Source organism: Lathyrus oleraceus, chromosome 3, assembly GCF_024323335.1.
Source record: "Lathyrus oleraceus cultivar Zhongwan6 chromosome 3, CAAS_Psat_ZW6_1.0, whole genome shotgun sequence".
NCBI classification, from domain to species: Eukaryota; Viridiplantae; Streptophyta; class Magnoliopsida; order Fabales; family Fabaceae; genus Lathyrus; species Lathyrus oleraceus.
In genome coordinates, this window is record NC_066581.1 from 33,340,258 (window position 1) to 33,412,346 (window position 72,089).

The window sequence follows — 72,089 nt, forward strand, 5'->3', positions numbered from 1 at the left end:
CACAAACCAGACATCAACAATTCATGAAATTAATACCATAAAAAACTAGACATCAAAACAAAATTATGAAAAAAAATTGGAGCTCATTTGGATCATTTTTGAATTTTTTTATGATTTTTACAAAATGAACAAAATAAATGGAATAACAAATAACAATGGAGGGAAATTCAAATATTCAAATAAACTCAGAATAAACATCAACCATTGGATGTGGCACACAAGCATAATCAACGGTCCACATTCAAACATCAAAGCACTGCGTTTCATTAAACAGTCAGCATGCACACATCAACGGTCAAAACATGCATGGGATGGTCAAAGGAAACAGAGCCAATCACTTGGACACACAAGGCACACACATGGCAGACAACAGGGACTAAACCCTAACACGCAGACGCCGTAGCTACGGTCTCCGGTCGTCTTCTCCGGCCACCTCCGGCGGTCTCAACCATGAAATTTTCCAGAATTCAACAAATCATACACCATTCGAACCGCCTTGCAACATACATTCCAAATATCACATCCAAATCTCCTAATTCCTAACAGGTTTTCCAGATCGAAGCAAAACATTTTCTAGATCCAAACTTAAAGTTCATCATACATGCTTAATTCTCAACCATTTTTAATTCTAAACATATCTACATTCTCTACTCAACAAGATCTACACATTTATGATCATAAAACAGCAAAAAGAGATGATGAATTTTGAATCACCTTGAAGCGAAGGTTGCTGAAATTGTGTTCTCAAGCGCTCTACAACTCCAGATCTACTCCTTTGAACTTGCCTTAAAGCTTTGTGCAAAGAGAATCAATTGAAATCACTTGAATCTTCTTCAATTTTCAAATTCCATCAACATGAGATTGCACATGAACTGTTCGAAACCTAGCTGAATTGCTCAAAACAGTGGATGATTCTTGCTCAATGAAGCATGATGATCAAGAATATGCAAGAATTTTTGGTGTTTGTGTGGAGAAAATCAAAATTCGAAGAGAGAGAAATTGGAGGGAGTTTTCTTGAATTTGATCTGAAATGGTTCTGTTATGCAGTTATGATTAGGGTTTCAGCTTTTATATCCCATGCTAATAACATTGCTAATCACGCTTTCCCTTGGCTAATCATGATTAAGGAGATATGAAGCAAAAATGCAAAAATGCACATTAAGCTCATGTAGCCATAATGCACGTGACCTTTCCCATGTAAGGCTTGGAATTCACTCAAAATCATCCAATGGTCATGCTTGAAGTGCTTGTTTGCTTGCATCTTAATCCAAAAATGAATTATGAAAAATTTCTTCATTTTGCACATGTGTGAACTAGTGAACTCTTGGTCATGATTCTTTTGCATAATTGAGCCAAATGAGGTCATTTTGTGATGCCTTGAACATGAGGAGCATTTTGCAAAAAGAATGAATCAATTTGAAGCATTGTATCAAAAGTTAGGCCATTTTGAATTTCCATGTACACCTTGTGATCAAATGACCATAACTTCTCAACCATTCATCATATGGACATGAATTAGGACTTTTTGGAAAGGGGAGACAAAGATCTACAACTTTCATGTTCACCAAAAATCCATTTGAAACTTCTTTGATATTGACAAATCAAGTTGAATGTGGACCAAAAACTTGCCTAATTTGGAAACTTTGAATTATAGGTCATTTTCCATTTTTAGTAACTTTTGCCATGACCTTTGAATCTTCAAGATGGATGTTTAGAATGATGAATATACCTCATTTTAACATGATTTAGGTGTCTCAACTCATTTCCCCACCTCATAGCCCTCAGTTGACTGCACAGTTGACTTTTTGGTCCTCAGATGACCTTGAAATGTCTTGATTAACTTGAGCCTTTACCACTTGATGAAATTGCTTCAAAATGAAACCCTAGCTCATGTAAGCTCCTTATAATGATCATGTGATCTTCATCCCAAGGAAATACCTCATCTTTTGCACAAAGGATCTTCTTGAAGCCCTTGACCTGGTGATTGCTTGAGCTACAAACAAAAAATGTAAATGACATATTTTTGTGCTTTTGGTTAGTAAACAAAAATGAGAAAAGAAATGATATACAATTCAAGCATGCTTGGTGATCTCAAACCACTCACAAGAGATCCCTACCCAAAGGGAAAGGGAGCCAAGATGCTTAATGATCCTTGAGGCTATGCAATGCAATGTTATGATGCCATGAGGGATCTTAGGGACAAAATTGGGGTCTTACACCGGTTAAGGTGGAAATATCAAGGATAGACTGCCGAGAAAAATAGGATTTACAACTACCTTTTTACTGGGTAGAAGATCGAAGAGAGAATATCTGTCACCGGTTAAAGTTAACATATCAAGGATATACTTAGCAGGGAAGAGTCACCAACTACCGGTTAGGGAAGCTTAACAAAGGTGATCATCCTCAAAATAATATGATTTATATCTACCATTTATTAGGAAGAACACCGAACAAGTAGGATTTACAACTACCTTTTTACTCAGTAGAAGACCAAAAATAGGATTTATAACTACCTTTTTACTGGGTAGAAGACCATAAATAGGATTTACAACTATATTTTTACTGGGTAGAAGACCAAAAATGAAGAATATATGTCACCGGTTAAGATGAACATATCAAGGATAGACTTGCTAGGGGAACGAAAAAACGAATCCGCTAGAGAAACCAAAGAAGTAAATTACCTTTTACTGGTTACTCGGTAAATAAAAGGTAAAGTACTCAACATCAGAAGGATATTACCGGTTACTGGGTAATAAACTCTTGAGGGACCAAAAGATCTGTCTAGGTAATAACTAGAAAGAAACGGTCAAACAAGACTCAACCCAATGAGGACATAACTCAAGGGGAGTGGTTCCATCCAGATAATGAACTAGGAAAGAAACAAAAATAACAATCATCCAAGAGGAAATAACTCAGTGGGGAAGAAGAAAGGATAAACTCTTTCTGCTTAAGGGGCTGACACTCTATATTAAAAGAGGACAGACGCACCAAATCTGCGTGGGAAAATGATATCACTGAAGCAAGGGATCAGAAAAAAGGCCAATGTGTAAAAAATGCACAATGAAATATCTAATGTTATGTTTATACATGTATATGCATGAATATGTATATGATTATGCTGACAAACGGGCACAAAGGATACAAATACGAATATCTAATCATTACAACTAGATACTCGGCTAATCTCAACAAGATGGGAACACCAACTGGATAACCTGCTAAGGATGATCATAAATCAACGAGGATACAAATCCTAACTTCAAATATATTTAATCTCGGGGATGGCATACAGCCAAGGACTCAAGGAAGTCCGAGGATATCATAATCCAAAAGCTCAACTCTGGTTGGGGAAAGGCATGGAGAACATGCATCCGGTCAAAAATGTTGAAGAACTCAACGCTCAGAGGAAATAAATAATATATATCAGTAGCAGTCAAAGGGATGAAACAAATCCAACTAAAAACTCAACTCTCAAAAGAGGAGGATATACTACTAGGGGATAAGACAAGTATGATAAAGATCTTGCTTAAAACTCAAACTCTCTATGAGAGGAGAAAATATAGCTTGGAAACTTCACAGGGACGAAAGAATTGCTGAGAAAATCATCCAAAATGCTGAGGATAAGAGCGATCTGCTAAGAATCCACATCTCAAGTTGAGGGATATATATACTTCAAAGAAACAAGTCAACACTGCGGGGAATTTTAAGTCAACACCATATCAAATGGGGGACAACTACATCAAATACTGCTCAGAATCAAACATTTTCTAGAATGAGGAGATCTTTTTTCAGAAGAAGGAACTCCACTAGGGATCCAACAGTCTGCCATGACAAATCAAATGCCATATGAGGATGCAAATCAGCAACCAAATCCTCAAAAGGAAAACAACCGTCATCAGACTCTTCTCGGAGATTGCAAAATAAACCAATTCTAAGGTACAAAATATATCATCCGGATCTATAGACTCATGCAGGGGAGAAAATGCCATGGCTATGCAACAACCAAATAAAGGTGTATTGCGGATCTGAAAACCAAATAAAGGTTCCACAAAGATCTAGGGTTCATTCACCAATATACAAACTGAGGATGCAAAACATGAGAGCCTCAACTGGGGAAGGATGAACTGTAAACGGAATAATACATCATCTCTACCGGGGATGATAAACTTCTTGGGGAGCAACTCATCAATCATGCTGGGGATGAACGCCGAACTGTTGGGGAGGTAAAATCACCAACAAACTGTTTGGGGAAGAAAACAATGCTTCACACATCAAGACTTATCATTCTTATTTTATTATTGACATTCCCTTTTGAATTCGATGTTCTTAAAGTAAATGCCTTATTATTTCAGAAAAGTGATTATTCATTGATTTATTTATTTGAAAATTATCATCAAAAAATTCAATTTTATTAAACAGAAACAAATAAGAATGACAAATAATTGGACAAAGCTCAACTTTATTTAATAGAATGATAGTCTGCAAATGGAGGGACTCCATGGATCTGTGCAAAGTTTGAAAAATGTTAAATTACATGGAAAAGGGCTACACTGAATACATTGACCACCACTCTCCCTACCAACTTTGAAATCCATTATGCTATTGTCTTCAGTTGAGAATGATGAATCAGAACTAAATGATTGTTTAAAATTGCTTTGAAGATCAGGACTAACTGGATGCAGTTAGTTTCCATAATCCCTATTTTTTCCTAGATTGCCCCAAGGTGGGGTACTCAATCTACCAGGATAAATATTTCTCTTTTATGTCTCTAACTTTTGCCTGGATCTCCCTTTCGGTTTTTTAATCCACCGAGACGCTCAGTTTTGCCTAAGCCACCCTTTCGGGTTTTCAACTTAGCGAGTTATTCTTTTATTTTTTAGGCGAAGTATTTCTTGACTGCACCGGCGTTCACGGGACGAGTGAACTCTTCACCATTCGTAGTTGTAAGAATCAATGCACCGCCTGAAAAGGCTATCTTAACAACATATAAGCCTTCATAATTAGGAGTCCATTTCCCCTAGCATCAGGTTTGAAAGATAAAATCTTCTTGAGCACGAGGTCACCTTCTCGGAACACACGAGGCTTGACCTTCTTATCAAAAGCTTTCTTCATTCTCTATTGATATAACTATCCATGAAACATGGCAGTCAATCTCTTCTCTTCAATCAAATTGAGCTGATCAAACCTGGTCTGACACCATTCAGCTTCAGTCAACTCGGCTTCCATTAAGATACGCATTGACGGGATCTCAACCTCTTTGGGGAGCACAACTTACATGCCATAAACAAGAGAGAAATGGGTTTCCCCTGTTGAAGTGCAGACGGATGTACGATACCCATGCAAAGCAAAAAGGAACATGCCATTCCTATCTTTATACGTCACAACCATCTTCCGGATAATCTTCTTGATGTTCTTGTTCGCAGCTTCAATAACCCCATTCATCTAAGGTCTGTAGGGAGAATAATTATGATGTGCTATTTTGAAGTATTTGCAAAGAGCTTCCATCATACTGTCATTCAAGTTCGATCCATTATCAGTAATGATCTTACTTAGCACACCATAACATCATATAATTTGATTCTTGATAAACCTTACAACAACTTGCTTGGTCACATTTACGTACGAGGCCGCTTCAACCCATTTTGTGAAGTAATCAATAGCCACTAAAATGAAACAATATCCGTTTGAAGCTTTGGGCTCAATCATGCCAATCATATCAATTCCTTGCATGGAGAAGGGCCATGGAGAGTAAATGACATTCAAAAGTGTCGGAGGAACATAAATCTTATCCGCATAAATTTGACACTTGTGGAATTTCTTCACAAACTTGCAACAGTCAGATTCCATTGTTAGCCAATAGTAACCTGCTCTCAACATCTTATTTGCCATAGAATGTCCATTGGAATGAGTACCAAAGGAACCTTCATGTACTTCAATCATCAATAAGTTCACTTCGTGTCTATCCATGCATCTGAGTAGAACCATATCGAAGTTTCTCTTATAAAGCACATCACCATTTAGGTAGAAGTTTCCATATAATCTTCTCAAAGTCTTCTTATCTTTCAAAGATGCCTCAGGAGGGTAAATTTGACTTTGGAGGAAACATTTGATATCATAATACCATGGTTTATCATCCTTGATCTCTTCAATAGAAAACACATGAGCTTCCCTATCAAGACGAATCACAGTCAGATTGGGAACTTCATTCCAATACTTCAACACCATCATGGAAGCCAATGTTGCAAGAGCATCTGCCATCTAATTTTCATCTCGAGGGATATGATGAAACTAAACCTTTATAAAGAAAGTTGATATTTTCCTCGCATAATCTCTATACGGTATCAAACTGGGTTGATTCGTCTCCCATTCACATTTGATTTGATTCATAACCAAAGCTGAATCTCCATAGACGTCGAGATATTTGATCATAAGATCAATGGCTTCTTCGAGCCCCATAATGCAAGCTTCATACTCAGTCATATTGTTTGTACATTTGAAGGTCAATCTAGTTGTAAACGGAAAATGAGTGCCTTGAGGAGTAATAGTCACTGCCCCAATTCCATTACCATATGAATTAACAACCCCATCAAATACCATGCCCCAATAGGAATCGGGCTTTTGCCCTTCTCCAAGCAATGGTTCATCATAATCTTTCATCTTCAAATATAAAAGCTCTTTGTCAGGAAAATCATATTGTACTGACTGATAATATTCAATAGGTTGGTCAGCCAAATGGTCAGCCAAGACACTACCTTTAATAGCTTTCTAAGCTCAATATTCAATCATACTCAGATAATAACATCTGCCAACGGGCAATCCTCCTAGTTAAAGCAGGCTTTTATAAAATGTACTTGATTGGATCCATTTTTAGATATCAACCAAGTAGTATAATTCAACATATACTGGCGCAAACGCTTAGCAGCCCAAGCTAAAGCACAATATGTCTTCTCAAGCATAGAATACCGAGCCTCACAATCGGTGAACTTCTTACTGAGGTAGTAAATTGCATATTCTTTTACCATAGTCATCTTGCTGACCAAGAACACAACCCATACTTTCTTCAAGCACAGTCAAATACATGATTAAAGGTCTTCCTTCAACAGGCGGAGACAGAATCAGAGGCTCAAGCAGATATTCTTTTGATACTGTCAAATTTTTTTGGCAATGTTCGGTCTAACCATAAGACTGGTCTTTCTGAAGGAGCTTGAATATAGGCGTACATATGGCAGTCATATGCGATATAAATCTTAAGATATAGTTCAAGCGGCCGAGAAAACCTCTGACTTGCTTCTCATTTTTTGGCACAAGCATCTCTTGTATTGCTTTGACCTTGGCAGGATCAACTTCAATACCCTTCTTGCTGATAATAAAGCCCAACAACTTACTAGAGTGAACACCAAATGTACACTTATTGGGATTCAAGCGGAGTTTATACTTCTTCAAACGCTGGAATAACTTCAACAAATTCTCAACATGCTCTTCTTCAGTCGTTGATTTAGCAATCATATCATCAACATAGACTTCAATCTCTTTATGCATCATATCATGGAAAAGAGTGGTCATGGATCTCTAGTATGTTGCACCAGTATTCTTTAAACTGAAAGGCATCACTCGATAACACAATGTTCCCCAAGGTGTAATGAATGTGGTCTTTTCCATATCTTCGGGTGCCATCTTGATCTGATTATAACCGAAAAATCCATCCATAAAAGAAAAGACTTTGAATTTTGTTGTATTGTCTACCAACATATCAATGTGTGGCAGAGGAAAATCATCTTTTGGACTGGCTTTATTCAAATATCTATAATCAACACACATACAAACTTTTCCACCCTTCTTTGGAATAGGCACAATATTAGCCACCCATTGCGGATACTCGGAGGTAACAAGGAAACCGGCATCAATCTGCTTTTGCACTTCCTCCTTAATCTTCACTGCCATATCAGGATGAGTTCTTCTCAGTTTCTGCTTGACTGGCGGGATTCTGGCTTCAACATAAATCTATGCTTCACAATATCAGTATCAATACCTGACATATCTTGATAGGACCAAGCAAACACATCAGAGTATTCTCGAAGAAGATCAACCAACCCCTTCTTAACCTCTGGACAAAGCTGCGACCCAATCTTGACTTCCTTGATATCATCTTCGGAACCCAAGTTGACCAACTCAATATGCTTTTCAAACAGCTGAATGGCTCTTTCCTTGTGTTCAAGAAAACAGGACAACTCATCAGGCACGTCTTCATCATCATTCTCTTCCTCGGCTTCAAACACGGGGAAATCAAAGTTTGGAGAGGGGGTAGGATCATTATATTCAATAGGTTTGAGAACCAACCTGCATAGTGATTTGATATTTTTATTTTAGAAATTTGGAGTGCAAACAAATATTATGCAGATGTGGGAACAAATTGTTGCGTATTTATGTTTTTTGTGATTACCATTTTCAGAAAAAGAAAAAAGTAAAAACAAACATCATAGATGTGGATGAATAAAATTGTATTTTTATTGATGATAATATTGAAAATGCCCAACAATGTTTCACTTCTCCCTTAGGCATAAGAGAAGGATTTTTATATTAATAATAAAACATTTTACTTTGAACGATGCATAACAATAGGAACGTCTACAACAACCAAATTGTTACAAGTTTGGTCGTGTGTCACGAAGTTGGCATAAGCTTCATCTTCATCGTCTTCAATAACTGCAACTGAGTGTTGTTCACCTTCATGAATGAACCCTCCACTGTGGAAAACTTGTTGCATAGCCTTGACACTACTGTTGAACGACCCTTGTTGAAATCCCAGACCATCTCTATTCTTATTCTCAATAATCTCTACACCACGACCTCACTTATCAGTGCCACCAGCCTGAATAATATCCTTTGTATCTTTCAGAGAAGACATGGATGCCCCAGTCTTCTGAGTTTCATCAGCAATAGACAAAGCTTAGAACAACATTCCAACTTCTTTTTCAGCTTCCACGTAGGTGAAGGATGATAGATGGTTCACCAAAATCGCTTTCTCTCCTCCAACAACGACGAGTTTGCCTTTCTTAACAAATTTCAACTTTTGATGCAGTGTCGACGTTACAGCACCCGCCTCATGAATCCATGGCCTTCCTAGTAAACAGCTGTAGGCCGGACGAATGTCCATCACTTGTAAAGTAATCTAAAATTCACTCAGACCAATATTGACTGGAAGGTCCACCTCTCCAATGATAGTTTTTCGAGAACCATTGAACTCTTTCACAACCACACCACTGAACCTCATAGGTGTGCCTTGATAAGACAGCCTTGCCAAAGTTGACTTGGGCAACATATTCAATGATGAACCAATATTAACCGATACATTGGACATAGCGTCCTCTTTGTAATTCATTGAAATGTGGAGTGCCAAGTTGTGATTTCTACCTTCCTCAGGAAGTTCTTCATCATAAAAACTCAGATTATTACATGAAGTAATATTGGCAACAATATGATCAAACTGATCCACTGTAACATCATGCTCTACATATTCTTTCCCCAATACTTTCTGCAAAGCTTCTCTATGCGCTTTGGAGTTCATCAATAAAGATAACACATAAATTTTTGAAGGCGTCTGGAGCAGCTGCTCCACAAAGTTGAACTCACTCTTCTTGATTAATCTCAGAACTCATCATTATCAACATCCTTAATCTTTAACCCGCTGGATTCACTAGACTGACAAGTTGGAGCATTAACAGGATCAACTGAGGGAATATCTGCCTTCTTACCAATCATAACATCTTCCATAACCTTTGTAGATACCGGATTAAATACACGACCGCTACGGGTCACCTTCACAACATCTACAATGCTTACCACTGAATTTGTAGTGGGAAAGGAGCCTCTTGCCCATTCTCAATCATAGTAGCATTGCATTTATAAGGCAAATCTTTATCGGATGAGTACGGGACTGGGCCCGCTAACCGTATTACCAATGACGATATCGATCTGTTAATAATCTTGTTGTTTTCAAACTGAATAACTACCCGCTCCGGAGTCTTGAGTACTGGTACAATAACATTCACATCATTACCCATATGTTTGGATTGTTGGCTCTGAATTACTCCTTCACATCAACTTCTAAATATCCCTCTTGACAATCACACATCCTCGAGGGAAGTTGCATATTCTAAGTCTAAAATCTCAGATTAAGTCAAAGGTAGAGGTCCAACAGTCCACCAACATATTTTTTTAGGGTTTTTTGTTGTTATTAGGTATTTTAAGGTCCTAAGACAACAAACAGAATAAAATCACAAGTACATAATATATACAAGCACAAAGATATGGCTCAATTGAGCAAAGTGAAGATGATTGAAACATAAACAAGTTGCATGAAATGTAAATGGCAACGAATGATAAAGATATTAAAATTTAAGTTGCATTAAGTATATGACATTAAAGATAAAGCAATAATAAAGAAATATTAGTGAAGGATTCAATTGTTTAAGTCATTCTTTGGAGAACACTCAACCATCCACTCACAAGCATGAAGACATAAACCAAGACATCATCCATGAGAAGGGCTCCAACTTGGATAAATCAACAAGTATGCGACTAGCTCTCGCAAATGGAAAAAAGGTTAAGTCTTCACACAATACCATGAGGAATTGGAGACTTACAATCTCACTTACTAGAATGATATGCCTTTTGGGACAGATTTAGCACTATGTTAAGCAATCGTAATTGGACTTATGTAGAAGTCACAACTATATAAGGTCAGGCAATAGAAATATTGGTGTTAATGTATGCTAGAGACATGATACGAAGAATCAAGCTCCTAAAGCATACCACACACAAAAATAAAATGAGGAGGACCTATCTCAATCTGGCTCATGTTGATTCATCTGACACAAGGTCATTGATGGATCAACTAGCATTTGATTTGTAGAGAAATCATTGGTCAATGATGGATTGGTAAGAAGATGGATGAATATGAAGAGAAATAGAAATGGGAACCCAAACTGATCAAGGGAGGAATTTCATCTGATCAATACTATCCATTCATCTTGAGGGATGAAGTGTACATTTCACCAACCACCTAAATCTAATAGTATTGATCAAATGGAAGTTTAAATCAATCATGATCAAGGCCAAACAGAAGATGAAATAACACAAGGTCAACCAAATGGCTCAACAACAATTTTAAACATTTAAACAATTAAAAATCTATTTAAAATGAAATAAAATGCATTTTTTAAAACGGGCAAAACCTCGAACCTCTTTAAATCACCAAATAAATGGCCAAGGGATTTATCCTAGGTCAAACAAGGTCAAAGGACCTTAGACAAAAAATTTGGGAACTTTTAGAATGTCAGGAGTATTTAAAAATATTTAAAAATATTTAAAAACAAGTCAAAAACTATTAAATTAACAAAGAATATCAAATCTAATCCAAAAAATTATTTTAATTCAAAATATGGAAGAGGAAATTATTTAAAGATTTTTGGTGAAAGTCCCATATTTTTTGGATCAAAATTTAAATTATTATGAATTTAACAAAAATGAGCTATTAAAAATATTAATCAAAAAATAAAATAAAATAGAAAAAACAAGGGTCATCATATTTCCCTCATTAATTGAGGTGGCAGATCTGATGGCCACGCGCATCGTATCCATGGTGCACCACAGTCAACGCGTAGCAACATTGGTAATTCAAATCAAAGGCCAAGATTATAAGCCATGGACCAGATCATATGGCCTGGATCTCTCCAACGCATCACCGAAGTCCTAGCTTCGGTCATCTTCTCCGTTGGCCTCCACAGGACTAGTCCAACTAAAACTTTCACAAATATGGAAGATCCATACATGGTTTTGCTGAGAAAAACAGGAGGAGCAAGAATCTGACCTCCATTTCTTCCAATTCTCACTATATAAAGAGATATGTGGAATTGAAATATGAGGTGTATGAACTGAGTTGCTTAGATTTGACCTCAAAGCAACTCAATCTTGTTGCCTACATTGGTAGGACTTCGGCCAACCAAAAATTAAGAGAAATGATGGAGAATTGATGGAGAATCGAAGAAGGAAAGTTTCTGAAAATTCACCTTCTGTTTGCAGTGATGAAGCTCGATCTCAATTCCAATTTACTTGGATTTACTTCTACTATCTTGCAGGAGATGATTTGGATGCAAAAGGCTTTGAACCCTTGGAGTTTCAATTCCAAAACAGAATGGGAATCAAAACTCGATGTCCAAAGAAATCTTCAAGGTATTCTATCAATGGAGGTTAGGAGAATTTGCAGGCCAAAGCTTGGGCAAAAGGTCCTCAATTCTGAGGCAATTCACATGTATATATAGCCTTGGGAGTTCATTTTCACACACTTTCAAAATTTTGTCAAAAAAAGCAACTTGGTGTGCATGGTTGCACGGGCATGTGTTAAGGCCCAAATGATGATTGCAAAAGGTACAAATTTGTGCACACTTGATGCTGAACTCACTTCATGAAGCCATGCAGTGTAGGTTGATAATTGAGAACAAAAGTTTCCAAATAGGGCCATGCAATGCACCCATGCACAAGTCCCTCAAAATTAATCCAAATGCCATGATATTGGACTATTTGGAAAGCTAGCATGAAAGGGAACGAGTTTGTTGTTGAAATGTTTTTCATTTTCAGCTTGGATCATGATGAATTCCAGTGTGGAAGTTGGAAGAATCAAACATGGTTGAAAATTTTCTAAGTTAAAAGTCAAATGACCATTTTTTCCACCTTGAATAACTTTTTCTATGAGCTTCAAATTGAAATTCTGGTACCATATATGAGATGTCGAATGTAATGTCACGACACTAATATCTGAATTACACTAACAGAAGAAAGATATAGAAAGGTAATGCAGAAGATACACTAGCAATTGTTAACCCAGTTCGGTCCAACTCACCTACATCTGGGGGCTACCAAGCCAGGAAGGAAATTCACTAAAATAGAATCAGTTCAAAGACTCTCCGTACACTTCAACAAGTTACAATCTTTCTCACCTAATCTCTACCCGTGCAATTTCTACCTAAGCACTCTTAGATATGAGAACCTACTCACTTCCCTACAATCACACATGTGATCTTAAACAACTATCCCTTGAGAAAAGAAAACACTTTTCAATAACACACTCTTGATTTTACTTCACAGTTTCAATCAAGAAGACACACTCTGGATCTTGCTTAACAGCTTTGATCAAGAAGATACACACTTGATCTTGCTTCACAGCTTTGATCAAGTAGACACACACTCTTGCTTAACAGCTTTAGAGTGACAAATTACAACCACAAATCAGTCCAATTCAATCATCAATGGATGACTTGAATGACCTACAAGTCTCATGACTAAACACACACAAACCCTAGCTTTCTCTCTGTATTTCGCTCAGTATTGGTTGTGTGTTCAAACAGGTTTTCTAAGTCCCTTTTTATAGAAGCTTTCAGCTGGGCTTGGACATCTTGAAAACCCTAAATCTATTTTCCAATCAAATCTTTTTATAACAGCTGGTTAGATCTCCTTGGAAAATAAGTAAATCAGGTTGTAATCCATGATTGAATGCGCCAGCTAATCAGATCTTCAATCATACTAAGATTTCCATTAATTGTGCAATCACAAAACACCAAACATTCACATTGAATGTTCTGTGTACAGGATGTCATGACATCGGGCCTGACATCCTGGAAAAATCCTGCATAATTCAATAATTCCTTTTATAACTTTCAGTAGGTACAACCATATCAGATGTTATGACCTTGTGTATGACATTATGAAACAATCCTGCATGAACATGTCTTTCATTTAAGCTCCAGCAAGTACAACCATATTAGATGCCATGACCTTGTGTATGACATTCTGAAACAATCCTCCATGAACATGTTCTTGAACTCCAGCAGGTACAAAGGATATCTTATGTTAAGACATCACACATAACATCTTGTGAACACTCTTTGTTTTACCAAAATTGCTGCCAATACTAAGAATCAACAAACTCCCCCTTTGACAAATTTTGGCTAAAACATATATCTGTCCTTTTTGTTCACAAGGTAAACTATCAGCAGTTAAACAACATAACAGTAGTTTAAATAGCAGCAGAAGCAACACAATTACTAGCTTATAGTTACTAGTAATACACACATGCACAAGGGTACTTCTCCTCTCCCTAAATATGTGCAACAAAAACAGAATTACTAGTTATGGATGCAACTAGTAAGACACACAAATGCACAATGCACAAGGGTACTCCTTCACCCCCTAAATCTGTACATACATCAAATAACAGCTACTGTAACTCCAGCACCTGTACCAGCCAGAATGTCATTCTGACATATGCTTCAACATCAACACCTGTGCACCATATCTTTGATATCTGTAAACAGAACAACATTTTGTTTTAACACCTGTGCACTTCCTTCAATAATAGTTGTCCTTCAGTTCAGCTACATACAACTCACTGCTTCCACATTCCACATTAACACTTCTCCCCCTTTTTAGTCAAAATTGACCAAAGGTGACCAATTAGACAAAATAAATGTCAATTAGTCTATCAGAGAATGTCAGGATAGATGTTATAACATTAAACATGTTAAAACATATCAGTTAAGCAGTACAAACCATCATTATACATAGCTGTGATAGCTGAGATAATGAACAAATCCAAGGAACTCATTAAGAGCCCAAAATATTACAAACATGCATCAATGAGGACTGCCACAAATTACACATTAAAAAAAACAATAAAACTTCAGCCTTCAAACAGCAAGAGCAGAACAGCTTCCAAAAAAAACAGTCACAACAGTCTTCACAGCACACCTCACACAGTCTTCAGTCTTCAATACCAAAGGGGGGGAACCATCAATTAGAGGAAGAAGTATCACCTTTACCTTCAGAGTCTTCAGAGCTTTCAGAGCTGCCACTGGATTGGGCTTTTGCATCTGAATTCTTAGCAGCCTTCTCCATTTCTTCCTTTTCCATGCTGCAGATAAGAACTTCCAAAGCTTCTTTTCTTGCCTTGGCCACCCTTATACCATTCTCCAATTCCTTGCAGGTATCTTTTAGTTGGTTAATTAAGCTCCCTTGAGATGCAGGCTCCCTTCTGGCAGATGTCATAACAACATCATTAACATGACTTCCCTCAAACAGCTTATAATGATAGGATAGAGGGGGTTTTCTTCTGCTTGGCATGTCACTTGTATTGAGAATGTCTGGTTGTTGACTCAAGACAATACCACAAATAATGGATGGGAAGGCAATGGGCAACTTCACAGCATTTGTGGAGGCATGTCTGATGGTTTGATCAAATATAAACTTTCCAAAGTCATAGTTTATATTGGTTCCAATTGCATGAATAATTCTTCCAAGACCAATGGAGATGGTAGAGATATGATTAGTAGGCACCCAGTTGGCTAAACCAATCTTGTGTAAGATGGCATATTTGACAGTGAGCTTGCCAGCTGATAAGTGATTCCTACTAGGCCATTCCTTAACTTGGCCAGCTGTAATAACCCTACAGACCTCATTGTCTGTAGTCTCTAGGTCCACTCTTCCATCAGTTCCTCTTCCTAGGAACTTGTTGATAATACTTGGTGAGAATTTCACACATTTTCCCCTTACAAACACCTTGCAGAACTCCCTGCTGCTCTTTTCATAAATATCCTCAGGGATATTCACAATAAGCTCTTTTACCAACCCCTCATAACATTGGGGTAGAGCTACCACAGTCTTCATTAGTCCAACATTTTTGATCAAATCAATTACTTCCTTTACCTCTACAGCCTCTTTTCCAAGCTCTCTTTCAACAGCTATCCTCCTATGAATGACAAATTTCCATTTTGCAGCACCATCTTCTAAATGAAAGGAGATATTGTCTAGGTGCACAGCAGCAGCTTTGCCAGGAGACTTCTGAACAGCCTGCCTTTTTGCAGGGGAGATGTCTGGGACATCGTCTTCGACATCCTCCTCAGAATCAGAACTGTCTCTTTCTTTCCTTTTCCTAACCTCAACTTTGCTCCAGGATTTTGAGGGTCCTACACCAGCAGCCTTTTTCACTCTTGCTGTTCTCATTTTAGCCACACTTTTCCCTTTCCTAGTTCTCAGTTTCTCAGCTACACTAGGTTTTACAAGATGAACCAAAGGATCATCCTCTTCTTCAGAGCTTTCTTCCTCTAGGTCAATAATATTCTCCTGAGACATTTTTTCTGGTTTCTTTCTAGGTAGGGTTTTACCTAGAGAGCATAACCCCTCAGCAGCAACTTCCTTTTCTGATCTAGACGAATCATCATCTTTATCAGCATGAGGTTCCTCCTCAGGTGAGGGGTCCCTTCTGGACAGAGGGGTAGAAACCCATTTGACTTCATGTCCTTCACTTAGAATCCTAGTGACTAGGTTCCTAATGGCACAATCAACATAATGCATGTCTTTTGGAAGAGAAGATTTACCAGGGGTATTACCTTGCTTATCTTCAACCCTGGAGGAGGGACCTGGGGTGTCACCTGGTATCACGCAAAGAGGAGTAACGTCCAGCACGTCTTCATCTAGAAACTCCATGGAGGGAGTCTTTGCATGGTGAGAGGATTTTGAACCAGATGATGAAGGATGTTGAGACATGTTGTAGAACTTTTGACAGAAGTTTCTTTGCCCTAGCTGAGTTTCTCTGAGAAGTTGAATGGAGATGGAGATTGTTGTGTTTAGGTAGAGTGTGCTGAGAGCATAGATACTATTCTCAATGCTAGGGAATGATTTATAATTAATGTGGCTCTTTATTTTAAGAGGGCAGACACAATTTTTATTTCCTTTTCTTTTCCACTTTAATTGCCATAATTTCACAAGAGTCCAAATCCCTAATTTCCCTCTCTCATATTCAATTTGAATTTCTCCCAAATTCCTTGCTACTTTGTCAGCTAGTTCCAGTCCATGCTTTAGACAAATGAATTTGTCTTCCAAGAATTTTCTAATGGAGTGATAATAGTAAAAACAGTGCTTGGTCCATCTGTGCTGAATATGATTTTTGGACCTAGTTTCAGTATCCAGGTTGTCATAATACAATGTCATGACATCGTGTGTGACATTGTATGCAATCATCAGTAGTTTCATCCACCTCAGTTGAGTCCACCTGCTTTCATTTTCTATATGAACACCATTTTTACCTTTCACATGTGCAGGAGCAGATGTCATCCCTATCTTCTCCACATTGTCTTTGGAATTTTTGCACACAGTCCCTTGTGACCTAGTTCCAACAATGCTTTTTCCAGTTCCAGACTGCCCATGACTGGTCATATGTCTACCTGTTTGATCTATCCTCTCAGTTGTTTGAGCCATCATAACCTTTTTTCCTATGAAGGTGAGGTTAAGTCTGAGCTTCTGACATTTCCCAGAGACTTGTCTTTCATCACTCTTGAGGGTTCTTCTAGCATCTATACTCATCTTCATCCCTTTCTCTTTGACATGAGAGCTCCACATGTAGCAGTTGTCTTTGGTCCTGATTCCTTTCATAATCACTTCACTATCTTTGTTAGAAATTAGGCATTCAGTTTTGGTGAAGTTAACATTCAAACCTTGATCACATAGTTGACTGATGCTTATTAGATTTGCAGTCAAGCCCTTAACTAGTAGAACCTTGTCAAGTTCAGGAACTCCAGGACAATCAAGCTTACATGTTCCCTTAATTTCACCTTCTGCTCCATCTCCAAAGGTTACATGGCTTATGGTATGCTGCTGCAGGTCAATTAGCAGGTCTTGGTTTCCAGTCATGTGTCTGGAACATCCACTATCAAAGTACCACTCTTCTTTGGCTGAGACTCTGAGGGGAATGTGAGCTATTAGACTTGTAACATTAGTCTTAGGAACCCATTTCTTCTTGATGATAGGTCTGTGCTGTTTGGGTCTGGGTTGATAGTGATTCTGATGTTGAGCAGGCCTAAGGTAACCATACAGTTTATAGCAGAAAGGTTTCAGATGACCAAATTTCCCACAGTAATGGCATCTCCATCTTTGTTGTTTCCCCTTCTGCTGTTTCCTCTTATGGTGTTGTGACATATGATGTGACATCACATGTTTAGTTTTATTATGGATGCACTTAGGTTTGGGTCCAGTGTTACTGCTCTCAGGCTTTGAGTCATTATACCCAATGCCAGATTTGTCTCCAGTCATTTGTCCAGTTTGGAGAATCTTGTCTAAAGAGTCAGATCCATTACTTAACATCCTTACATACTTGGTCATTTCTTCTAGTTTAGAGTTTAGGAACATGGCTTCAGTTTTCAGCTTAGAGATGGTTTTCACATGGTCTGCCTTTTCACTTTCCAGCTGTGCTATCTTCTGACTTTCAGCTTGTGGATTTTCAACTAGCTTGGCATTCAGAACCACTGCTTCTGTTTGTAATTTGGAGATAGTTTCCAAGTATTCTACCTTCTCATTCTCAAGTTGAGTCATTTCCTTCTTTTGGCTTTCAACCTGTTTGCACAACTCTACACTTTTGTGACAGAGCTTTCTGTAGGTAGAGGCCAATTCTTCAAAGGTTACTTCATCATCACTTGAGTCTTCATCAGTTCCCCATCTTCCTGTCAAGGCAGTCACAAGATTTGCAGCCTCCTCTGTTTCACTTTCATCAGACCAAGTGCCAGCAAGACTCATCTTCTGCTTCTTGAGGTAGGTTCCACATTCAGTCTTGATGTGTCCATACCCATCACATTCATAGCACTGTACCTCTTTTCCTTCTTTGAGCTTCTCATCTGATCTTGCTCTTTTCCCAGCATTGTTGGATTTACTGATGTCATATGAGATGTTCCTGACATTTGCCTTAGATCTTACATCCATCTTTTTTAACAGTTTATTGAACTGTCTTCCCAGCATGGCCACTTCATTCACCAAATCTTCGTCAACCTCCTGACTCTTTTCTTCTTCTGTGTTTGACATAAAGGCCATGCTCTTTGTTTTCTTTTCAACACCATCATTTAATCCCATCTCAAAGGTTTGGAGGGAACCAATTAGCTCATCAACCCTCATGTTGGAAATGTCTTGAGACTCGTCTATGGCAGTCACCTTTATTGCAAATCTCTTAGGGAGTGACCTAAGTATTTTCCTTACCAGTTTTTCATCTGTCATCTTCTCTCCCAGGGCTCCTGAGGCATTAGCAATTTCAAGGATACTCATGTGAAATTCATGAATGTTTTCATCTTCTTTCATCCTTAAGTTTTCAAACTTGGAGGTGAGCAGCTGAAGTCTAGACATCTTTACCCTAGAGGTGCCCTCATGAGTGGTCTTGAGAATGTCCCAAGCATCTTTGGCCACTTCATAGTTGTTTACCAACCTGAAAATATTCTTGTCTACCCCATTGAAAATTGCATTCAATGCTTTAGAGTTTCCAAGAGCTAAATCATCTTCCTCCTTGGATCATTGTTCTTCAGGCTTCTTCTCAGTAGTGGCTTCTCCTTCTTTAGTAATGACAGGATGTACCCAGCCTGTTAACACTGCTTTCCACACCTTGTTATCAAGAGATTTTAGAAAGGCTACCATTCGAGGCTTCCAATAGTCATAGTTAGAACCATCCAAAATTGGTGGCCTATGAACAGATCCTTCATCTCTCTCCATTGAACCAGAAAGTATTGTCCCTAGATCTCACCCAAAACCAGAGCAGGATGCCTGCTCTGATACCAATTGAAATTCTGGTACCAGATATGAGATGTCGAATGTAATGTCACGACACTAATATCTGAATTACACTAACAGAAGAAAGATATAGAAAGGTAATGCAGAAGATACACAAGCAATTGTTAACCCAGTTCGGTCCAACTCACCTACATTTGGGGGCTACCAAGCCAGGAAGGAAATTCACTAAAATAGAATCAGTTCAAAGACTCTCCGTACACTTCAACAAGTTATAGACTTTCTCACCTAATCTCTACCCGTGCAATTTCTACCTAAGCACTCTTAGATATGAGAACCCACTCACTTCCCTACAATCACACCTGTGATCTTAAACAACTATCCCTTGAGAAAAGAAAACACTTTTCAATAACACACTCTTGATTTTACTTCACAGTTTCAATCAAGAAGACACACTCTTGATCTTGCTTAACAGCTTTGATCAAGAAGACACACACTTGATCTTGCTTCACAGCTTTGATCAAGTAGACACACACTCTTGCTTAACAGCTTTAGAGTGACAAATTACAACCACAAATCAGTCCAATTCAATCATCAATGGATGACTTTAATGACCTATAAGTCTCACGACTAAACTCACACAAACCCTAGCTCTCTCCCTGTATTTCGCTCAGTATTGGTTGTGTGTTCAAACAGGTTTTCTAAGTCCCTTTTTATAGAAGCATTTAGTTGGGCTTGGACATCTTGAAAACCCTAAATCTATTTTCCAATCAAATCTTTTTATAACAGCTGGTTAGATCTCCTTGGAAAATAAGTAAATCAGGTTGTAATCCATGATTGAATGCGCCAGCTAATCAGATCTTCAATCATACTAAGATTTCCATTAATTATGCAATCACAAAACACCAGACATTCACACTGAATGTTTTGTGTACAGGATGTCATGACATCGGGTCTGACATCCTGGAAAAATCCTGCATAATTCAATAATTCCTTTTATAACTTCCAGCATGTACAACCATATCAGATGCCATGACCTTGTGTATGACATTCTGAAACAATCCTGCATGAACATGTCTTTCATTTAAGCTCCAGCAGGTACAACCATATCAAATGCCATGACCTTGTGTATGACATTCTGAAACAATCCTGCATGAACATATTCTTGAACTCCAGCAGGTACAAAAGATATCTTATGTTAAGACATCACACATAACATCTTGTGAACACTCTTTGTTTTACCAAAATTGCTGCCAATACTAAGAATCAACACAAATGACTTTGGTTCCTTATTCAAAGTTTTAGATATGTCAATATTCTTCAGTTTGGTCACAAATTTGACACCATTTGGATATTTCATGAAGGAGTTATGGATTTTAGAAGTTGAGGAAAATTGCTTGTTCAATGATGATGGCCCAAAATGGCCTATAATGTTTCCTCTTGGTACATGCCCTTGCAAGTGAAATTTGAACTTTCTAAAAGAAGAAAAGTTAGAGAAGATATCTTGAAATTAATCATGAAACTTGGATGGTCTTAATATCATAAATATTTAGCAAGTTATGGTCCTTGCAAGTTGACCTTCCATCTAGGGCACAAACAAAATGACCTATAATCTTTCACCATAAAAAATGACTTTCCAAGCAAAATTAGCTCTTGATGCCAACATGAAAGTTGTTTGGAATGTCATAAAAAGTAACATTTCTCTTGGAATCATTTTCATATGACAAAAATTGTAGGAGATAGGGTCTAGGAAACCCTAGATTTGACTAGTTGACTTTCCTGGTCAACCTCCTTGAACCAACTTGTAAACTTGAAGTTCCTTTTCTCTTTGGGGCTCATGGAGAATCATATATTCTTAAGATGGAGTACAGTGGAGTATCCATTTATGATATTTGATCAAGTGTTGAAGAAACTTGCCGAGGAAGGCACACAGGATACCTAGATGAATTAGGGCTTCCATGACAAACAAGCTTCAACCTCTTGATGAATTCTTGATAAAAATGACAAATAAAGAACATAGGGATCCATCTATAATATTGAGAACCAGTTTGAACCTTTACTTGATTTATCTCTTGCATTGAGGGTCTCAAACCCTATATATGAGCTTGATAAGGCACATGTGGATGCACACACTACCTACAAAAGAAATAAAACTATGGTAGACATATTTTTGGTATTTTGCTTGGTAAAAAAATAAAAACAAAGTATGATGCAATCATATGTGTTTAGTGATCTATCCCAATGCAAACCCAATGAATGAGGGATGATGAGGATACCAAGGTGTGATCCCAAAGCCAATGCAAATGATGAGATGACATGAGGGGTCTTAGGGTCAAAATTGGGGTCTTACAGTAACTAACTATTGGTTTATATACATTAACCCAAATTCAAATGCAAACTTAAATGTTAAATGAAATGCAAACTAACAACTTGAATTTGAATTACATTTAACATCATCCCTTAATTCATATTCAAGATTAAAAGTCAACAACACCAACTCCATCCCTGAAATTGATGAACTGTTCTGTTTTGATCGCATTGGTTAACACATCTGCAAGTTGCTTCTGAGTGTTGACATGAACAACCTTAAGCACTCCATTCTGAACTTGATTGTGCAGAAAATGTCACTTAGTATCAATGTGCTTGCTTCTTCCATGCAACACTGGATTCTTGGCAAGACTTATGGTTGATTTTCTGTTTATCATCAACCTGGATGGTTTGCTCACCTTGAACTTCAGCTTCTGCAGCAAATTTATCAGCCAAATAGTTTGACATGCTGACAACGTACTACGAACTATGGTGCTCTGATTCTCACTTAAACAAGTGAGCATACGTAGGCACGAGGACCCAAATCCTTGGCGAGCACACTAATAAAAAAAATCCATTTTCACTTTGTAAACCCTTAGCAAGTAAGTATTAAGATAATAACACTCATTCAAGCATAGACATCTTAGATGGTTCCCATCGAGTACGATGGATGTGGGGGGTGTTAATACATTCCCCTTGCATAACCGACTTCTGAACCTGTCCGTGGTTGCGACGACCATTCTTTTGGGGTTTTCTCGATATTTTCCCTTTCCTTTGGAATAAACAAAAACCAATTGCGACTCTATATTTTTCACGTAGCGATACCCATGTCATTCTTGTGAACTCATCCAGAAATGACACAAAGTACTTGTTTCCTCCAAGTGAAGGTACCTCAAATGGCCCACATACATCATAATGCACCACACTAAAAGCATGAGTTACTCTTGGAGGCATTTCTGATGAGAATGGAAATCTTAGTTGTTTGCCTCTCGTGCACATATCACATGATTTCTCTGGTGCCACAATCTTTGGAATTCCATGTACCAGATTCTTTGAACTCATATGCCATAAGCTTCTGAAGTTCAAATGTCCAAATCTCTTGTGCAAAAGCTCACTTTTCCTTCAATATTTCTCGCACCAAGGCATTGAGTGTCTATTGTTGCAACATTCACCTTGAATGTCCTATTTCTTCCTAGTTCAGACTGCATAATCAACTTCTGATTACAGTCACACAACTTCAAGAGATTGTTCTCCATGGTTATTGAAAAACCTTTTTCAAGAAACTGACCTACACTCATCAGATTGTTACTCAAAACAAGAACATACCATACATCCTTGATCAATACAATTTTGACATTGTTCAATTTCACTATGACATTTCCTTTCTTTAGCATTTAGATACTCATCATCAGCACATCTGATCTTGGTCTTTCTACCAGAGTAAAATCAACCAGCCATTGCTTGTTTCCAGTTAGTTGATTTGAGCAGACAGTGTCTATATACCACCAGTATACCATTGTTCTACCTACATTCTCAGATTCCATCAATAGCACAGGTTCATCATCAGACTCTCCTCTAACTGTGCTAGCTTCTTCACCCTTGTTAACCTTGTTTGACCAACAATCAACAGCAAAATTACCAATCTTTTTGCAACTGTAGCACTAAACCTTTCTCTTATCAAACTTCTCATTTCCCTTCTTAACATTCTTATGTTTATTCTCATCTAAATTAGAGAGCTCTGAATTCTAAGCACCACCACCATTATTTTTCTTATTTTCTAGCCATGCTTGCTTCGGTTCTTCTTGGCAAAAGAAGCTTTCAGAACCTGAGCTTTTAGAGCCTATTTTGTTTCTCTTTTAGAATTTCTTTTAGTCAGACGCAACTCTTGTGCTTCTAAGTTACTATGAAGTTCTTCAATTCTCGTGGTGCTAGTGTCTTTCAAATGTTCTATGGCTACAACTATGTAATCAAATTGAGGAGTAAGTGATCTTAGAACCTTTTCAATGATTACTTGTTCAAATAGCGTTTCTCCACAAGACTTTATCTCATTCGTGATCACAATCACTCTGGAGACGTAGTCAGACACCTTATCATTGTCCTTCATGCTGAGATTCTCATATTGTTTGCGTAGGGACTGCAACTTTACTTTCTTCATTGATCCGTCACCACCATAGCACCGCACAAGTGTATCCCACGTTGCCTTCGCCGTCGTCGAGTCAACAATCTTCTCAAACACCTTTGTATCCACACACTGGTGAACATAGAACAATGCATTCTGATCTTTCTTCGTTTCACGTTGCACATTTATTTGCGCTTCTATTGTATTTTCTGCAACCGACGTCTAACCGTCATTGACAAGATCAAGAACATCTTGAGCAACAAACAACACACGCATTTGAATCGGGCATCAGTTCCAATTCTTTATGTCAAATACTGAAAGCTTTGTATTCAAGCTACCGGTTCCGTCGTTTATCTTTGTTCTTGTGAAAATCACTCAGTTCTCACCAACATTTGTGTTTCCCAAACCCTAAGAATCAAGATTTATGATTCTCTTTGATTTTGATCTTCAATTCAACGCGAATTTGATGAACGAAGTCAATCACACACCTCACTACGCTCGTGTTTCTCTGTGAATCAGAATATGAGCTCTAGATACTTATTGTTGGAGTTAACAACAAAATTTCATTGATGCATAAGAAGAAAAAGAAGAAAAAGATGATGAAAGAATTGCAGAATTTGCAAAGAGAGAAAGAGAGAAAACATAATTGTAACTAACTTTTCTCAAACACAATTTCTCAAATTCACAAATCTGTTACAAATGTAACTAACTTTGGGTTTATATACATTAACCTAAATTCTAATGCAAACCAAATGCAAACTCAAAATTTAAATGAAATGCAAATTAACAATTTGAATTTGAATTATATTTAACAGTAATCGATTATTAAAATATAGTATCCGATTAAAACCGTTTAAACAAGACAAATCAATACACCGGTAACCCGGTTACCAAAACGCAATATTCGGATACAATACTTAAATTATGAAATTTTCGCAATATCCTCTAACAAAAAGCTAAAAATAGCTATATCCTTAACCCTTCCTTTGATATACGAATACTTTCTAAGTACACCCTCCCTAAAGAACCCCGCCTTTTCCAAAACCCTCTGTGAAGCTTGATTCTCCGTATCAACAAAAGCTTGCAACCTTACCAAATAAGGAATATCCTTGAAAACTTGTGATACAGCAACCTTAACAGCTTTGGTGCAAATCCCTTTACCCCAGTAGTTAGCAGCTACACCAAAGCCAACCTCAGCCCTACACCTATCATCATCATCATGATCACCAGATCCGGCCAGAGAAATTGAAATGAATCCAATAGTTTGATTGTCAATGCATATTGAACGTGTCCAAGGGTGAGGAATGAGTACATCTTCAATATAACTCAAAGTTTGTTCCCTTGAAACCAAAGTTTTCCTTCTAGTAAAGTTTGTTACTCTATCGTCACATGCTACTAACATGAAATCATCCACGTCGCTTAACTTGAATGGCCGCAGAGTGATTCTTGACAACAAATCAACTGCCATAGCTATACTATAGTACAAAGAGAAATAATGTATTAATCAAATGAGTTGCTAGGGATAGAAGGATTAGCTTGTATATATTTGTTTATATTATACAATGAAAATAAAAGGGAGAAAGGGACAAGGAATAAAACAAACAATATATCGACAGAATCTTATGCACAACTTTCTTGGATTAGTTTTGGCACCCTTGTTGTCTTGTACGGCAACCCATCGTTATACTATTATTATTATTTTATTTTTTAGATATGCTTTTTTACTGCAATATGCTTTTTTACGGCAATATTATATGTTTACGGATCGATTTGATTTGATATTGAATCATGGGTTGGTTTGGTATTAAAATGTAAGAATAATTTATTTATTTTAAATGAAATAAATATTTTCATTTATACGTTATAAATATAAAAATTAATATAATAAACTTTTGTTATTGGTAAATATTATAAATATAATACAAATATTTGTCACTTGAAATATCAACCAACATTATTTTTCAATACTTTTTTAGTTTTCAAATTCAATTTTTTTATAATACACGTTCTTTTAAAAATTGGACTGAATTGTCGGGTATAATTGATTAGATTGAGAATCGAAGGTAAATTCGAATAGGTCAATCTTTCAAAATTATTAGTGGATGAAAATCAAAGTAAAATAAAAAAATCTGGATAGAACTGTCCAAAACCATTCAAATCAAAGAACCCAAGCTGATTTGTAAAACCATTCGATTAAAAAAATATATCAAATTATTTTTTTTTATAAAATATTTAATATGTCAATATTAAAACTTAACATATATTCCTCAATTACAAAAAAAATTCCTCAATTACAAAAAAAATCTGTGTTTTTTTTACGATCATTCAAACTTTTAAGTTTTGACAATCTATTATAATTTTTCTTTCAACCACACTCTATCATCATCACGCTCTCTCTTTAAAACATGATTATAATGTTCAACTCAATATTGATTGTCGTTCAAATCAATATTTTTTTTGTTGTCAATTAAAACTTGTTTGTCATAATTCAACTCAAATTCATTTTTTGTTGTTTAATAAAGTATATTATATTATTTATTTTTGATATTATATCTTATTTAATTTAAGTATTCTTAATTATTTGAACTTATTTTATTATTATAATTTATTTATTTAAATTTAAATTTAAATTAATTTAACTTATATTATTATATGTATTATCGATATTGTTGTATTATATTTGTAATAAATTTTTATAATATTTATTTTATTAAGTTGTGAGTATATATGATATATTTATTTAAATTTATTTTATATTATTAATTTATTTAATAATCGATTCGATCGTAGATTTAATCGGTTGAATCAATTAAATTTTAAACCGTAAATTTTATCGATTTAATTTTTAAAAGATTGATACACAATTGATTTAATTGAAATGTATGCCATTAATCAACACACTTTATGTTATAGTTCAGTGACAAGAGATGTACGCAACATCAAGATGTTATGTTGAGTTCAAATCCCATCGAACACAAATGTAAAATAATTATGATGCTAATCAATTCAAGATGTATATCTTAACTTAAGCAAGAAAGACGTTAAATCATAATTAATTTGGTGGATACTACTCTTTCAAGAATGTGATCTTAAAATAAGGGACAAAAAGAGAAGGAAAATGCTGTGGTCGATTTTATCTTCAAAGCTATGATCGGAAGCTTATGAGAAAAATAATGTTGAATTATATCTTAATATAATTTTTTTTCAAATGCAGTTTTTTTGCACGTGTCCTTATAAAAATACCATGGTATACTAGATTTGTGAACTACCTAGTAATTGTAGTTATACCACCCAGAGGAGTCAGCTTTCACGCGGATGATAGGCTGACGCTAAAAAAATCATATATGGTTTGTTTTTTTTCTGACGTTTCTAAGCAGCTTTTTTGAAGTGAAAAGAAAAAAAAATCTTTTTGATTTTTAAGTTTATATATATATATATATATATATATATATATATATATATATATATATATATATATATATATATATATATATATATATATATTTGATGCATCATTTCTAACAATATTTCAAGAGAATAAAATCTATATGAAATCTTAATTTCAAAGCATTCTCATCATCTTCAATCTCATTATATGCATACACACAAATAAATTACACATAGTCATTCTTTGTTTGGGTTGATAACGTCCAATTTAGAATTTTATCTAAGTATGTCGTCTAGAATTTGGGTTGATAACGTCTAATTTAGGTTGATTGTACTATAAATTGGATTGAGGTCTTTTAGGGTTTCAAATCATAAAATCAAGGTGGAGTTTTTCTTTAAGGTCGTTTAGGGATTTGAAGGTTTTGGACAAGATTACACAATCCAGATCCGATCTAGTGAAGTCTTTGAAGAACGGGAGGTTCTTGCAAAGGAGTAGCGTGATACGGTGGATCGCATTGGTAAATATTGGGTTACAACAATTGTGCGTTTTGAATTCGATCGAGTGGAAGCTTTGAAGAACAAGGGGTTTCTTGCAAAGAGAGGTAGCGTGAGACGGTGAATCAAAGTTGCATTGTTGGATTACTTGATCAAGCTTTGATCAAGGGAAGAGAATGTGCCATAATCAACATCAAACTTAAGGTTTGTAACGTTGGATTTCTACATCACTCTTGTATACATACATTTGCAAATTAAGGTTAATATTATTATCTCAATTCGAGTTCGAATTAAGGGCACACGTATGCATAGCAAGGTCGATTGAGGAACTTCCTAAATAAATTTTTGTGTACTCTCTCTCTCTCTCTCTCTCTCTCTCTCTCTCTCTCTCTCTCTCTCTCTCTCTCTCTCTCTCTCTCTCTCTCTCTCTCTCTCTCTCTCTCTCTCTCTCTCTCTCTCTCTCTCTCTCTCTCTCTCTCTCTCTCTCTCTCTCTCTCTCTCTCTCTCTCTATATATATATATATATATATATATATATATATATATATATATATATATATATATATATATATATATATATATATATATATATATATATATATATATATATATATATATATATATATATATATATCTTTTATTTTTTATTTGCAAATTATTGATTTCATTGATTGTGCGATCAATTTGTTTGGATAATGTTTTTGTTCACATTTTGAAATTGGTGTTGTTGAGTTGAGATCACATTTTGAAATTCTTTAGATTGTGATTGGATTTTATGATCAACAAAACCGTATAAAATTTCAAACAATATCGATTGCACACTAGGTGTTTGATAATTTGCCACAATAGATTTTTTTTTTTGTGAATTATCATTGAAAGTAGACTATCCTTGTTGCTTTGCATTCAACTAGTTTTGATTAATTGTGTTTGGTTAATTTGTGATTCATTATCATACAGTGATTATGATTACACATATCCGAGTTTTTTGATAGCGGGTTTGGTTAGACGATTTGATCTGGGATACTTCCGATTACTTTTGCGCGCCATAAATTTTTCAAAACTATTTTTTGTCAAAGCTTTTAACTAGTGATCTATTCACCCCCCCCCCCCCCTCTAGATCCAAGCATATCGTCTAACAAGGGGTATCAAAGCTCCGGTTAATTTCGTGCTTAAATATTTGCTTATTCGAAAATGGCTACCGAACCTACAGGGGCGTACAATAGAGCACCAATTTACACCGATGAAAATTATGGCTACATTAAAGCTTGTATGCATCCATATCAACTCGGTTGATAAGGGTGTATGGGACGTCATCATCAATGGTCCTAGACAAATTACAATGACCAATGGTGAAGGTATCGTCGTGCCAAAACCGAAAAATCAATGGAATGATAATGATAAGAAATTATGGTCATATGATTGGAAAGCACAAAATATTCTCATATATGTATTCGGTGTTGATGAATTTTATCGTGTTTTCCATTGTGAAACCACCAAAGCTATGTGAGACGCATTAGAATGTGAGGGAACTAATGAGGTCAAACAAGCTAGGATCAATATATTGAATCAAGAGTTTGAACTCTTTCATATGAAGCACAATAAAATCATTACCGATATGCAAAAGAGGTTCACACATCTTATAAATCGGTTGAATGCTCTAGGTAAGCCTATTTTCAATGATATTGCTACTAATAAAGTTTTGAGGTGCCTTAATAGGGAATGGCAACCCAAGGTCACCGCAATCAAAGAGGCGAATGATCTTAAAATACTTGATCTCAATACTTTGTTTGGCAAATTAGAAGAACATGAGCAAAAATTCACTTGCTTGAAAAATATGAAAAAAAGCATGAGAAGAAGATGAAGAAGGAGAAAGGTAAAGACAAGGAGGTAGAGAAGAAGTTTATTGCTCTAAAGACTTCTAGCTCAAAGTCCTCACACAATGAGAAAAGTGATTATGAAATAAAAGATGACAATGATTCTGATGAAGAAGATATGGGATTGTTCATCAATAATTTTAATATATACATGTGGAAACATGGAGATAAGTACTCCGACAAGAACCAAAGCAAACCTAGAAGGCTATCTAACTCCTTAAAGGAATATGATAATAAGAAGGGTAAATCTAGAAGTTCATGTTACAATTATAGAAAAGCAGTTCATTATAGGTCGAAGTGTCCTATAATCAAGAAAGACAAATAAAAAGGTCATCACAAAAAATATAGCAAGTCTAGAAGAGCCTATGTTGTTTGGGAGGGTGGAAGTGATTCTTCAAGTGATGAAAGCTCAAGTTCAAGTACGACCAAGATTTGATACATGGAAAACAAAAAGAAGAAGAAGATTTTATTTTATTCTAAGCTTGAATCTACTCATGAATTAGCTTATTCTCAATTATAGTTTTTTTATTGAAATTCTACATAGACAAGCCATAGACAATTTCAAAAAGTTAGCTTCAAACAAAAGAATATTTTCACACTTGGAAGCTAAAATTCTGGAAAATGAAAAGAATATTGAAGCTCATGAGAGAGAGTTTCAAGGTTCAAAAGTGAGCTCATGAGAGAGTTTGAGATGACGGACCTTGGTGTAATGAATTACTTCCTTGGCATAGAGTTTCACAAGTCAAAAGTGGGGATGCTTATGCACCAAAGGAGGTATGCTCTGGATATTTTGAAAAAGTGTGATATGGAGCATTGTAATGCTTGTATTACACCTTGTGAGGCTAGAGTGCAGCTGTCCAAAAGTGATGAGGAGGATGATGTCGATCTAACGCTTTACCGGAGCTTGATTGGATCGTTACGGTATTTGTGTAATACGCGACCGGACTTGGCTTTTAGTGTCGGTATTGCGAGTAGATTCATGGAGAGACGGAAGGTGTCTCACTTGGCGGAGGTCAAAAGGATCCTTAGATATGTGAAAGGTACTCTTGGTTGCAGAATTCTCTTTCCCGCATCGGACACGGGGCATAAGTGCAATTTACTTGGCTACACCGATTCCAATTGGTGCGGAGATAAAGATGACCGAAAATCGACGGCGGGGTACATCTTTATGTTCGGTAGTACACCAATCTCTTGGTGTTCGAAAAAGGAACCGGTTGTAGCATTCTCTTCTTGTGAGGCCGAGTACATTGTGGCGTCGTTAGGTGTGTGCCAAGCTATGTGACTTATGAATCTATTGAAGGAATTGGGATATGGTGATGATGATGCCACCACACTGTTTGTAGACAATGTTTCTACAATAAATCTTGCGAAGAACCCGATTGCACACGGAAGAAGCAAGCATATTGAGATGTGGTTTCATTATTTGAGGGAATTGGTTGGTGATGGAAAGCTTAGATTGAGCTATTGTCGAAGCAAAGATCAAGTCGTGGATTTGTTGACAAAGGGTGTGACAAATGATGTGTTCAAGAGGCTAAAGAAGTGCTTGAGCATGATGGACTTGGAGCAACTAAAGTGAGGTGGTGTGTTAATTGAAAATTAAAATTCTGTTTTTTTTTCCTTCCAAAATTAACAGATTTTATTTTCTATAGAGTCACTTTAGTTGTAGCTTTTATTCCCAATGTATAAATACATTTGTATCATTCCAATTCAAGGTTAATGCAAAAATCTATACTCATCCAAATATTACTATTCTCTCTATTTTCTCTCTCAACTTCATCTTCCCCAATCTTCTTTTCTTCCACCATTGTTGAACCTTTAATTTTCAGTTTTATGTTTTATGTTCCAACAAAATTCACTCTGAGTTTTCTCTGCATTCAATCTCTCTTCTCCCTCCCCTAACACTCAAAACTCTCCATCATTAGTTAATAGAGCTTCATCAATGGAAGCTCTGAACAAATGAGCATAGCATAATCCTCTCTCTCTACCTCTATACATTATGCATTCTCCTAATCAATAACACAACACCATCAATCCCTACGGACTACTGAGAAGAAGAAGAAATAACAAGAATGACAAAGGGTGAAGGTTTGAAGCTTATTACCTTATCGTCTCTATGTAATTTTCTCCCATCATCATCTTCTTCGAGTAACTTCGAATTCCTCCCAGGGAAATTCTTTGTTCTGCAAGTAAGTGCACATCCTTGACTCTTCCTTGTTTTCTTCAATCTTGTTACTGCTCCCTGGAATTTGAGTACGTGAACCATAACCCTAAGGTATTGACCCTGGATTGTGGTTTATAGTCATTTAATTTAAGATTTAAGACTTAGGGTTATTGGAAGTTTTGGTGAGGGATAAGGAGATTCGTTGAGGAAGCTTGAATAATGGTGAGAATCAGAGAGAGGACAAAAAGGTGAGTCCTTTGGTGGTGTTTTGGGGTTGATTAGCCTTGCTCCGCCACCTCCGACACGATGGAGTAATTTTTGGAGAAGAGAGAAAGTTATGAGAGAGGGAGAGTTTTGGATGTGAAGTGGTAACTGAATGAGGTTCGGCCTGAATCTTTGCCTTCCCCTTAGATTTTTGTCTCGGGCCTAAGGTTGTTTTCAAGCCCATTGATCTTGCTTCCTGCACCCTCTACCCGCGCTACACTCCCCTCTACAACAAGCCTCTTTTGGATTTTAGGCCTCTTGCGAGGCCCGTGCAGAATTGTTACAATACATCCCCTGTCAGCAATGCACCATTGGCCCTTGTTTTTTTTATTATTTGTTTTTTAGTCTTTTTTATTATTCTATCTTTTGTTAAATACTTGTTAATGAATTTCATATATTTTGATGATTCATAAATCATGTTTAGTTTAGTTTAATGATTTCAATTAGTTTTAATTCCCTTTTTTTAATCAAATAACATGGTTTTGGTTAGAATTCAATTAGGGTTATGACTTATATTTAATTAGGATTTAGACCTAATTTGTAGGAATTAATTAACTTGTTAGAATTAGGTTTTGATATAACACAAGATCATTGTATATTTTTCCCTTTAGGTTTTAACTTCCCCTTTGTTTAATCCTTAAAAATCCTTGTGTCTGATTCATGTGAACTCTTATTCTATCCTTGATGATTTGATTTATCAAAGTAATTTTTGATCAGTTAATCATTTGACATTTCTTACTCCCTTATCCAATGAAGGGATCATAAGTCCCTTGATCACTTGAGAGGATTAGCCTTCTGCACTGAAACCCAAGTCGAGTTTCATTCAAGATTTTGAAGTTCAGGACTTCACACTCAAGTCAATACAGATCAAGTTAAGATATTGCAGACAGACTGGACACTGGACTACTATGCAAAGCACCACAAAATTTCTTCTTCAACAATTGTCAGTTATGATAAGGACGACACGTCATAAGCCTTAAGTAGTAGAGAAGGGATGAGAGAGATAACTCATATCCTCATTTCGAATATCTTTGGGTACGGGACGAATGACCCAATTGCTCAGAGTATTCTTCTCTACTCATAGACTTTAGTGCAATTCGAGTCAAATAATTATCAAGTCTCCTTCTTCACTAGCAACACTTTATCATAAGAAGCAACAAAAATAATCTTCTTAAACACTTGTCAATCATGAAGAGAGTTACATGCCACAAGACTTAAGCAATGGAGAAGGATGAGAGGGAATTTTTCCTATCCTTGTCTAGGGAGCCTCTACGTACGGGGCGTAGGCCCTGGTTATTTAAAGTATTCGCCTCCGTTCGTAGACTTTAGTGCAATTTGAATAATTTTTTTTTCAAGTTTGCTTCAACAATCTTCATCAATAATACACTTTCTCTTTGGATCAAACACGACAATCCTCTTTGATATTCATACATTATTTAGGTTAATCACCTCATGGTTGAGCACTCATCTCTGAATCAATTTCTTCATGCACTGCCTTATAGAGTTACAGACTCTGCCAACCTTTCATTTTTCCCTGTGGAGTTATAGACTCTGGAAAATCTTCATGTTTGCCTTATCAGTCCTCTTGTGCTTAAGAAAACCATTTCTCATTCATCTTTTCCTTATCAGTCCTCTCGTGCTTAGGTGAACCCTTTCTCTCTTTCTTGTTTTCCTTATCAGTCCCCTTGTGCTTAGGCAAACCATTTCTCATTCATGTTCGCCCTTATCAGTCCTCTCGTGCTTAGGCAAACCATTTCTCATTCATGTTCTCTTTACCAGTCCTCTTGTGCTTAGGAGAACCATTTCTCTCTTTCTTGTTTGCCTTGTCAGACCTCTCGTGCTTAGGCGAACCCTTTCTCTCTTTCTTAATTGCCTTGTCGGTCCTCTCGTGCTTAGGCAAACCCTTTTCTATCTTGTATGTTTGCCTTATCAGTCCTCTCGTACTTAGGAAAACCGTTTCTTATTCATGTTCGCCTTGTCAATCCTCTCTTGCTTAGGCAAACACCCTCTTTTTTCTCTTTGGCCATACCATTTATTGGTTAACGCCACACTCTTTGATTCAAATACACAATCATTTGTTATTTTTGGGCTAATCACTATCTATAGGTTAATACCATATTCATTTAATCTCTTTGGCTAATTACCATCTATTTTTTAGTGTCACATTCTTTCTATTCAAACAATTTTCTTCGCCTTTTGGCAACCTAATCAACTCTTTCTTTCTTTGTTTCTATCCTTAGTTCCACGAACTAAGGGACTCTAATTTTCTCATTGCACTATGAGAATACATAGGCACAAGGGTTTGAATCCTTGGAGAGCACACTAATTATTAAACTTATTTTTTCCTTTGTTGAGAACATTGCAAGTAACCTTTAGACAGCAACACCCATTCGAGCAAAGGACAATCAAAATGGTTCTCGTTGAGTACAACGGATGTAAGGGGTGCTAAAACCTTCCCCTTGTATAACCGACTTCTTACTCATTTCTCTTCCCCTGGGTTTTATCGATGTTTTCCCTTTTTTTCGGGAATAAATAAAGTTTGATGGAAACTCTATTGTATCTTTAAGGGTGCGATGCGCTCAGGTATTTTTTACGGTGAACAATAATACCAAATATTTTTGAATTAGTTTAGGAAGCATCTCGCTATATGATATGAGCAGTGGCCTAAAATGGGGGATCCATTTTGTGTAGAACACGATTCTGATTATGTGCTTGGTTATTATGCCTTGGTTGAGGAATGGACAACAACCATTGATTTGGAGGTCTTGGCAAAACAAGTTAGGGATAGTACTCGAGAGGAACACCATACAATCGTTTGATCATTGCATGATGCAAAGCGGAAGGATGGACAAGAATATCATTCCCAATTTATGTGTCTTGTTGAAGCTCTTCCTCTCTTGCCATAGATGTTATGACCTTCAAAGTCTGATTGACTTTTCAATTCATGAGGTCTATGTCTTTCTTCATCCTGACTTGGTTCTGCTCCAAGCACTTTGTTGTCTTTTAGTAGCTACCACATGTTTGATACGGGTGTTGGGAAGTCAAACTGTTGTTTATGGACAAAGGCTAGAGTGGTTATTTTTTGGTAAAATGATATGCATGCAAATGATGAAATACGACCGCATGAATTTTGTTTTATTTTGTTTTATTTTCGAGGAATATTTTGATTTTTTAGTTCTTAAGCATTCAGAAGCGTAAGAGTGGTAAAGAAGATAACAACCAAATAATCTTTTCATTCATTCATTTGTAGACAAATACAAAATATGAGAGTACTAGTACAAAGTCTCCTAGCCATTATTAGTGCCTCACACTTTCTTAAGTTGCTCTAATTCATCTTAGAGATCTTTAACAATATGTCTACAGAAAATAATGAAATTAAAGGTGATCGGAGGAGTGTTCTCAAGTGTCATCTTCTTAAATTCGTCTCTCAACCTCAAAGGCAATGTGTGCAACAAACTATTGGTAAGCTCGACTACTTAAACATATTTTTCATACCATTTTTTGGCTTCTAGGCGCACATAGTGAATAAACTCCCGGTCTTGTCGTATTAAGCTCTCCAATTGTTAGAATCATAATCCCCATTCATTCCTTATAGTTTCCTAGATTCTCTTAAGAGTTGGTTCAAGAACTTAAGGATTTTCACCTTTTGAAAGTCTTGTCAATCTCTTAGGTGAAAAGAAACCACCATTGTCGTTGCAATCGTTAAAAGGGGTGACTACAACCCTCAAAACCTACAGCCATATGCTAACCTAAACCCCATTTTCAACATTTTTACATAAAACTTACTCATTACAGATTAGGGGATAAAAATTCATACCTGGAAAAAGGATGTGAATAGAGAATCAAGGGCGTATAAGGATTGTGCAGTTCATGTGAGCTTGCAGAAGTCGTGGGAGAAAAATATAGCAAGGAAATGGAAGTGAAATTTTTTATAAGGAAGTTAAAACTAAAAGGGAAATTTTAGACTCCCCTGTAATTTTGAAAAGCCCAACACGTTTCTGATACGTGGCACTAACGTTTAAAGTCTTGAAAAATAGGTCATCATTACTTACATTAAATAGAAGTAAACGTGACAAACTGAAATATTAATTGACATTCCTAACTAATGTTTTAGATAATCAGGAGACATCTCACAAAGGGAGTTGAATCACTCCTCAATTAGGGGGTTTATGTAAACAAGCTGAGGGACTCTCCTCTCATTAATAAGGTTGCCTTCAGCTGAGGGGCTCACCCCAAGCTGAAGGAATATCCTTTCATTAATAAGGTCTCCTTCAGCTGAGAGACTCGACCTAAGCTAAGGGATTCACCTATTATTAATAAGGTTGTCTTCGGTTGAGGGACTCGCCCCAAGCTGAGGGACTCATCTCTCATTAATAAGACCGTCTTCGACTGAGTGACCTGCCCTAAGCTGAAGAATTCATGTCTCGAACAAAGGAATCCTTAAAAACACTTATCCTTTTACAATCCTTTGTGCTTTAGGGATTGTGTAGTGTTATGTTTATGATAACCCTAAATAGGGGTGATTTTGTGGTTCCTGCACAGAGTGATGTTTCCCAGACGACATCCTCATAGAGCATGGGGACTCTCTCTTAGGACATATGATGTGTATAGTATTGTTATCTTCCGTTGGTCATATAAGAATGAGTCATACCTTGACTCTCCGATAAAATAGGTAGTCAACAGTCTCCCCTAGTCATGGGGGAGCAGATACAACCTCTAAGGGTTTCCAGAACCCTATGCCCAAAAGGTCCTTATATATACTTCTCCTCTCAAGGGGGGAGGGGGATGATAACTTACACACTCTACATCCAAAGCGTCACCCGGTTGCAGATAGAGCCACTCGCCTCACGTGAGCAGGACCTCTAAACTGTTGTAAACACTTCCATATGAGGCTTCTCGTCACCGTAGGAAAGCCATAACCATCCATATATAGTTATAAATCTACTAAGGCCTCTAATTACCCATGCCTTTGCAGGTGTAACTTATACACATGTACTTTTTTTTTATCTAAACACATACCATCTTTCTCAACCATTTCTAGCATATCAATCATAGAAGAGAATAGATAAATTATATTAAGTAAAGTACCATAATGTAAGCTTCATCTTGTTTCCCCCGCTTTCTTAATTGTAACTTCTTGATTCAAGCCACACCCACTAGAGATTTCTCCTTATTGCAACGTTTAAGTCACCTTTATAGCTTGACTTTCACGAAGAATATCTCAACACTTACATGATGCTTCAACAACATTAGACAAATTAGCAACCAAATTAAAAAAATAGAGCAATTTCATAATGTTTTTTTGCTAATGACACAGAGCTAATTTGTAGGTGTTTAATGGCTGCATTATATGGTAAAACACTAGCTGGTTACAAATGTCTTGACTGATGTCATGACATAGTATGTATGTGTGACTACATTGTAGGTTAGAATATCTAACTGTACTCTGATGTCTTGACTGATGTCATGACACACTTGAGTAGTTACAGCAGGATTAGCTAACACAGGATTTATTGAATGTCAAACTGGATGCTGTGACATTCATACCTGTCAACAGATACTAAGAAATAGAACAGGTGGTGTTCTGTTAGAACTTAGTATTTATTTCCAGTCTGGTTATCAAGGAAAGACCAGACCTGACATAAGGCCTACTGACTGAATGTCAAATTGGATGTTATGACATTCATCACTGACAGCAGCTACTGAACATTAGACAGAGTGGTGTTCTGCTATACTTCAGCATGTAACTTAGTTTGTTCTTCAATAGAATAACAGAACTAACTTAAGGCCAAATGTGTAAATGTTAAGAGAGACACTTTAACATTTATTAATGTAAGCTGTTACTGTAGTATGGTCATTTTGATCATGTACATGTCAGCAAAATTGTACAGTCTGTTCTCTGGAAAAACAGACTCAGCATATGGACCTTGATGTCGAGCTGAATGTCGTGACATTCATTCCTGACAGCATATGCTAAATTGTAGGTTGTTCAGTTTTCTGTTTCAGCTTTTCTTGGGCTATTCTTCAGGAAGTCAACAGCTTAGAGAAAAACCAGGAAACCAACAACCAAGTTACATTCAATGAACCTAACAAATAGCCTATTTGTTAGTAACCTAAATGTTGAATTTATGGGAACTCGTGTGACCTTAAATTCAGGAGAATACAGGTGCAAAAGCCCAGGTACTGCAATATAAAAAGGAAGACATTCCTTCATTCAGTTTCGGGGATTTTGAGGCGTGAAGATTTTATGTGTCCATCATACTTCACTGCTGTATGTTTGTGAGTCTTGTATTAGACGTAACTTGTAAGCCAAGCCATTATCAAGTAGATGATTGTTGTGGCATAGGGTGTTCATTGAGTTGTAAGTGTTGTGTCGCTCAAAGCTTTTAAGCGTGAGTGCTGTGTATCTTGATTAAAGCTGTGAAGCACAATCAAGAGTTGTTTGAAGTGTGATTTCAACTTGTCTTTAATATTGTTTAAAGATAGTAATCACTGAGGTGATTGAGGGGGAGTGAGTAGGAACTCTGATCTTAGTGTAAGATTGAAATTGCATTGGGTAGGGATTAAGTGATAAGTTGTAAACGGGTAAGTTTAGCTTTGAATTGATACTACTAATAGTGGATTTCCTCCCTGGCTTGGTAGCCCCCAGATGTAGGTCATGTTGGACTGAACTGGGTAAACAATCACTTGTGTTATTTACTGCACTTACTTTTAAGTTCTGCATAATTCCTGTCTGTGCAGAATTGGATGTCATAACAACCCGTGTGACATCCAAAGTCTGATAACTAGAATTTCAATTGGTATCAGAGCAGGCACCCTGCCTGTGAATTTCTGGGTGAGATCTAGGGAAGTTACTTTCTAGTACCATGGACAAGGATTTTGGACACTCAAACAGACCACCCATGTTGGATGGCTCTAATTATGATGACTGGAAGCCTCGTATGATAGCCTTCTTAAGGTCTCTAGACAGCAAAGTCTGGAGAGCTGTCAATAAAGGATGGGAACATCCAATGAGGACAGGTGAAGATGGAGTCAGTGTGCAGATTCCTGAAGAAGAGTGGGACAAGGAGCAAGAGGCATTAGCTCTTGGAAATTCCAAGGCCTTGAATGCATTGTTCAATGGAATCAGTAAGAACATCTTCAGGCTGGTACACCACTGTGAACTAGCTAAGGAAGTTTGGGATACCCTCAAGGTAACTCATGAAGGTACTTCCAAGGTGAAGATGTACAAACTTCAGATGCTGACCACCAAGTTTGAAAATCTGAGGATGAAGGAGGATGAGACTATTCATGACTTTCACATGAATATTCTTGAAATTGCAAACACCTCTGGTGGACTAGGTGAGAAAATGGCTGAAGAGAAACTTGTAAGAAAGATTCTCAGGTCCTTGCCTAAGAGATTTGCTATGAAGGTCACAGCCATAGAGGAGGCACAGGACATCTGCAACATGAAGGTGGATGAGCTCATTGGTTCTCTTCAAACCTTTGAAGTGGGCTTGTGTGAGAATGCTGAAAAGAAGAACAAAAGCATAGCTTTTGTATCTAATGCTGAAGAGGAGTCAGAAGCAGGATATACTGAAGGTGATGAAAGTATATCAGAAGCCTTAGCCATGCTTGGGAGACAGTTCAACAAGTTCGTGAAGAAGATTGATCAAAGAGGCAGACCTAATGTCAAGAACATCCCGTCTGACATCAGGAAAAGATCAACTTCTGAAGAAAAGTTCAACCAAGGCAAGGGAATCCAGTGTCATGGTTGTGAAGGGTATGGACACGTCAGAGCTGAATGTCCTACTTATCTCAAGATGAAACAGAAGGGGCTAACTATCACATGGTCTGAAGGAGATTCTGAAAGTGAATCTGAAGGAGAATCTGCCAAACATGTCACTGCACTAACCAGTGTTTGTGCCTCTGATGATGACTCAAGTGCAGATGAACTGACCTTTGATGAACTTACTACAGCCTATAAGAAGCTGTGTACCACCAGTGCAGAAGTGTGTGCACAAGGAGAAAAACAGAAGAACCTCATCAAGGAACTGGAAGATGAGAGACAGAAGCAAATGTCTGTCATAGAGGGTCTAAATGGTGAGATAGCCCTGCTGACCTCCAAGCTGAATCAGATGACCAAATCCATCAGAATGATGAATAAGGGAACTGACATCTTGGAAGAGATACTAAAGGTGGGACAGCAGTCTGGAACCAAGTCTGGCCTCGGATTTGGGAAAAGATCCTCAGCTGAACACAAACGCCCAAAGGCAAAAGTTCAGAAGTTCAAGCGGAAGTCAAAGCCAATGTCACAACATCGAGGAACTAGGATGAATGATCATCAGAAGAGGAAATACCAGGAGTGGAGGTGTCACCACTATGGTAGGCTTGGTCATATAAAAGCCTTCTGCTACTGGATTCATGGTTTCCCTAACCAAGTCACGCATGTCAGGCCTAAGCATAAACCATATAAGCGCTATGTTCCCATCTAGAAGCAACAATGGTATGCTAGGATAGCACACACTGCTCTAAGGGCCTCTACCAGAGAAGACTGGTACTTTGACAGTGGATGCTCAAGACATATGACTGGTATGGAAAATCTTCTGGTGGATATTCAACCTCACACTACCAGCTATGTGACCTTTGGTGATGGTGCCAAAGGTAAAATAAAAGGTGTGGGTAAGCTGGACTGCTCTGGAGTTCCAAAACTGAATAATGTGCTGTTAGTAAGAGGACTAACTGCAAACCTCATCAGCATAAGTCAGCTGTGTGATCAAGGTTTTCATGTTCAGTTTACTAAGGAGCTCTGCATTGTGGCTAATGGTGACAATCAAGAAGTTATGAGAGGAACCAGGTCCAAAGATAACTGTTATCTGTGGGAACCTAAAGTCTCTAACTTTTCTACAATATGCTCCTCAACCAAGGAAGAACAGGAGGTGAAGATGTGGCATAGACGCCTTGGACATCTCCACTTAAGGGGAATGAAGAAGATTATATCCAAGGAAGCAGTCAGAGGGATCCCAAAGCTGCTTATTGATGAAGGAAGAGTCTGTGGTGAATGCCAAGTGGGCAAGCAAACCAAGATGTCACATCCGAAGCTGGGACATCCTACAACTTCCAGAGTTCTGGAACTGTTGCATATGGACTTAATGAGACCTATGCAGGTTGAAAGTCTTGGTGGGAAGAGATATGCCTACGTGGTGGTTGATGACCATTCCAGATACACGTGGATAAGCTTCATCAGAGAGAAGTCAGATACATTCGATGTCTTCAAAGACCTGTGCATCAAACTTCAAAGGAAAAAGGACAGTTGTGTGGTCCGAATTAGGAGTGATCATGGTACGGAGTTCAAGAACTCCAAGTTTGATGAGTTTTGCTCGTCTGAAGGAATAAGTCATGAGTTCTCCTCCCCTATAACTCCCCAGCAGAATGGGATAGTTGAAAGAAAAAATAGAACTATTCAAGAATCTGCCAGAGCAATGATTCATGCAAAGAAGCTCCCCATGCACTTTTGGGCTGAAGCAATGAATACCGCGTGCTATGTTCACAACAGAGTCACCTTGAGAAAAGGAACCTCCTCCACTCTGTATGAAATATGGAAAGGCAGAAAACCTACTGTGAAGTACTTTCATATCTTTGGAAGTAAATGCTACATTCTCACAGATCGTGAACAGAGAAGAAAGCTAGATCCGAAAAGTGATGAGGGCATATTTCTGGGATACTCAACTAACAGCAGAGCCTACAGAGTGTTCAACTACAGGACCAATGTCCTAATGGAATCCATAAATGTTATTGTGGACGATAAAGAGGAAGGAACCGATGTCATGGAGGATGTTGAAACATTCCTTGACAGTTCAACTGACATTCCTGTCAAGTCTGAAGAAGTAGAGGAACCTCCTCCTGAATGTGAAGTAGATGCAACCACCAAAGCGCCATCTATCAGAATTCAGAAAGACCACCCTAAGGATCTTATCACAGGGGATCCCAATAGTGGTGTGACTACCAGGTCACGGGGAATAAGCTCAAATTCCTGCTTTGTATCCAAGGTTGAACCAAAAAATGTGAAAGAAGCCCTGACTGATGAATACTGGATCAATGCCATGCAAGAGGAACTTGAGCAGTTCAAAAGGAATGAAGTATGGGAGCTAGTTCCAAGACCTGAAGGGACCAACATCATTGGTACCAAGTGGATCTACAAAAACAAATCTGATGAGAAAGGAGTAATTACTAGGAATAAGGCAAGACTAGTGGCTCAAGGATACACTCAAGTTGAAGGGGTAGATTTTGATGAGACATTTGCTCCTGTGGCCAGGCTTGAGTCCATCAGATTGCTGTTAGGGGTAGCATGCATCCTGAAGTTTAAACTATTCCAAATGGACGTGAAGAGTGCATTCTTGAATGGCTACTTGAATGAAGAAGTCTTTGTGGAACAACCTAAAGGGTTTTGTGATCCTAACCAACCTAAGCATGTATACAAGTTGAGAAAAGCCTTGTATGGGTTAAAATAAGCACCTAGAGCATGGTATGAAAGGTTGACCGAATTTCTGACCTCTAATGGATACAGAAAAGGTGGAATAGATAAAACCTTGTTTGTGAAGGATGAAGACGGCAAAATCATGATTGCTCAAATCTATGTGGATGATATAGTCTTTGGTGGAATGTCAGAACAAATGGTTCAACAATTTGTTCACCAGATGCAATCTGAGTTTGAAATGAGTCTAGTTGGAGAACTGACCTATTTCCTTGGAATGCAAGTAAACCAAATGGAGGACTCTATGTTTCTCTCCCAAAGCAAGTATGCCAAGAACATAGTTAAGAAGTTTGGTATGGATAATGCTAGGCACAAGAGGACTCCTGCACCTACTCATCTGAAGTTAACCAAAGATGATGGAGGGCCTGGTGTTGATCAATGCTTGTATAGAAGCATGATAGGAAGCCTACTTTACCTAACTGCAAGTAGACCTGACATTTCTTATGAAGTTGGAGTATGTGCTAGATACCAAGCAGAGCCTAAAGTGAGCCACTTGAATCAAGTCAAAAGGATTCTCAAGTACATCAATGGGACTTGTGACTATGGGATGCTGTATTCACATGGGTCTGAACCTGTCCTATCTGGGTACTGTGATGCTGACTGGGCTGGGAGTGCTGATGACAGAAAAAGCACATCAGGTGGATGTTTCTTCTTAGGAGACAATCTCATATCTTGGTTCAGCAAGAAGCAGAATTGTGTTTCTCTATCCACTGCAGAGGCTGAATACATAGCTGCTGGAAGCAGTTGTTCTCAACTGGTTTGGATGAAACAGATGCTCACTGAGTACAATGTCACTCAAAATGTTATGACATTGTTCTGTGATAATCTCAGTGCCATCAATATCTTCAAGAATCCCATCCAACACAGCAGGACCAAACATATTGACATTAGGCACCACTTCATCAGGGATCTGGTGGAAGACAAGGTGATCACTTTGGTACATGTAGCCACGGACCTTCAACTGGCTGACATATTTACAAAGGCTCTGGATGCTACTCAGTTTGAAAACTTAAGGAGCAGACTGGGAATATGTCTCTCTGAGACCTTATAGCAACCACTGATGTTTGGGATGTATTGTTTAATATCTCTGCCTATTAAACAATTGGTACTATACTCTGATTGGTCAACAGATCACAGCTATGCTACTTACAACAAGTGTGGCTACAAGAGGGTAAGGAGACACCCCTTCGTGAGAAGGCCAATGTACCTGCAGGAGTTCAAGGATGTTGTTCATGCAGGAGTGGTTCTGGATGTCAGAAACAAAATCATGGCATCTGATATGGTGGTACCTACTGTAAAGCAAAAGTGGGTGATTACTTGATCAAAGCTGTGAAGCAAGATCAAGTGGATGCTAACTTGGTTGAAACTGTGAAGTAAAACCAAGTCTGTAACTTTGTCATTATTCTCTGGTTTTGTTGTTGTCTTTGGCAATATTTTTGACAAAAAGGGGGAGTAATAACCACCACCCCTGACAAACAGAGTGGGTCTCTACAACAGACTCTCGTGACAGATTCCCTCCCCTGCGGCTGCTGTGTGTTGAAGTTTAGATGCAACTTCTGTATGTGTGTGCTGCTGTGTGAAGTTTTTTCTTAACTTCCATGTGTGTGAGTGTGCTGCCACTCTGAGTGTATTAGCTAGTATTATTTCCTGCTAGGTGTGTGATTCCGCTGCTATGAACTCTGTTATGGGGATCAAAGTGTTTTAGCCAAAAATTTGCCAAAGGGGGAGTTTGTAGGTGTTTAATTGGCTGCATTATATGGTAAAACACTAGCTGGTTACAAATGTCTTGACCGATGTCATGACATAGTATGTATGTGTGACTACATTGTAGGTTAGAATATCTAACTGTACTCTGATGTCTTGACTGATGTCATGACACACTTGAGTAGTTACAGCAGGATTAGCTAACACAGGATTTATTGAATGTCAAACTGGATGCTGTGACATTCATACCTGTCAACAGATACTAAGAAATAGAACAGCTGGTGTTCTGTTAGAACTTAGTATTTATTTCCAGTCTGGTTATCAAGGAAAGACCAGACCTGGCATAAGGCCTACTGACTGAATGTCAAATTGGATGTTATGACATTCATCACTAACAGCAGCTACTGAACATTAGATAGAGTGGTGTTCTGCTATACTTCAGCATGTAACTTAGTTTGTTCTTCAATAGAATAACAGAACTAACTTAAGGCCAAATGTGTAAATGTTAAGTTGGACACTTTAACATTTATTAATGTAAGCTGTTACTGTAGTATGGTCATTTTGATCATGTACAGGTCAGCAAAATTGTACATTCTGTTCTCTGGAAAAACAGACTCAGCATATGGACCTTGATGTCGAGCTGAATGTCGTGACATTCATTCCTGACAGCATATGCTAAATTGTTAGGTTGTTCAGTTTTCTGTTTCAGCTTTTCTTGGGCTATTCTTCAGGAAGTCAACAGCTTAGAGAAAAACCAGGAAACCAACAACCAAGTTACATTCAATGAACCTAACAAATAGCTTATTTGTTAGTAACCTAAATGTTGAATTTATGGGAACTCGTGTGACCTTAAATTCAGGAGAATACAGGTGCAAAAGCCCAGGTACTGCAATATAAAAAGGAAGGCGTTCCTTCATTCAGTTTCGGGGATTTTGAGGCGTGAAGATTTTATGTGTCCATCATACTTCACTGTTGTATGTTTGTGAGTCTTGTATTAGACGTAACTTGTAAGCCAAGCCATTATCAAGTAGATGATTGTTGTGGCATAGGGTGTTCATTGAGTTGTAAGTGTTGTGTCGCTCAAAGCTTTTAAGCTTGAGTGCTGTGTATCTTGATTAAAGCTGTGAAGCACAATCAAGAGTTGTTTGAAGTGTGACTTCAACTTGTCTTTAATATTGTTTAAAGATAGTAATCACTGAGGTGATTGAGGGGGAGTGAGTAGGAACTCTGATCTTAGTGTAAGATTGAAATTGCATTGGGTAGGGATTAAGTGATAAGTTGTAAACGGGTGAGTTTAGCTTTGAATTGATACTACTAATAGTGGATTTCCTCCCTGGCTTGGTAGCCCCCAGATGTAGGTCATGTTGGACTGAACTGGGTAAACAATCACTTGTGTTATTTACTGCACTTACTTTTAAGTTCTGCATAATTCCTGTCTGTGCAGAATTGGATGTCATAACAACCCGTGTGACATCCAAAGTCTGATAACTAGAATTTCATAATTAGAGTTGATGGGCAAAATAATGAATAAAAAATTCAAAACTATTATCTTTTAATATCAAGATTTTAGACCATTGTGTTAACCTTCATATTACTTGCTCCATCATATCCTTGATAAACCCAATCCATATTTTAGAAATAATGACTTCAATCTGATTTTAGTGTCAGAGCACTAGTATTTGAAACATGAACAACCCCAAGAAAACATTCAGTAACTTTTCCTTAATTATTCACATAACATATAACCACAAATATTTACTCTTTCATTGAGATATCACGATATTCATAAATTAAAATAGTAAATAAATCATCTCTAAGATTATCAAGTATAATTTGAGTAATGATACTTGCAGCAGTAATAACTCCAACTATTATAAGATAAATAGTATAAGAGTGAGACATTTTGTAATGAGAGAAAGGGGAATACAAAAGTGATTTCTTTATGCTTGAAAAGAATCAAATAGAATCAATAAGAATAAGAAAAGAATGGTCTTTTTTTATTTAAAACATTTATTTTATTTATTATATGAATTAATCATTTTTATAAATAAAAAAAAATAAGAAAAGAAAGTATCGCTTGATATATTTTAAATATAGTGGGATGATGAGTGTGAGAAACTAAATTATTCAATATTTCTTAATTGAGTGGAAGCCATTATAAAAAATTCTTCCTAATTTTTAATATATCTTTTATTCAATAAATTTTAATACATTTATTATATAATTACATTACTAATATTATTAAAACAAAAATAGTGGTAATTATGGTGGGCTATAAATCCGCCCTTTAAAACAAATAATTCCGTCGGTCTCTAATTGAGTTGGTTTAACCGAGTATATAATAATCCTAAATTTATCTGCAAATTAATATGTAAGAAACTCGAAGCGCCCAAAGTTATATCACTTCCCTTAGTTTCATATCATATATGCCATTTTAGTCAAAGATATCCTAGACAGATCCACCTTTGCCATTTTAGTCAAATGCACATGGTTATTCTTGTTACCTACTACCCCTATATTATATGTTTGATTTATAACAACTTTTAGTTTTATATTAAAGATATAAACAACAAATTACAAATTTCTAACAGCACTATTTGAAAATTGACTTATATTTAGGGGCAAAATATTTGTTAAATAAATGCTTATATTTAGAGAAAGAAAGATTTATTTATTTGAAACGCTTTTGAGGATTTTTTTGTGTCACACGTGTATGTTTTTCTCTTATTCATTTGTATATCAAAATATTTATTGACTTAAGTGTTGATGTTTTCTTTTGTGGATTAGTTAAAAAATTCACATACATCTCTTTCTTGACAGATACTATGCTCGTCGAAATATATCAAAAACAATATCCTTAACATAGTCATGCCGATATTTAAAGCATGAAAGTTCTCTTCAATAAATTATGTGTTCCCAAAAAGTAGCCAAGCACGATAAATATAACAAATTCATCAATAGAAAATATGGGATAGCTAAGAGTACAATATTCTATCGATAATATATCGATAATATATGTTGGTCTAACCCATCAATAGGAATAGCTAAGAGAAAATTATGTGCATATGCTGCTTGCAAAGACTCAAAAATTACTTTTTATCTTCTGCCCATATCAAACTTTACTTTTATGTCCTGAATTTTTTTACTATAAAGGGAACTCGCCAAAATATATTGAGTTTTAGGGGGATTTTGTTGTTGGACATGTGACTTCATTCACAAGAACGGGCTGAATTGTGGAGGTTTGAAAAATTTTGGTTTAAAATAAAATCATTTGTAACAACAGAGTTTAAAAATATTTTGAATAAATATGCAGCGGAAAACCAAAGAAAAGAAAATTACGGGAAATTAAAAGAGATAAACAGTAAAGAGTTATACAGATTCAACTAATAAGACCTAATTTTGTCCCCAAGAATTATTCTTGAGAGTGTCAGTTAAACTTGAGAGTTTTTAGAAGGTTGTGTCCATAAACCTTCTTATACAAGAAAATGAATTTTTCATGCTAACTTCTAACCAAACAACGAACAAGGTTTAAAGAAGTTCAAAACAGACATTTTTCACATGCACGTCTCAAACTAAGATAAAGTTTTGAGTTGGCTATCCTCCAAACCGAACGGGGTTTTTACATAGCTTGACCACTAACTGAACTAAGATTTTACACAGGTTGACCACGAACTGAACCGGAGTTTTACATAGGGTGACTACAAACCAAACCGAGATTTTTACCGAGCTGATTTCAAACCTACTGAGGTTTTACACCAGGCAAAACTCATAAACCTAGAGAGATTTTAGTCGGGTTGATCTCGAGCAGATGGAGTTTTTAACCGGACTAAGCTCAAGTATCATTATGGATATTTTCACTGGTTGATCTTCATGAACCAAAAGAGACTTCCTAAGACAATCCTCAAATACAAATAATATTTTAAATGGTTTAGCTCACAATAAATAATATATACTTTCTATGGAAGAATTATTTACACAAGAGAAAATTCACTATTGGTAAATTTATAATTTTTCTCTCACCCAGAATAAATATCCCCACTTAGACTCAAGAACACTCTCAAAGCACTATGACTAAAATATGTGAAAAAAATATGAGAGATTTAGAGAGGTGTTAAAAGAAATGAAAAGTAAGGGTTTTTACATTTTTTGGATGTGAAAAAGTGATAGAGAAGCTCTCTAGTAATAGGTCAATGCATGTTATAAAATTGGAAATAACTTGTGGGTCCCCACTTAGACTTAAGAACACTCTCAAAACACTATGACTAAAATATGTGAAAAAATATGAGAGATTTAAAGAGGTGTTAAAAGAAATGAAAAATGAGGGTTTTTACATTTTTTGGATGTGAAAAAGTGATAGAGAAGCTCTCTAGTAATAGGTCAATGCGTGTTATAAAATTGGAAATAACTTGTGGGTCCCCCCTTAGACTCAAGAACACTCTCAAAGCACTATGACTAAAATATGTGAAAAAATATGAGAGATTTAGAGAGGTGTTAAAAGAAATGAAAAGTGAGGGCTTTTACATTTTTTGGATGTGAAAAAGTGATAGAGAAGCTCTCTAGTAATAGGTCAATGCGTGTTATAAAATTGGAAATAACTTGTGGGTAAAATCAATGCTCTAATATATTAGGCTAGCTGATTAGGCAACCTAAATAATCAATTGTTGATGCCTAAGATGGAAGGTTTTGCATAAATTCATTACCAATCATTAAGAGATTGTTTCAATTGATTATAGAACCAACTAAGAATCATCTGATCGATTAGGAAAAAGATCTAATCAATGAGACAATTAGAAAAAGTTCCCCAATCAATTAAACATTCCCCTAACAAACTTGTTAGGCTCCAAAAACGTTTTTTGGGGTGATTTTATTAAAACATGAGAGGCTTCTCAAGAGTTTTTTTTGTATGTGTTTGTGTGTGTGTGTCGTATGTGTGTGTGTGTGTGTCGTATGTGTGTGTATGTGTATGCGCGTGTGCGCATGTGTGTGTGTGTGTGTCTGTGTATGATTTATCCATAATGTTTCCAGAAACTCCCTTTTATCTTTCTGGTAACTCAGACAGACATGACTATACGAGCTTTCACCCTTCCTCTCTTTCACACTCTGAAACTTCAAGTCTAGGCATCATTATCGTTGAGTTTAGAATCACACAAAAACCTTGAATCTTCTTGATGAGGCTTGAAATGTCTCCACATTGATTACCAACATTAAGAATTTGAAAGGTTAAACTATTAGTGATCCTGGAAACATGAGCCTCCACTTGAGAGTCGTTGTACTATATTGTTGACTTTAAATAGGTGTCTAGCTTGATTCAGGAGGATATCTTGTTCAACCATCTTGTGCATTTTTTTTGCTTGAGCTATCTTCAACAGTTGCTTGACTTCAAGTGTTGCCATCATCAATATTAAGCAGCTACTACTTGACTTACATATTTTCTATCTATAAGCTTCATCATCAGATCACTTCTTGACTATGCGTGCAAACACATAAATCCACAGTCCTTGCTAGTAAAAATGCTAAGGTAAAAATATGAAATTATACCACTAAGACCATCCAAAGCTTTGTCAAAATCAAAGTTCGTGTCATATATTCATTTATATCTCTCAATATATGGTCTTATAACATATATGATTTGAGAATGAAAACCATAAAATCATTTGAGGAAGAAGTAACAACTTAAACCAAGCACCTACATATCCCGACTCAGCGTCACCTTATAAAGAGCATCGTTGAATGTGTGAGAGAAAGCAATATTAAAACTAAGAATTATATCCTCCATAGTGAAGATATGTGTTGTGAAGACTCTTTCTAACAACATTGCATCCAAAATGAGACCTTCCTTGTCGCCACGAGTATCCGTGTCTACTGAAGAGGGTTTTAAAATACCTATAATGTGGCTATCGGCCTCCTCTGTCCCATGAGTAACACGAATCAGACCATTGGGATGATGACATACCCAAACCATATCATGAATACTCATACACCTTCCACAAATCCTTTGCTAAACAACCTTTAATGACTCCTCCAATGCCATAAACAAACATTAATCACTCTCAATAGCTTTTTGTATTGTATTTTTTTCATTCATCACCACAAAGGTGTATCCTCTTAAGACGAGACACCATACAAAAAAAACATTTGATCTCATACTTGTCATTCGGTAATAATGGAACCCTCGAAATGAAATAGAAGTCTCTTATCTATGTATAAACCATCCTACAATGCAAAATTGTTCATTTTCTTTATGCAATACAAAAGGCTTCTGCTAAAGAATTTCAACAAATAGTTTGTGGACTTCTCTGAAAGAGCATTTTATCATGGTTGTGTTGTTGTCTTGCTTTACTCTATTTTCATATCAATGAAATCAGAATAAGGAGAAGTGTTATTCCAAAATTACTACAATAGTTTGATAGATTTTTTTATTAAAAAATAGTAACTCAAGTTTTTTCCTACAAGAAAAAGAGTAATTTATCTTGAAGAAATTATTATCCCAATGATCTAGTGTTAAAAAATATGTGCAATTTTACAGGTTTATAAAATTTTAATAATTTAAATCATTTCATGAATTTTTTTGAAATTAAAATCAATTCACAACTAATATTATTTCGAATTTAATTATTTAAAATTTTGTATTATTTTCAATTTAAAAAAAAGATCTTTCTTATTACTACTAGAATCATTCTTAAAATAAAGAAATTTGTTGTTATTATTATTTAAAATATTTCATGAGATTTTTCAAAATTAAAATCAATGTTAAAGGTGTATACTCTTTTCAGGTGTGTTCTGAGAAAAGAACATACGTTTAAGATCTAAATAACCCTTTTCAGGTGTAAGAGTTTATCATTCAATCTCATCAATATGGAACTTCAATCATTTGCATTAAGAAGATATAAAGGATAGGTGAAATATTTTTTCCACAATTTATTTAATGAAGGTTATGATATATCACAGAACTCTAGCATACTCGACATTAGTGAAGAGAATTGGAACTATAATTACTACTGTCAAATTCAGAAACAAGTGGTAACAAAAGCATTAAAAATGCTGAGTAAGAGTAATGGGGTTGGTTCAAACAACATACCTTAGAAATTCAGTTATTACTTTTAGAATAATTTCTTGACATCTTCTAAAATTAAAATCAATGTTAAAGGTATGTAATATGTGTTATGGAAAAAAAAACTTATGTTCAAGATCTAAATAACCCTTTTCATGTGCAAAAGCTTATTGTTCAACCCCATCAGGACAAAATCTCAATCATTTTCATTTACCTTTTTCAGTTGCAAGAGCTTACTTTCCAACCCCATCAGGATGAAACCTCAATCATTTGATTTAAGAATCAAGATTATAAACCTCTTCATAGAGAGTACCTACAAGAACATAATGTGAATAAGAAAGAATACAATATTGAAGATGATTTTTAATCTATCATGAAGATGATGTATCAACGAGTTTAAGACTTTGTATGCGAATTAGAAGAGAAGAAGGAAAGGTTTCGGAGAGTTTTTTTAAAGAAAATATAGAAAAATGTTTAACATTTTCTAAATGAATGATTTTTTATAAATTGATAAATAAATTATCATTAACATATTTTTAATTTGAGCAATTTATCTAAATCCTTCAAACCCCTCATCCAATATAATTTTTTTTTAATTCTCTCAAATAAACTAAATTTTGTATTATGGATACAATAACCCCCAAAGCTCTCTCCACCTAGACCACACCACCATTCTTTTCACTCAATTCTTTTTTTTTAAGTTTTCTCATCTCTTCCACTCTAAACTCTCAAACAAAGTCTAAGTAAATACAAAATTATTTTTTTTACAAATTATTTTATTGAGAACATCTCAACACAAGTATAAATACATATACATAATATAAAATATCTATAAAAAATAAGATCTTGGCACATTAATAAAAAATAATTTATCTATAAAATATATTATGAAAAAACTAAATTGTTCAATTTTCATTGAAATATCACAGAAGTTTAAAAGTCAAAATATGTGTTAACTTAGAGTAGTATAAAAACTAAAATACCTAAATAATATTGTTGATAGAATAGAATATTTTGTTATAATTAGTCATAATTAGTTTTCTACAATTATGTTGTATCATAATTAGATAGTTGATCAAATGTTACACATTGATGTATATATATTCTATTCAGATCAATGAGAAGGACACGATTTCCATTATCTTACATGGTATCAATCCTAACTGATCCCTCTTTCTAAAAAATAAATAAAAAATAAAAAAAAGCAAATGTAGAAACACGTTTCTTCTTCTTCCTCATTCAGCCGCCGCCGCGTGCTTCTTCTCCCTCCTTGAAGTTTGTCGCCGCAACAGGACAACCGTACTCTGTACCGCCGCCGCCGAACACGAGAACCACCTTATTCTCTCGCCTTTCGCCTATGTTCACATCGTCGCCGTCACGCCTGCAGCCGTGTCTGAATCAGACCATTCAGAATGCAGTGACGCCGATACCTACAAATCCGTCATCGATACCCATAAATCCGCCGATACTGGTGATTTCGGCCAGCCCAAGAACACCACGTTTTGAGGTTCCAAATCGGAGTTTCATCCCGCACTTGTCGTCTCCAATATTAGGAACCACATTCCTATTATTCTTGAGATGGAAAAAGATCAATATGGTACCTGGGTCGAGCTTTTCCGCATCCATGCTCGCTCATATCGCGTCATGCATCACATCGTTCCGTCTATCGGAAAAGAGTCACCAGCCATTACCGATTCCAACCATGAACAATGGTCCACTCTTAACGCCATCGTTCTTCAGTGGATTTATTCCACTATTTCTACCGATTTGTTAACCACTATTCTAGAACCCAACTGCACTGCAATGAAAGCATGGAATCGCTTGAAAGATATTTTTCAAGACAAGCAAAATGTTCGAGCTGTCACTCTTGAGCAAGAGTTTTCTAACACTCGTATGAAGGATTTTCCCAATGTCTCAGCTTACTGTCAGCGTCTTAAGATGCTTTCTGATCAGTTGAGAAATGTCGGCTCCCCTGTCAATAATCATTGTCTGGTTCTTCGTCTGATCTCTGGTCTCCTAGAAGCTTATCGCAGTGTTGCTACTTTGATTCGCCATAGCAACTCTCTTTCGGCATTCTATCAGGCTCGTTCCATGCTCACTTTGGAAGAAGCCGGTATGGCTAAGATGGAAAACACAGACTCTCATGCTGCTATGCACACCACTCAGCCGAAACCTAATGAAGACACCTCTCAGCGTGGCAACCGCCGCCCCGACAACCGTTCTCACTCCCGTGGCAACCAGGGTCGCGGAGGGGGACGTGGTAACCGCAATGCACCTCAGTCTGGAGCTCCCAGCGCTCCCCCACCTTGGTCCACTCCTCCTTGGCAACAGCAACAGCAGTACCCAACCTGGAAACCATGGGGTTGGACTCCACCACCATGGACTATGCCACCGTGTCTGTATCCCACCTCTCAGTGGACACGCCCTGTCAGTCCTCCTAAGCAGCCAGGCATTCTAGGACAGCGTCCTCAGGTGTATGCAACCTCTAACTCATCTCAGATACCGACAGACATTGAGACCGCAATGCACACCATGTCACTCCACACTCCTGACAATCAGTGGTACATGGACACGGGCGCAACATCTCACACAGCCGCATCACAAGGTAATCTCTCGTCTTATTTTCCAGTAAGAAATTTAAATCAGAAAGTCATTGTAGGCAGTAGCCATGGAATTCCAATTCACGGCACCAGACACATACAAATAACCACATCTAACCAACCCCTTCACCTTAACCATGTCCTGCATGCCCCGAAAATTATTAAAAATTTAATTTCTGTGAGACGACTCACCACTGACAACAATGTTTCTGTTTCTTTTGATCCTTTTGGTTTTACTGTCTCTGATTTTCAGACGGGGATCACCCTTCTCAGATGTGACAGTCGTGGAGATCTTTATCCAGTTACCACTCCTCCCAGTTTTGTCGGTCTCACATCCAGTCTTTGGCATAGTCGTCTTAGTCATCCTGGCGTGTCTGTTTTGAATTCCCTTTACAAAAATAAGTTCATATGTTGTGAACCTTTTAATTCTTCTGTCGTTTGTGACTATTATGTTTTAGGAAAACAAGTTAAATTGCCATTTTTTGATTCTCAAACTACGACTTTGATGCCTTTTAACATTTTACATAGTGATTTATATACGTCTCCAATTTTAAGTTTTGCTGGTCATAAATATTATGTCTTATTCTTAGATGATTTTACAAACTTCTTGTGGACTATCCCTATTAGCAGAAAATCTCATGTGTTTGAGACGTCTAAGTCACTTACTCAACTCATTCAAACTCAATTTTTGCAAAAATTCAAAACTTTTCAATGTGACAATGGCAGTGAATATAATAATGAGCTTTTTCAAAAATATTGCACTGATTATGGTCTTGTTTTTCGTTTCTCTTGTCCCCACACATCCTCACAAAATGGGAAAGCGGAACACAAAATAAGAACCATTAATAATATGATACGCACTATGTTAGCTCATTCTTCTGTCCCCCCTCGTTTTGGCATCATGCTCTCCACATGGCAACTTACTTGTTAAATATTATTCCCTGTAAAACACTTCATAATCAGTCACCAACATAACTCATGTATCTTCGTGATCCCACCTACACATATCTCAGAGTCTTTGGTTGTCTATGTTATCCATTATTCTTGTCATCTACCATTCATAAGTTACAACCCCGCTCTACTTCGTGTGTCTTCTTGGGTTATCCTTCGAATCATAGAGGTTATAAGTGTTTTGATTTGTATAATAGAAAATTAATAATTTCGAGGCATGTTATCTTTGATGAAACTCAATTTCCCTTCACCAAGATACACTCCCCTTCACCTCACTCTTATCAATTCCTAGATAATGACCTTCACCCCTACCTTATACATCAGTGGCAAAATCAAATTTCACCACTTGTTGCACATAACCAACTGACACCCATAATCCCAATTGACCAACCACTACCATCAATAAACCAACAATCATCATCTCCTACCTCTTCGATCAACACACCCATTACAATAAACTCTCCATGACTACCATCAATTCAACCGCATCGACCTCCACCTACACGAACCATCACCATTCGAAGCATGAAAGGCATTGTCAAACCCCGCACGATATTTAACTTATCAATCTCTCACTCTGACTACACAATCTCTCTCATACCTAAAAACCCCAAACTAGCCTTATCAGACCCGAATTGGAAATCCACAATGCAATCTGAATTTGATGCTCTTATTCGAAATAAGACGTGGGATTTAGTTCCTCGTCCTTGTGATGCTAATCTTATTCGATGTATGTGGATTTTTAGGCATAAGAAAAATTCTGATGGCTCCTTTGAGCGTTATAAGGCCCGTCTTGTAGGTGATGGCAGGTCACAGGTTGCATGTGTGGATTGTGATGAGACTTTTAGCCCCATGGTGAAACCCGTTACCATTCGAACAGTGCTTACCGTTACTCTCTCCAAATCTTGGCCCATTCATCAACTGGATGTCCAAAATTCCTTTTTACATGGTGATCTTCATGAGACTGTTTACATGCATCAACCATTGGGTTTCTGTGACCTCCGTCATCCATATTATGTATATCGGTTGAAGAAGTCATTGTATGGTCTCAAGCAAGCGCCTAAGGCATGGTACCAACGTTTTGCTAACTATGTCGCCACCATTGGCTTTTGCCATAACATATCAGACTACTCCCTCTTCATATATCGACAAGGTTTAGACATGTCCTACATTCTGCTGTATGTAGACGGCATCATCCTCATCACCTCCACTCAGGTCCTCTGCCAATCAATTATGTCACTCTTAGCATCTAAGTTTGCAATGAAGGATTTGGGCCCTCTGAGTTACTTTCTGGGTATTGCAGTATCTCGTCATCCTAATGGCATATTTCTCAGTCAAAGCACTTATGCATCAGAGATCATTGAACTTGTTGGCATGAAGTCCTGTAAACCATCAGCCTATCCTGTTGACACCAATCAGAAACTCAGCACCTCCTCCGGCACTTCTTATGAGGATCCCTCCATGTATCAAAGTCTTGCAAGGGCCCTGCAGTATCTCACCTTCACTTGACCTGATATATCATATTGATCGGTCACCATTTCCATTGAATTCCCACCATTAATCCGACGTATTTTCATCATTTTGGTAAGATTTGGGTTTGTTTATAGTTGTTTCAGAGTCATTTATCATGTTTTGTTAGTTTGGTATCGCATTTCATTTTATTACATGTTTATGTCAAAAAGGTCTCTTTTATGCTTCGTTTTGGTAGTGTTATTGTTACAGGCCGTTGCACAGGTTTAAAAGCACTAATAGTGGAGTTGAGGATACTCAGAAAGGCAAAAATATGAAAATACAGCAGTTCAACACGGGCACCCGTGTGCCACAACACTGCCCGTGTTGTTGGTCAGGCAAAGCAAGCTTGGAGAGGGAAAAAACAGAGAGTTAACACGGGCACCCGTGTGTAGGAACACGGCCCGTGTTGATGCCCCTATAACTTAATCTTAAAATAATCATGTTGGAAAGCACACACGGGCACCCGTGTGTACACACACGGCCCGTGTTGATGGGCGCGACTTAGAAACTTCAAATTTTGCCATGTGAATCTATTCTGCTCATTAAGGGTAGTTTGGACTTTTTGCTTTGGGAAAATCCATATGAAACTATTAGAAGGCTTGGGAGAGAAAGGAGAAGACACTTTTTGACGTACGAAAAGAAAGATTGCACTAGAGAAGATAGCTACTACGGAGGATTCGAAGACGGCGAGATTCAAGGGCATCACCCATTGAAGATCAAAATCTCTTAATTCTTTGTAATGTTTAATTTCTATACTATGATTTCTTTGAATACTATGAGAGGCTAAACCCCCTATGTTAGGGGGTGGTCCTGATTTGATCGTATGTTATGAAGTCGAACAAATGATTTCCTTATTACCATGTTATGTATTTCAATTCAATTGTGTGATGTTATTATGCTTTTGTATCGGACAAATACAAATAGATCTACGACTATCAATAACAGGATTGTGATTGTTAGGGTTTTCACACAATTGGGTTTACAATTGCTTCACCTAGGACTAGGAACTTTTGTAAATCACTGTAAACCTTGATATTGTTTATGATTAAAACCAATGATTAATTGAATGGACATTTGAGTAAGAATTGGTAGTTTAATAGTTTCTTCCTTAAGGACTTAAGGAAGAACATTCTGAGGTTAGGTGATTGAATGTTTCATGTGTATTAAGGAAATCTTGACTGAATTCATAACTGGTTAAATCAACCACTCACCCTAGCATATTTTATCTTAATCAATTATTTCTACTATCTTTTTGTGTTTATTGTTATAAATTCCCTAACCAACCAAACCATTATCTTTTTGTTCGAATAGAATCAGAAGTAAAATAAGTATTTCCTACGCAATCCCTGAGATCGATACTTGGAAATAAAACTCCGTATTACTACATCGGTAAAAATAGTACACTTGCTATTTTTTCGATCAAGTTTTTGGCGCCGTTGCCGGAGATTGCCAAAATACCTATTTTAATTTTTATTCTATCGAAATTGTGTTGCTCGTCAACCAAAATTTTATCTGTGAAAATTTTATTATTCCATTCTAATATTTGTCTAACTTGTTTATGCGAGGTAAGGCCTCAGTGGATTTTTCTTTTGACGCAGATCCCGAAAGAACTCTTCGCGCTAGACTAAGACAAGCTAGGAGAGAAAAACTAGAATTAGCAGAGAAAGCGGAGGAGGAAGTTGTTTCATTGCACTCAGAAAATTCAGATTCAGAAGCAGAAACAACTCCCGTGGTCATGGCTGCAGAACCACCACCACCAGAGATACTTCTCGGTGACTATGGTGGAAACAACACTGCGGGTGGTCGTATGACAATAATCAACCAACCGGTTAATGTAGAACAATTTCAGCTGCATCCCAGCATAATTAATCAACTCAAAAGGCGGTCCTTTTCTGGAAGAGTGAATGAAGATGCCAACAAGCATCTCCAAAGGTTTTTGACTATGAGCACAACGCTGAAAATGCCTGGACATAATGAAGAAGCAATAAGGCTTCATATGTTCCCATTCACTTTAGCAGATGAAGCCGAAGAGTGGTTCTATTCCTTACCTGCTGGCAGTATCACTACATGGGAGCAGATGGAAACAACATTCTTGCAGGAATATTTTCCCGCATCTGTGTCACTGAGAAAAAGATACGAGATCCTAAACTTCAAGCAGAAGGAGGGTGAGTCACTAGGAGATGCCTATAAAAGATTCAAGAGAATCCTAGTGGCTTATCCTACTCACAACATGGATGAAACTGAGCAAATGCAAATGTTTGTTAATGGTCTTCGAATTCAAACGAGACAAATCCTTTATTCAGCAGCTGGTGGCTCAGCTAACTTTGCAACAGCCACCGATATGAAGAAGATAATTGAAGCAATTGCCTCAAATGAGCATCTGGAGTTGTATGATAGGGTGTCAAGCAAATCTGCAGTAATTGATTTGAAGCTTGAAACAAACAAACAGGTAAAAATTGAAGAAGCAGTTGCTGCAGAGGTGGAGAAAAGGTTGAAGGCACTAAACATAGGTGCTCAGAAAGTGGCTCAAGTACAACAGGCACCAAACGATGTGTGTGGCATTTGTAATGGACCACACAATATTGTTCATTGCTTTGCAACACCACAGCAGATAGAAGATATCAAGTTTTTAAAGCAAAACAATCCCTACTCCAACACATACAATCTGAGGTGGAAGAATCATCCCAACTTTGCGTGGAAAGATCAGAAGGGGAATGTGTAACAACAAGTACAAGGCCAATATCAAAACCAATATCAGCAACAACAACAACAAGTCCCAAAGAAGGCAGATTGGGAGATTGCAATTGAAAAGATGGCAGCTCAAAATATGCAATTTGAAGAAGAGACTAGAAACAATCAGAAAAACACCACCGCCTCCCTAAAGAATCTCGAAGTTCAGCTGGGGCAGATAGCACAGCAACTGGAAAGTTCTCGAACACCAGGTTCCCTACCAAGTGAAACAGTTCAAAATCCGATAGGGCAGGAGAATGTTAATATTGTCACGACGACAGAGAAAAAGGCTGCTAAAAAGAAAAAAATTATATCACCGAGCGAGCCGACTAAAGAAGAAACTACAAAAGGAACTAAACCGGTGATTAAGTTGCCCTACCCTCAGAGAATGACAAAGAAGGAACCTAGTGAGTCAGACTTGGAGAAATTCATGACAATGTTTAAAAGGATTGAGGGTTATATGGCCTTGTTTGAAGCACTTGAAAGGATGCCCATGCACAAGAAATTCGTGGAAGAGGTAATGACTGAAAAGAAACCAACCACTGAAGAACAGGTATCCGATAAGGAACAATATAATGCAAACTCCCTGGAGCAGAACATTCCTAACAAACAAAAGGATCCAGGAACCGTCACAGTACCATGCACAATCAAAGAAAGAACCTTCAAAAAGGTACTAATAGATTCTGGAGCTAGTGTGAATCTGATGCCATTATCGGTCTATCACAGGATGGGTATTAAAAATATCAGTGATATAAAGACCAATCTGAAGTTTGCGGATCACTCAAGAAAAGATGCATATGGTATAGCTGAAGATGTGCTTGTAACAATAGCGGACTTGACTTTCCCAGTCGATTTTGTTATCCTAAACATACCTGAAGACAATGAGGCACCCATCATTCTGGGTCGACCTTTCATGAAGACGGGTCGATGCAAGCTCGACATGGATGAGTGCATGTTAACCTTGAAAGTTCACAACAAGGAAATAACATTGAATGCTATTGAAGACCAGGAGATGGAGGAAGATACAGAATCTCAGTATCAAGTAGGCTTAATCAGGACATTGAATACTATCAAAGTCTCACCACTGCCAGTAGCCACCCTAAACAGAAAGATTCCTAACACCGAAAGGAAAGTTAAAAAGGAATCGTGGCACAAAGGAGTCCACACTGATAAAAGAGACAACGTTCGAGTTGTAGACAAGAGGTGCAACAAGGTTTTGAACCTAAAATATCCCCCATGATAAGGGAAATGAACCGTCGAGCCATGCGACGTTAAATGAAGCGCTTCGTGGGAGGCAACCCACGCGTTTAATTTCTAATTTATTTCGTTTTTCTTTTTCGTTGTGTGTGCTAAAATTTTGTTGTAGGGGAGGAGGAGAATTAGAAGGGCAAAGTCACAAACACCTCAAAATAGAAGGAAACCACACAAGTGAAATAAAACAACAGTAGTCGCTGTGAGTCCCCTTTGTATCTGGATTTAAACATTAAGGTCAATGTTTAGTTCAGGTGTGGGGGGTTTTCCTTTCATGTTTTATCATGTTTTATTTTGTTTTCATTTTGTTCATGTTTTCCTTCATCGTTTTTGCTTTTGTTGTCGTAGTATTGTGTTTTTACTATTTACCTGTGTGTACAAAGTGATGAGAAATTATGGACGAATCCGGGATCAATGGTAGTGGATGAAAGACATCCCTCATATTTATTCTGATAAGGCACCCCGGAAGTTGATGCAACCATGAGTAAGTAAAGTCGGACACAATTTGGTGACACTGGACCAAGAGAGCGGTATGGTAGAACCGAATCAGAAAAGAAACCACACGACACGAGGAGGCTTCAGAGCTTGTAAGGCTAACCAACATGGTGAGAATACAAAAGCCAAACACTATACGTCAGCATGAGAGTTCATCCAGGTATGACTCTACCACTCTGATTTTGCATATGTCCTTTTGACACTTCACAGCATGACAACATACACTGAGGCAAGTTGTTTGTTTAGCCAGGGCCTTTCTAGCCATCCCTATCTGAATGTTTTCCCTTCGTGAACCCCGTTGAGCCTTAGCCATTTTATTCATAATAAACCCCATGTTAACCACTAATCATTCATTTCTTCCATCACTCGTCATTCATTTCTTCCATCACTCGGCATGATTGTTGTGAGTTACAAGATGTGCATAAAGCTAAGTTTGGGGTGGTAATCTTGAAAGATAGGGCAAGTGCATAATAAGAGATCATACAAAAAGAAGAGATTTGTGTATGTCCAAAAAGAAAAAAAAAACAAAAGAGAAAAATGCACTTGCCGAGACTTAAGACTCTAACACCTATAAAATGCTCACAAAGAATTGAGTGGAAAAGAGTCAAAAGAGTGAAATTAACACCCAGAGTATAAGTGATGCACGAAAAAAAAAGGAGAAAGAAAAATCATACAACATGAATGCCGAGTTCAAAACCATTTGTTATCCATTTCTGTGTTTATCCCACCGTACCCAAGCCCCTTTACAACCTAAAAGACCTCGTAAAGTGTGTGGAATTTGCTGTTGTCGTGAAATTAGAATGTATTCAAATTTAAGAGTTTGGTATTGCATATTGTGCTGTAAGTGTACACACCCTAACCATGAGAGATGTTGTGAGTGTGTGAAAAAGCTTGCAGGTAACAAGGCTTCTGATGTGGAAATGTGGCGAATTGTCTGAGTCGGAGATACCGGAAACTTGATTGGAAAGGAAGAACACAAATTGTGAAGGACAAGGTTGCATTGTGGGAAATGAATTCGTGGGTGACCTTTGTTTGGACTCAATACATCACTTGAGGACAAGCAATGAGACAAGTTTGGGGTTGTGATCGGTCACCATTTCCATTGAACTCCCACCATTAATCCGACGTATTTTCATCACTTTGGTAAGATTTGTGTTTGTTTATAGTTGTTTCAGAGTCATTTATCATGTTTTGTTAGTTTGGTATCGCATTTCATTTTATTACATGTTTATGTCAAAAAGGTCTCTTTTACGCTTTGTTTTGGTAGTGTTATTGTTACAGGCCGTTGCACAGGTTTAAAAGCACTAATAGTGGAGTTGGGGATACTCAGAAAGGCAAAAATATGAAAATACAGCAGTTCAACACGGGCACCCGTGTGCCACAACACTGCCCGTGTTGTTGGTCAGGCAAAGCAAGCTTGGAGAGGGAAAAAACAGAGAGTTAACACGGGCACCCGTGTGTAGGAACACGGCCCGTGTTGATGCCCCTGTAACTTAATCTGAAAATAATCATGTTGGAAAGCACACACGGGCACCCGTGTGTACACACACGGCCCGTGTTGATAGGCCCGGCTTAGAAACTTCAACTTTTGCCATGTGAATCTATTCTGCTCATTAAGGGTAGTTTGGACTTTTTGCTTTGGGAAAATCCATCTGAAACTATTAGAAGGCTTGGGAGAGAAAGGAGAAGACACTTTTTGACGTACGAAAAGAAAGATTGCACTAGAGAAGATAGCTACTACGGAGGATTCGAAGACGACGAGATTCAAGGGCATCACCCATTGAAGATCAAAATCTCTTAATTCTTTGTAATGTTTAATTTCTATACTATGATTTCTTTGAATACTATGAGAGGCTAAACCCCCTATGTTAGGGGGGTGGTCCTGATTTGATCGTATGTTATGAAGTCGAACAAATGATTTCCTTATTACCATGTTATGTATTTCAATTCAATTGTGTGATGTTATTATGCTTTTGTATCGGACAAATACAAATAGATCTACGACTATCAATAACAGGATTGTGATTGTTAGGGTTTTCACACAATTGGGTTTACAATTGCTTCACCTAGGACTAGGAACTTTTGTAAATCACCGTAAACCTTGATATTGTTTATGATTGAAACCAATGATTAATTGAATGGACATTTGAGTAAGAATTGGTAGTTTAATAGTTTCTTCCTTAAGGACTTAAGGAAGAACATTCTGAGGTTAGGTGATTGAATGTTTCATGTGTATTAAGGAAATCTTGACTGAATTCATAACTGGTTAAATCAACCACTCACCCTAGCATATTTTATCTTAATCAATTATTTCTACTATCTTTTTGTGTTTATTGTTATAAATTCCCTAACCAACCAAACCATTATCTTTTTGTTCGAATAGAATCAGAAGTAAAATAAGTATTTCCTACGCAATCCCTGAGATCGATACTTGGAAATAAAACTCTGTATTACTACATCGGTAAAAATAGTACACTTGCTATTTTTCCGATCACATATGTTGTTCAACAAGTTTGTCTTAACATGCATGCCCCTCGCACGGAACACATGCTTGCTCTTAAGCGCATTTTGCACTATGTTCAGGGCACATTACATTTTGGACTACACTTATCCCCATCTCCCATTATAAAGCTTATCTCCTATACTGACACTGATTGGGGTGGATGTCCTGACGCCATACGTTCTACATCTGGGTACTGTGTTTTTCTAGGTGACAACCTTATTTCTTGGTCTTCCAAAAGGCAACCAACTCTCTCCCGCTCTAGTGCTGAAGCTGAATATAGGGGGTTGCCAATGTTGTCTCTAAATCGTGTTGGATTCGCAATCTTCTCATGGAACTCCATTTTCCTATTCCTCGGGCCACTTTGGTGTATTGTGACAATGTTAGTGTCATCTATCTATCTGGTAATCCTGTGCAGCATCAGCGCACTAAGCATATTGAGATGGACATTCATTTTGTTCGGGAAAAGGTAGCTCGTGGTCAGGCTCGCGTCCTTCATGTTCCATCAAGACATCAGATCGCAGACATCTTCACCAAAGGACTTCCTCGCATTCTCTTTGATGATTTTCGGACCAGTCTAAGCGTCTGTGAACCTCCCGCTTCAACTGTGGGGGTGTGATAGAATAGAATATTTTGTTTTAAATTAGTCATAATTAGTTTCCTATAATTATGTTGTATCATAATTAGATAGTTGACTAAATGTTACACATTGATGTATATATATTCTATTCAGATCAATGAGAAGGACACGATTCTAATTATCTTACAATTGTAATATATACAAGAAAATTAAAAAATCCACTCAAAACAGAATAATGGAAAAAAAGTATTGAAAGTAACGTGATGATATAAGTACTTCACTATTTTATAATTACTCATGTTTTAGAGGATGTAATTGAAGGATTTAATTATATTATTGATATAATTTATAACATGTATTTTAGATATATGATTAGATAATGAATGGCAAGACCGACATATCTTTAGTATTTGAGAGATACATGTCGAGAGAACAAGAATGAGAGGAAGATTATCCTCATTATCGTCTAAGTTTTGCTCAATATATTGATTGTATAATGGGATAACCCTCAATATGTTACTAATTGGCTGATAAAATACACATTTCATTGGACTTAATTGCATTTTACAACTCATCACAGACATAAAATTCAATCAAATAATTCATCTATTAAAAAATAATTGATCATAATATAATGTATCCCTTATATATAAATATCATTAAGTTTGTCTAACCCTAAAACTAATTTTTCCCTCTAATTCCACTTGCCACATCACCTCTGTATACATTAAATGTTATTCCCTTCTATCAAAGCAACTACACAATACTCAACTACTACTCACACATTTCAATCCCACTAAACTCTTATCTCCATATCTTCTCATAATCCACTACAATAAATATGTAACACATTACACATCTCTAATCCATGATTTATCTTCTCTCTTCTATCCTAACATTATAACTCCGAATATATCTCATCATCTTCACCTATCAAACCCGTGTTGCGCATGTCACTATGGATGATGTCGAACTCACCATCCTTACTCTGTAGGGTATGTATTTACATTTTTATTATATTTCTCCATAATATAATGAATTTTACTTACCTCACTAATAGTTATTATATTTCTCTTTTGTTGAGAACATTACAAGTAGCCTTTAGATAACAACACTCATTCAAGCAAAGAATAATCAAAATAGTTCCGGTTTAGTATAACAGATGTGAGGGATGCTAAAACCTTCCCCTTGTATAACCGACTTCCTTACTCATTTCTCTTCCCCTGGGTTTTATCGATATTTTCCCTTTCGTTCGGGAATAAATAAAGTTCGATGGAAACTCTAATGTATGTTTGAGGGTGCGATGCACTCAGTTATTTTTTACGGCGCAACAATACCAAATATTTTTGAATTAGTTTAGGTAGAATCTCACTATATGATATGGGTAGTAGCCTAAAATGGGGGATCCATTTTGAGTAGAACACGATTCTGATTATGTGTTTGGTTCCTATGCCTTGGTTGAGGAATGGACAATCACCATTGATTTGGAGGTCTTGGCAAAACAAGTTGGGGATAATACTCTAGAGGAACACCATACAACCGTTTGATCATTGCAGGATGTAAGGCGGAAGGACGAACAAGAATATCATTCCCAATTTAGGCGTCTTGTTGAAGCTCTTCCTCACTTGCCATAGATGTTACGACCTTCGGAATCTGATTGACTTTTCCATTCATGAGGTTTACGTTTTTCTTCATCCTGACTAGGTTCTTCTCCAAACACTTCGTTGTCTTTTAGTAGCTACCACATTTTTGATACGGGTTTCGGGAAGTCAAACTGTTGTTTGTGGACAAAGGCTGGAATGGGTTTGTTTTGGTAAAATGATATGCATGCAAATGATGAAATACGACCACATGAATTTTGTTTTATTTTGCTTTATTTTCGAGGAATAATTTGATTTGTCAGTTCTTAAGCATTCATAAGCGTAAGAGTGGTAAAGAAGATAACAACCAAATAATATTTTCATTCATTTGTAGACAAATAAAAAAATATAACAGTACTAGTACAAAGTCTCCTAGCCACTATTAGTGCCTCACACTTTCTTAAGTTGCTCTAATTCATCTTAGAGATCTTTAACCATATGTCTATAGAAAATGATGAAATTGAAGGTGACCTGATGAGTGTTCTCAAGTGTCATCTTCTCGAATTCATCTCCCAATCTCAAAGGCAATGTGTGCAACAAACTGTTGGTAAGCTCGACTACTTAAACATACTTTTCATACCATTTTCCGACTTCTAGGCGCACATGGTGAATAAACTTCGGGTCTTGTCGTATTAAGCTCTCCAATTGTTGGAATCATAATCCCCATTCATTCCTTATAGTCTCCTAGATTCTCTTAAGTGTTGGTTGGAGAACTTAAGGATTTTCACCTCTTCCAGGGCCTTCTTGAGGCTATCATGAGGGTTTTTGAAAGTCATGTCAATCTCTTAGGTGAAAATAAATCACCATTGTCGTTGCAATCGTTAAAGGGGGTGACTACAACCCTCAAAACCTACAGCCATATGCTAACCTAAACCCAATTTTGAACATTTTGCATAAAACCTACTCATAACAGATTAGGGGAGAAAAAATTCATACCTAGAAAAAAGATGTGAATGGAGAATCAAGGGCCAAGAAAGATTGTGCAGTTCATGTGAGCTTGCAGAAGTCGTGGGAGAAAAATATAGCAAGGAAATGGAAAGGAAATTTTTTATAAGGAAGTTAAAATTAAAAGGGACCTTTTAGACTCCCCAATAATTTTGAAAAGCCCAACACGCTTCTGATACGTGGCACTAACGTTTAAAGTCTCGAAAGTTAGGTTATCATTACTTACATTAAATAGAAGTAAATGTGACAAACTAAAAGATTAATTGACATTCCTAATTAACATTTTAGCTAATCACGAGACATCTCACAAAGGGAGATGAATCACCCCTCAATTAGAGGGTTTATGCAAACAAGTTGAGGGACCCTCCTCTCATTAATAAGGTTGCCTTCAGCTGAGGGGCTCACCCCAAGCTGAAGGATTCGCCTCTCATTAATAAGGTCTCCTTCAGCTAAGAGACTCTCCCCGAACTAAGGGACTCACCTATTATTAATAAGGTTGTCTTCGATTGAGGGACTCTCCCCAAGCTGAGGGACTCACCTCTCATTAATAAGGTCGTCTTCGACTGAGTGGCATGCCCCAAGCTGAAGGATTCATCTCACGAACAAAGGAAGCCTTAAAAATGATTCTCCTTTTACAAGCCCTTGTTCTTGAGGGATTGTGTGGTGTTATGTTTGTGAGAACCCCAAATAGGGGTGACTTCGTGGTTCCCGCACAGAGTGATGTCGCCCAGACGACATCCTCACAGAGCATGGGGGCTCTCTCTTAGAACATATGATGTGTATAATATTGTTATCTTTCGTTGGTCATATGAGTATGAGTCATACCTTGACTCCACGATAAAATAGGTAGTCAACAGTGTCCCCTAGTCATGGGGGAACAAATACTACCTCTAAGGGTTTCCAGAACCCTATGCCCAAAAGGCCCTTATATATACTTCTTCCCTCAAGAGGGAGGGGGGATGATAACTTACACACTCTACATCCAAAGTGCCACCCGATTGCAAATAGAGCCATTCACCTCACGTGAGCAGGACCTCTAAACTATTGCAAACACTTCCATGGGGCTTCTCGTCGCCGTAGGAAAGTCATAACCATCCATATATAGTTATAAATCTACTAAGGCCTCTAAGTATCCCTGCCTTTGCAGGGGTAACTTATACACATGTACTTTTTTTTATCTAAATACATACCATCTTTCTCAACCATTTCTAGCACATCAATCATAGAAGATAATAGAGAAATTATATTAAATAAAGTACCATAATGTGAGCTTCATCTTGTTTACTCCGCCTTCTTAATTGTAACTTCTTGATTCAAGCCACACCCACTAGAGATTTCTCCCTATTGTAATGTTTAAGTCACCTTTGTAGCTTGACTTTCACGAAGAATATCTCAACACTTACATGATGCTTCAACAACATTAGACAAATTAACAACCAAATTAAAAAATAGAGCAATTTCATAATGTTTTTTTGCTAATGTCACAAGAGCTAATGGGAGTTGATGGACAAAATAATGAATAAAAAATTCAAAACTATTATCTTTTAATAGGGACGGAGGCAAGTGGATGGATATGTGGCATGTGCCCCCACTATATTTTTAAAAAATTAAATATCATCCTTATACATTTATTTAGTAATTAATAAAAAATATTTGTTTAAAATAGTATAGTTTATTAATTAAATGAAAGATATTTTTGCTATGGGTATATTGTTATTTATGGTCCTCTTTAAGATGTTTGTGAGTTTTTGATTTTAAATGTTTATTTTAAAACTAAAATATATTCAGCTAAAATATAATCAAATTTATTTTGTGTTTAATTTTAAAACAATTTATCACAATATTTTTATTAAAATTAAAAATTGTTTTATATATTTTAATTTTAACACTAAAATATCATCACAAAAGATTGCAAACAACTATCCATAATTAATTACTTATATGTAGATATAAATAGATAAATATTTTTGTTAATAATAAAATTGAAAAAATTATACAAATAAAAAAATTGAGAAAGTTATTAAATATTTTATTGAAAAATATCTCACAAAAATTAAATACGATAATATTTATGCTTTAAAAAAAATAAATGACAAATATATCATATGTTATATATTCATATTAATATATGATGCCCCACAATTTAAAATATTTTTAATATAAAGAATTTTAGACCATTATGCTAACCTTGCAATTACTTGCTTCATCGTATCCTTAACAAACTCAATTCATATTTTACAAATAATGACTCCAAATATGATTTCAGGGTAAGGGCACTAGTATTTGAAACATGAACAATCCCAAGAAAAACTCAATAATTTTTCCTTCATTATTCACATAACATATAACCACAACCATTTGCTCTTTCATTGAGATATCACGAGATTCATAAATTAAAATAACAAATAAATCAACTTTAAGATTATCAAATATAATTTGAGTAGTAACACTTGCAGCAGTAATAACTCCAACTATTATAAGATAAATAGTAACAAAGAGAGACATTTTGCAACGAGAGTAAGGGGAATAGAAAGTGATTTCTTTATGCTTGAAAAGAGTCAAATAGAATTAATAAAAATAGGAAAAAAACTAGTCATTTTTTTATTTAAAACATTTATTTTATTTCTTATATGAATTAATCATTTTTATAAATAAAAAAAATAAGAAAAAGAGTATCCATGGATTATATTTAATTGTAGTGGGGTTTATTGATTGAGTGGGAGCCATTATAAAAATAATTCTCTTTGAGTGAGTTGGCTTAACCAAACAATAGTATTTAAGTTGTAATAGCTTAAAGTAACATAAAATGCTAAGTACAATCCATTATCCCTTAGTTTCATATCATATATCCCATAACAAAATATATGATACATTAGCATAAATATATCTTACTACATTATTTTGAACCAAATTACAAGAGGTCAACTAGTCAACGTGAGGAATTTCATCTGTTGACAAGAAACTAAACACTGCTAAATCCTTAACAGTACCTTTGATAATAGTATATTGTCTAAGAACACCTTCTCTAAGAAACCCAGCTTTTTCCAAAACTCTCTGAGAGGCCTTATTATCCACATCAGCGAAAGCCTGCAACCTTAACAAATCAGAAAAATCATTAAACACATGTGACAGAGCAATTTTGATTGCTTTTGTGGCTATTCCATGTCCCCAATAGTTAGCAGCAACAGCATAACCTATGTCAGCTTTGTACCTATCATCACCCAACCAACGATATACGGAAACAAAACCGATGGAACGATCGTTGAGACAGATAGAGCGACGCCATGGGTGAGGTATGCAGACATCTTTGATGAATACTAGAGCTTCTTCCCTTGACAGGCATGTCTTCCATCGGATGTTTTTGGTTACTTCGTTGTCACCTGCCCATAAGAAGAAATCGTCAACGTCTGTTAGCTTGAATGGCCTCAGAGATATCCTAGACAGATCCACCTTTGCCATTTTAGTCAAATGCACATGGTTATTCTTGTTACCTACTACCCCTATATTATATGTTTGATTTATAACAACTTTTAGTTTTATATTAAAGATATAAACAACAAATTACAAATTTCTAACAACACTATTTGAAAACCGGGAAAATATTTGTTAAATAAGTGCTTATAGGGAAAGATTTATTTATTTGAAACGCTTTCGAGGGTTATTTGTCACACAAGCATGTTTTTTTCTTACTCATTTGTATATCAAAATATTTATTGGCTTAAGTGTTGTGGATTAGATAAGAGAAATTCACAGACATCTGACAAATACTCTGTCCGTCGAAATATATTAAAAACAATATCCTTAACACAGTCATGCCGGTATTTAAAGGAAGGAAGTTATCTTCAATGAATTATGCATTCTCCAAAAGTATCCGAGCATGATAAATATAACAAACTTCACTAATAGGAAATATGGGATAGCTAAGAGTACAATATTCTACTGATAATATATGTTGGTCTAACCCATCAATAAGAATAGCTAAGAGAAAATTATGTGCATATTAAACTTTATCTTCCGCCCATATTAAACTTTACTTTCATGTCCTGAATTTTTTTACTATAAAGGACACTCGCCAAAATATGTTGAGTTTTAGGGGGATTTTGTTGTTGGACATATGATTTCATACATAAGAAGAGGGTGAATCGTGGAGGTTTGAAGAACTTTGGTTTAAAACAAAATCATTTGTAACAATAGAGGTTGAAAATATTTTGAATAAAAACGCAGTCGAAAACCAATGAAAAGAAAATTATGGGAAATTAAAAGAGATAAAGGAAGAAAAATAATAGCAAAAAATTATACAGGTTCGACCAATAAGATCTAATTTTGATCCCAGGAATTATTCTTGAGAGTATCCATTAAATTGAGAGTTTTTAGAAGGTTGTGCCCACAAACCCCCTTATACAAGAAAATGAAGTTTTCATGCTAACCTCTAACCAAACAATGAACAAGGCTCATAGCAGTTCCAAACAGACATTTTTCACATGCACGTATCGAATTAAGACAAAGTTTTGAGTGGCTATCCTCCAAACCGAACGGGGGTTTTACATAGGCTGACCACTAACTAAACTAAGATTTTACATAGGTTGACCACGAACTGAACTTTTACGCAGGGTGACCACAAACCAAACCGAGATTTTTACCGGGTTGATCTCGAACCTACTAAATTTTTGCACCAGGCTGAACTCATAAACCTAGAGAGATTTTAATCGAGCTAATCTCGAGTTGATTGAGCTTTTAACCGGGCTAAGCTCAAGTATCATTGTGGATATTTTCACTGGATGATCTTCATGAACCAAAAGAGATTTCCTAAGACAATCCCCCAATACAAACAATATTTTAAATGGTTTAGCTCACGACCAAAATTATTTACACAAGAGAAAACTCACTATTGGTAAATTTATAATTTTCCTCTCACCCAGAATAAATATCCCCCACTTAGACTCAAGAACACTCTCGAAGCACTATGACTAAAATATGTGAGAAAATATGAGAGATTTAGAGAGGTGTTAAGAGAAATGAAAAGTGAGGGTTTTTACATTTTTTGGATGTGAAAAGTGATAGAGAAGCTTTCTAGTAATAGGTTAAAACGTGTTATAAAATTGGAAATAACCCATGGGTCAAATCAATGCTCTAATATATTAGGCTAATTGATTAGGCAACCTAAAATTCAATTGTTAATGCCTAAGATGGAAGGTTTTGTATAAAGTCGTTATCAATCATTAAGAGACTATTTCAATTGATTATAGACCCAACTAAGCATAATCCGATCGATTAGGCAATAGATCTAATCAATGAGACAATTAGAAAAAGTCCCCCAATCAATAAAACATTCCCCTAATCAACTAGTTAGGCCCTAAAAACTTTTTTTTTTGTGATTTTATAAAAACATGAGAGGCTTTTCAAGAGTTTTTTTTGTATGT

At 36.7% G+C, this 72,089-nt stretch overlaps 2 protein-coding genes across 3 annotated transcripts; both read right to left on the minus strand.

Moving 5' to 3' along the window:
- Positions 1-24,725: 24,725 nt before the first annotated feature.
- LOC127132301 (uncharacterized) lies at positions 24,726-25,552 on the minus strand. The gene has a single exon (XM_051061210.1). The coding sequence runs from the start codon at positions 25,482-25,484 to the stop codon at positions 24,939-24,941; it is 546 nt and encodes a 181-aa protein (XP_050917167.1). The 5' UTR covers positions 25,485-25,552; the 3' UTR covers positions 24,726-24,938.
- Positions 25,553-69,466: 43,914 nt separating this feature from the next.
- LOC127132302 (uncharacterized) lies at positions 69,467-70,179 on the minus strand. Of its 2 annotated transcripts, XM_051061213.1 has the most exons (2): positions 69,881-70,179; positions 69,467-69,763 (listed from the first exon to the last, which is right to left on the minus strand). In XM_051061213.1, exons 1-2 carry the CDS (start codon positions 70,126-70,128, stop codon positions 69,595-69,597), a joined length of 417 nt encoding a protein of 138 aa, XP_050917170.1. In that variant the 5' UTR covers positions 70,129-70,179; the 3' UTR covers positions 69,467-69,594. The 2 variants fall into 2 exon arrangements, with proteins under 2 accessions (XP_050917170.1, XP_050917168.1); XM_051061211.1 differs by having other exon boundaries at positions 69,467-70,179.
- Between the last annotated feature and the right edge of the window lie 1,910 nt (positions 70,180-72,089).

Coding starts and splice junctions, on each gene's coding strand:
- LOC127132301 (XM_051061210.1), bottom strand. CDS start 25,484: ATGGCAGTTGATTTGTTGTCAAGAATCACTCTGCGGCCATTCAAGTTA.
- LOC127132302 (XM_051061211.1), bottom strand. CDS start 70,128: ATGGCAAAGGTGGATCTGTCTAGGATATCTCTGAGGCCATTCAAGCTA.